The sequence below is a fragment of the Eptatretus burgeri genome, chromosome 12, assembly GCF_056783735.1.
Source record: "Eptatretus burgeri isolate ZD-2024b chromosome 12, Ebu_testis_v1, whole genome shotgun sequence".
Taxonomy (NCBI): Eukaryota; Metazoa; Chordata; class Myxini; order Myxiniformes; family Myxinidae; genus Eptatretus; species Eptatretus burgeri.
The window spans coordinates 17,877,056-17,938,121 of record NC_140972.1 but is presented as its reverse complement, the minus strand read 5'-3'; the positions used below and the strand labels follow the sequence as shown (position 1 = coordinate 17,938,121).

Below are 61,066 nucleotides of genomic sequence, written 5' to 3'. Positions count from 1 at the left end.
AGAGAGAGAGAGAGAGAGAGACAGGGTTTGAGAGAGAGAGAGTGAGAGACAGGGTTTGAGAGAGAGTGAGAGAGAGAGAAAGTGGGACAGTGAGTGAGAGAGAGAGAAAGTGGGACAGAGAGAGAGACAGACAGACAGACAGACAGACAGACAGACAGACAGACAGACAGACACACACACACACACACAGACAGACAGAGAGAGAGAGAGAGAGAGAGAGAGAGAGAGAGAGAGAGAGAGAGAGAGAGAGAGACGGAGAGACAGAGAGACACTTTTATGTCCTTTTATTAAAAAAGTATAAAGGATAAAAATTCAATTCAACAAAGCAAAGGATTATATACAAGAGTGGAAAAAAAGAAGAGAAGAAACCAATTCAATTTTCAAGTGATTGATAAAGCATTGATAACAGTTTATACACAAGGAACACCCCCCAAAAATACAATAGAGAGAGGAGAAGAAGATAATAAGAAGAGAGAAAGCAACGCAGGCTCCACACGTACCGCCGGAGACTGAGCAACAGCCCCTTGCATTTTCACGTGCGTGCCATGCGAGAGAGCGAGAGCGAGAGCAAGAGCGAGAGCGAGAGCGAGACTTCTCCCCTTTGTTGAGAAAATTCAAGTTTCACATGGTGAAGTATGTTAGTTCAAGCATAAAAATAAATAACTAGGAAAGGAAGGGGTAACAAAGAGGTAATATTAAATTTATAAATTGATTCTTGGAGCACCACCAACCATGCTGCATAAGGATTGTTTCACACACCACCGGTTTTTAAATAAAGCAGGATCTTGAGGTTCAAACTCAAAAAGAACACGCGACGTAACCAATGATTTAAAAATAGTTAAGACGTCATCAGCTAAAACATCAGTGTTCTGCAATTTTCGCTTCCTCGATAAATAAATGGCAAGTTTTGCTTCAGAACACAAAAAGTTTGCTAAAAGACATTCATTTTTACATTGATACAAGACATTAAAACCAAATATAAAAACACAATGTGTAAAAGACAAACCGAGCCCCCGGATCACACGTGACACGATTCCAAAAAGCGAGGCCAACCTTGAACATTCAATGAAAATGTGAAAAATGGTCTCCAGGGTGTCGCAAAAGGGGCACAATTCCGAGTTTTCAGGACATATATGGTGGGATAGGACATTGCAAGGCAGGATGCTGTGCGCCAGCCGCCACTGCAGATCGCCCGAGCGCTTGACAATATGTTCTCTGTACATCACCTGCCATTTTATTGTAGTGGAACAGTTAGCTTGAAGCAGAACTCGCCAATGAGCTTGTGGCTCTGCAGGTTTGTCAGGAAAAAGGGTGAGAACACATAGATTGTACACTGAGGATTTCTCCATCCGGTTAAAGGGCATAAAACTTCGAAATAAAATCAACAGATTTGGGAAAGATGGAGGGCAACTTCAATGTCTGGGTCCCATTTTAACCCAGTTTGCTTAAAGGTCCGTAGGATCACAGAGAAAATTCTGAGAATAACTCTGATGGACCTCACACTGGTGGCCACGGCAATGTCAGCAGCTGGCTTCCATCTATGTACAAGGGGATTCCTGAGGTGTTCAACTCTGGTAACGCCGACATCAATAAACTTTTGCATGAAAGATCTGTCACTACAGACCCCATTAAAAAAAGGATTTAAAAATATTGGTTCCTTTAAAAACATCTGAAGGGAGTAAGCACTGGTATCACGGCGAAAAGAAAACGCCTGCCATGCTTCCAGCATGCTTCGGTAAAAAAGGGGGACCGATGTCATATCCACGTGCTTCGTGTTGAGAAGAAAGAGCTCGTCACCATAGCCAAGTTTCCCAGCTTGCTTAAGCAAGCAATGGGCAAAGGCTTTCCATGGGACGTCGGAGTATAGAAGCCTTTGTGCTGAGAGGAGGCGGAAAGCCATCACTTTGCTCGTTACCTCTATTAGCCCCTGTCCACCTTCTGTTGTCGGTAGGCTTAGTATTCCTGGCCGGAGCCAGTGCTTTCCCCCCCAGAAAAAGTCCACAAAAAGACTTTGAAGTTTTCTTAGGATAAAAGCTGGGGCCTGCAGTGCCTTAAAAACATGCCATAGCATTGATGCCGCAAGATTATTAATGACTAGAGTACGACCCCAGTAGGAAAGCTGCTTCAATAGTCCCCTCCATTTTGTTAACCGCTGCTCAGTTTTGGTAATCAGCGATTCCCAGTTTTTTGAAATAAAAACTGGAATTCCAAGAAAGACACTGAGGTAGTGTATTCCTTTATTGGTCCATTCAAGCTGCCCTGGCAGGGTTGGAGGGGGAGTCTCATTCTGTGGACCTAAATAAAAAGCTTTGCTCTTTTCCATATTAAATTTAGTCGAGCTAGCCAGGCTAAATTCCTTGACAGACTCAACCAAAGCACGAACATCGTCATCTGAGTGCACAATTGCACAGAGATCATCCGCATAAGCAATGGTTTTTACAGGATTTTCTAACGGCAGAGGATAAAACGCTTGTAGCCACGTGCGTAAACGATGTAGTAAAGGTTCAATTTATAGGGAGTATAGAAGGCCAGACAGGGGGCACCCTTGACGGATACCTCTGGTAACAGGGAAAGGCTGACTTAAGATGTTATTTACTTTAAGCACACTAAAAATATTATTATACAATAGTTTGATCTAGCAAGTAAAATTTTCCTTAAAACCAAACCCTCGTAAAACAGCAAAGAGATAAGAATGATCATTTGTGTCGAAAGCTTTTTCTTGGTCTAAAAACACCAGACCAACATTTCTATGTTCAGCAATACAAATATTGATCATGTCACAGACAATAAAAATACTATCGTGTATTGCCTTTTTAGGAATGCAATAATATTGATCGGGGTGTACAATCTCCTCAATCAAAGGTTTGAGGCGGTTGGCAAGAACTTTCGAGAAAATCTTGTAGTCCGTGAAGAGGAGCGAAATGGGACGCCAATTTTTAAGTTGCTGGAGGTCTCCTTTCTTAGGTATGAGAGCGAGTGTGGCCCTGCGACAGCTAAGTGGTAACAAGCCCGACCGTAGGCTATCAACCAGGAGGTCAAGCAGCTCAGGTCCCAAAAAATCCCAGAAGGCTTTGTAAAACTCTGCAGGGATTCCATCAAATCCAGAAGCTTTACCTGTGGGCAAAGTTGACAAAGCAATAGAAAGTTTGTCAAGAGTCACTTCCTTGTCAAGTTTTTGACATGCAGATTCAGACAAGGTGGGCAAAGAGGTGGTTAAGGAACGAATCATGTCTTCCTTAGTGTTTCTGGCACAATACAAGTCAGAGAAGTATTGTTTGGTCAAGCTCCTAATGTCTTTTGGATCGTGTATTGCTCGGCCTCCTGGTGCCCGCAGCGAAGTTATTTGCTGGTTTCTCTTTTTTTTGCGCTTCTAACACAAAAAAAAACTTGGAAGTAATTTCGATTTTCAACTACCAACGTCGCTGAGGCATTGAGCGTTGTTTTTTAACACCATGTAACAGTGCCGCCGGAAGGTCATGATATGGCGGACTGTGGAATCCGAACGCAAACGAAAAGGAATCATGGAGATTTTTGACACCACCGTGCCAAACTGTTTTAAAACGGACAGGATCTGTTCGCTTTTAACGAAAGGTGGCAAATTTGATAAAGTGATTTTCACCGCCGGTGAGTCCAACATACTAACGATAACGAAAATATCTGGCGGTAAAGACAAACTGGTTTCAACCTCCTGAGCGACGTCGCGCTCCTCGGAAAGAAAAACAACAACTCGTTGGTTCATCTTTGAAGCTACTAACACATTTTCAAAACTAACGAGTTCTCCGAAGCCCGTCACGACGTCCTCGACCCAAACTCCGTCGGGTGGACAAACTATCACCGCATTTTTGCGAGTAAGTGACTCGTAAACACTTTTCTGCAAACGACTGTTTGCCATAGCTGAAAACAAAGGAAGCAAAGACCTGTCACGAGCAGAATTCGCAGGCGAAGGTAAAATAAAATAAAGAATGAAAATATAAGGAAAAACAAGAGTATAAGGAAGAAGCTAAATCACCGATAAACGGCAGGCCTATGAAAACAAGGCAGATGGAAAGTAGGCCCGGAAACCGAAGGTTTCAAGGAAAACCCACAAAGCACCTACCGTGGGTGCTCTCCCTCTCTCTCGTCTCAGCAGGAAGGGAAACATGGAAAAAAAACTCGACAAACACGTACAGTGATACAGAGTGAAGCGAAATAGGGATAGGAACGACAACAACACAACACAGTACTCACAGCTGCACACACGAAGCCGCCATGACGTCACACCCACGCACGACTCACCAACGACCAGCAGGGGGAGAGGGGGAGAGGGGGGGGGAGAGAGAGAGAGAGAGAGAGAGAGAGAGAGAGAGAGAGAGAGAGAGAGAGAGAGAGAGAGAGAGAGAGAGAGAGAGAGAGAGACCACAAGTAAACCCTTGCTCTATGACCGCTTCAACTGCCCCATGGTCATCAAATCTGCAGCAAAACCTCACGGGGCCCAGGGGGAATGCGGGACAAGTTGTTCGAGGGAGAAATATGAGGGCCGAACATGCACTTTGGCTCGTGGAGGAACCGAAGGGGAGCACGAGGATTCTGCCACAATTCCAGGTTAGAACTAGAAGGGCACTCAGTGTAACCCATACCTGCGCCATGTAATGCCTGATCCACGAGAACATATCTGGCCAAATACATTTTTGAAATATCATGCCAAACAGTACGATGCCATTTTTGGTGCTATCTCTCAATGGTGAAGAATCGCTTTAAAAATTAAATAATTTTCGTATTCAGAACCGGATTCAGATCTTCACCAAAATCGAATCAATTTGCCCTTTCCGCACACCCAACCTGTCCACCAAGTTTAGTCTGAATCCCTCCAAAACTTTTTGAGATATCGTGCTCTTTATCAGTTCAGCACAATCTCTCAATGGTGAAGAACCACTTAAAAAAATTATCAGATCTGGATCCGGATTCCGATCTTCACCAAAATTGAAACATTTTTTCCTTGTCAGGTCAGGTATGGGAGCATGCACCAGAGCAGTGCGTCACTGCGTCCACTTTCCGCCAGTACTCCAGGGGCCTCCATCTGGCCACCCCCCAGGCAAATGCCTGGCCCATCTCCTTGAGATGCCGATCAACCTGCTGCAACCACAAGGCACGTTTGTGGGCCCATTGGCCTCCTCCACTCACGAGACTCCCTCGCTGAGAAAATCTGGTGAGCAGGATCAGCATCAGGAAAATGAGCCACATGTCCATACAGCCGGAGCTGACACTCACAAACTATGCAGGTAACAAATCTCATTTGAGTCTCTCTCAGCAACCGCTCGTTGGACACAAAGTCCGACCAGCGATAGCCAAGGATTCCCCGAAGAGACCTGGTACCAAAGGAATTAAGTCTCCATCTCAGATCCTTGGTCAGAGGCCAAGTCTCACATCCATAGAGCAAGACTGGGAACACCAAGGACCTGATGACTCGGACTTTGGTCCTCCCGCTCAGGTACCGGCAGTGCCACAACTCATTATCCAGTGAATCCATGACTCCCCAGGCCCGACCCAGACGTCAATTGACCTCTGACTCACAGCCAGCAGAGACATGAATATCACTGCCAAGGTAAGTGAGTCTCTCCACAACCTCAACATCCTCACCACAAACAGGCACAGACAGGACAGCAGCATCCAAGATGTCGTTGAAAGACTGGATCTTAGTTTTGACCCAGGAAACCGGTAATCCCAGCGGCTCCGACTCCTCATTCAGCACCTCGAGAGCCCCCAAAAGGATATCTGAAGTCTCCGCAAAGATGACGGCATCATCTGCCAAATCAAGATCAGAGATCTTAACATTCCCAAACGATGCACCACAGCTTCATCTCTCCAACATCCTCTCTCAAATTCAGTCCATACAAGTGCTGAAAAATGTGGGGGCCAGCACACACCCCTGACGAACTCCAGTAACTATAAACAAGTCAGAGATGGTATCACCACACTTCACAGCACTCTCAGTACCAGAGTAGAGTTCAGACATCAGATCGATCAGTTTTGGTGGCACCCCACGAAGGCCAAGAATCCTCCAGAGGGCATCCCGATTCATTGAATAAAACGCTTTACAGATATCAACATAGGCAACAGGGATTGTAACACCCCTGACGTCCAACTCGACAGCTGGTGGATCATCCTGGTACAACCGCTCAAAGTAACCGGCCCAGCGGGCCTTCACTTCGGACTCCTCTATCAAGAGCCTACCACCCTCCGCTCTCACTGCAGTACACCGAGGGATGAGCTTAGATGCACGCAATGCGTGAATTCCCCTGTAAGCAGGACGAGAATCCCTTGACTGCAGGTAATGCTCTACCCCCTCACAGATTCTTCGCACAAAAGCCTCTTGTCCACCGTTAGCGCATATACAGTTATACGTCTCAGCTCCCTGAACTGCTCAGCTCTGCCATTCAGCCTGGCCCTGCGACTCTGGTCAATGCTATCCAATGTCCCTTGAGAAACAAAATTCTTCTTTGCCCTATGGTGAATTCCAAGACATCCACCGGCAACATCAAGGACGGTGGTCTTGAAGACACTCCACAACTCTTCAGGACCTCCCAAAGCACCCAGACCCCCCCCCAAATATCCACTCAGCTTGTTCGCAAACTCCTCAGTGACCCTCTCATCCCTGAGCTTGCCAACATCCAGCCGAGGCTGGGATGGTACCATTCTCCTGGATTTAAGGTGCAACTTCAGAATTGTTACAACAAGCCGGTGGTCAGTATTGAGGAACTGAGCACTCCGGTAGACCCTGCAGGTCTTGATCATCCTCCAGCAACAATCAATGAGGACATGGTCAATCTCCTTTGCCACACTGCTGGCGTTGGAATACCAAGTCCAGCGATGAGCTTGTGGGTGCTGAAACCATGAACCAGCCACCCTTAGTCCATGACTTCTTGCAAAGTCAAGGAACTTTGTGCTATTCAGGTTCATAGTTCCAGACCCATGGGGACCAACACATGTCTCATAACCATCCCTATCAGTTCCAGTCGATGCATTGAAATCCCCCAAGACTAGAAGTGTATCTCGTCTGGGGCACTGATCAACCACAGACTCGAGCGTGGAGTAGAATGCATCCTTCATGGTGAAATCACTCGCCTCAGTCGGAGCATAGACAGAGACCAGGGAAATGACACCGAAGGAGTGACGAATCCTTAGTCTCATAATACGCTCGTTGACCGGTGTTACCTCAATTAACATTGGAGTCAGCTTATTGGACACAGCTACAGCAACTCCTTGGGCATGGTAACCATCAGAGCGACCAGACCAATAGTAGGTGTAACTACCTGCCACGATCTTGACACAATCTGGTCTCCGAACCTCAGAGAGTGCTGCAATACTGATGTCCAAACGCTTGAGCTCAGACGATAACAGAGACAGGCGATCATCTCTCTTAGGAATAGGACATTCCAGGCACCCACCCCAAGGGACCGCCTCAGGTTAACCCAGGAGACTGCCGTCTGGTGGACGACACCTTAGCACCACTCCGGCACACTCTCCCACAATCTGACCCAGTAATGTTACCCAGTGGTTTCCCTCCTATCATCAAAGATTGGAGGTCCCAAAGGTTTTGCCCCAATCCAGTCATCCGGTGAGCTGCCTTGCGAAGGGAAGCTGCACAGGAGGTACTCCCACCGAGTGGGTTTTCAGATTTCTTTGAGTTTTTGTGTTTTGCGGAATGAAGGGTTTTACAGTGGCCGGAGTGCAAATGCTACCACCAACCTCCTAATAAGAAGTAACCCAACTACAGGAGGACATTCGCAGACACAGTTGGGCACGAGATATGGATGGCCGTTGGCTCACAAGGAGCTCCTCCACCCTTTGACAGGTTTTGTTTTTAACCCTGCTGGGTGTCCACTGTCCATATCCAAACACCCTCTTTACCAAAAAACCTGGTGGGGGAGACGGTTTTGGCGCCGACAACCCGACCATGGAACAGGTTAGTACAGGTTTACATGATACCTATGGCAAGTCACAGATCTAATCTGGCCTGACCTGACATTCAATATGTCTTTGTCACACAGTCAATATGTCTGACAAGTTTCAGCCGAATCCGTCCACAACTTTTTGAGATATCCTGCACACAAAGAAATAGACCATCAGACAAACAAACAAAGACAAAAAGGAGTGAAAACATAACCTCCTTCACCATTGGTGGTGGAGGTAATAAAGTACAGCACAGGTCCGGAGCCGGGGCACATGTCCGAAGACCACGACCCCATGTGAAACTCGGCGCTCCAATCCTTACCAAGGTTAGCGAGCAACTGAGCAAGTTTCCGGCCCTGGAGCCAGGTGGGGCATGGATGTGGCCACTGTGGTCCAATAGAGGAGCAGGATTTGGTGAGCAGCCTGTCATTATCCAGTCCTCGGCCCCTCCCTTCGCCTGGGCTTATAAAAAGAGGAGTGCGGAGCCTCTCAAATCTTCTTCTTTTGACTCCACTTCGCCCTCCGCTCTTTTCCTCTCATCAGCCTGCTAGCCTGCACATGTCCATCCTATTCATCCTGCCACTGTCACTACTGCTGCTCGATTTGTGTTTGGGGTTGTTGGTGCTGCTGCCGAAGGAACGCAGAGCCGTAGGAGGTCGGCAAGCGGGCAGTCTGCAAGCTGGTCGGCGCAGAGCGCAAGGTGCACACTGCTGCCATGAGGTTGGGCCTCTCAGTAGATACACACATTTACATTTGCAGATGTTTACGTGGATAGGTTAGGGACTTTCTCCTTATGTGTCTTTTTCTATTATCTTTTTTCCATCTGTCTCATCTACTGCGGATGCATAAAAGAGCCTTAACGTGGGCAAGGCCCGATTGTTCATTTATGGGCAAAACCGAAGGAGCAAACGTATTGACTCGCATTCACATTTTCCTCTCACACGACGCCATACCCCTCATGGTGCAATACATCACACCTCCTATTCCCACAACTTAGACACCATCAGTATTCCTTCCACCCGCCTCTCCCTAAGTATTCTGGGTTGTGTTGGTCAGCCGACTGTGCCAGGTACTTAGTGGACGTTTACCCTCACCTGTTCTTTCTCTCTACACTATCTAACTTTCTTCGTGTGTGTGTGTGTGTGTGTGTGTGTGTGTGTGTGTGTGTGTGTGTGTGTGTGTGTGTGTGTGTGTGTGTGTGCGCGCGCGCGCGCGCACGTGTGCGTGTGCGCATGTGTGTGTGATGGTGCCTGTCTTCGCATAAATTTAAATTGTAGAAGATATATGGGAAAGCTCTGCTCTGTGTCTGCTTTAATAGAATTGCTTGTCTTTTGCCGCACCCCACAGATTCCTTGTTTTCCCTGCTGTATATAAAATAAATCTCCATTCACTGTGCCACATACCTTTCCTCACTTTGGTTGTAAATAAATTCCCTATGTAGAAATGTTCCCAGCTCCTTTTCGTGTTTTCCTTCATTGGTCCAGCATGGCCCACACCCTAGCTTAGTTGGGATATTATTCCTCAAAGATTCGCTTCAAAGCCGATACATACTTGGCAGTTCTGCTCAGCTGCACCTGATCCGGTAAGTAATCTGGTTAACACAAGTACGTATTAAGGGCGTGTTCCCCAGTAAGGAGACAAGTGACCCTTAGGTAAATGGTTTATTAGACGGAGGACCCAAAGTCATGTGGTCGAGTTATTGGCGTTCACGGTCGATTAGCGACCCGCCATGTCACAAAGTTATTCGTGTGTGATGGCCTGCGATTCTGGTGAGTCCAACAAGTAAACTGAGGCATTCCATCCCTCGTGGTCTCCCCGTGACGCCGGGACCATAACAATATGTTTTGGAACTGTGTTATGTGCATGGCTTGTGAAAGATATGTTTTGCATTCAGTACTGCACAGTGTGTACACGTAGTTCGCTTATAGCATGCCTGGCGGAAGATATGTTTTAGAACTGCGTTTTGCACGACTCATGGAATTTTGATTTTTTGCCCACGAAAAAACGTGAATATGCGAAGCACAGGGCTGTGAATGTCGAATCAGGTCGCAGTTTATTAACTGCAAATATGCTGGGTCCTCGGTTAGCAAATCCACGAATGGTGGGATTCGACAGCATACAGTACTAATATAGTCGACAGTACACAGTCAGATTAATCTTTTCTCGATTAAAGTGTAAACTTCGAGGGTTTTGGGGTGTTTTTCAATTATGAACTAGTACAAAACGTTTTAAACAAATGAATAAACAATTTCCACTACCTGTATGACAACCAGCTGCAAAGCGTTCCTGAACAGAGTTTTTGTGGTTTTCATGAACCAGTAAGTTACAAACCTGGATGAGAATAACATACACAAGGCTCAAGGAAGAAAATATCCATTAAATGTCACATTACATGATTAATGTTGAAAATGAAATAGATGTCTCCATGCATGGTCAAGGTTGAAATGCAAAATAGATGCTTCTTTGCTTGGATATTTGGTCGAAAAAAATTTGAATTTCTTCAAGGTGAAGGCTCCAACACCTCCTCTTCACAAAGACACTGCAATGGATTTTTAACATCCACCAACAACCAATGTCAGCAGAGGAGTCCTCTGGATTAATGTCCGCCTCATCGATAGCTCACACATTGATGTTCAGAGGGTCATTGCACTGATACTGCAATGCTCAGAGACGAGTGCACAGACCTCTCAGCTATCTTGCAAGCAACAACCGTATAAATCTTAAATATCGATTAAGTTGATATCAAAGGTTTCTCATTGCAAAGAGGTTCACTTGTCTAATAGCTCAAGTGTTTTGAAATTTATTTTCAGGTCTTGTACTCACTTGGGTTGGTAGAATAACCATGAGGTATGCACATTCTGACAGTTTACATCGGGGTCGAGATTCAAACACAGGCTGTCTCGACTTTTTAAGTGATTCTTCACCATTGAGTGATGGGGCTAAAAACGATATATAGCACGATATCTCAAAAAGTTGCAGATGGATTCCAACGAAACTCGATTGAGAAGTTGGGTGTGTGACAAGGACGAAATTTTTTGATTTTGGTGAAGATCCAGATCCGGATCCAAATCCAATAATTTTTTTAAGTGATTTTTCACCGTTGAGAGATGAGGCTAAAATCGATATATAGCATGATATTTCAAAAAGTTGCGGACGAGTTATGAGAAAACTTGGTGGGCAAATTGGTTAGGTGACAAGAATAAGCCGATTCGATTTTGGTTGAGGTGTAGATGCAGATTCGGCCGATCAATGGGATGCAAAACGTAACCTGTTCAGCACTCTACCGAGTGCCATCCTCGTGCTCTTGTTCTCATCTCATCATCTTGATCCACGGTTCAGATGTCATACATAATGTATTTTAGTTCTGGTCTCCTCATGCACATTTTAATGAAGTATACATTGATGTCTTCAACAGGTAGTACCCTTGTTCTGAAAGAAATATCTGTGCAAGCTTTTCCATGAGCCTGAGACTGCAGACAGCTAGTATAATATATGATGTTTCAGCAGTTTTATTGGTTTTCTGAAATTTCCTGGAGGCAGGATACTAAATTTTCCAGGAGTTCTCATGAGAACATTTATAGTCTTATAAGCCCACATTTCCCTTCCATGTTTGAAGCATGCAACTCCCACTTTCATGAAGGTAGTATGAAGCATGCACACAATAGGTTCCTTTGCAGTCTCTGCAGCTGGTTGCTACTCAGGGTGAGATATGTGAGTTTGGTCAATTTGTCAAAGATTCCTGATGGGAGAAACTCAAGCTTGTTACTGCTCAGAGATTCGCTAAGTGATCACAATAAATCCTACCTTTTGCTAAAAATAAAAAACACTTCTATTTGACATCTTTCAATGGCTAAAAGGCAACAGTCCTTATGAGGCAATCTTATGTTCATAGAGAAAGCCACAAAATCGTGCCTTCTATCGCCTCTCCTGTTGCAGCAAAGTTTGTCGGTATAATATCACAAATATAGTTAAGTGGATGTCACACGTATATATCGTTCACCTGTTGTATAATCATATTGTATTGTATTATATATGGTAATCTATATGTATGATGATGGTGCGGATAGGTGCTCAAAACATTGAGCTCTCCAAGCAAAATAATTATATTAATTTTTGTCATGCAAGCATGGCCATCATGGTTTAGATCCCATGACCCCCAACATGCCCTGTCCTTCCTTTACATATATCTATTCGCAGTCTTCTTTTCCTTATCTACCGATTGCTCCTACACTTCCCGAACCTACTCTCACCTCCATTAATTTGTTCACCTGCTGTCTGCACATATGTGAGAGAACATTTGGCCTTCGAAACTGCTGCATTGATTCTTCATTCAACAGGACATTTATAAGACTATGTAGAACCTATTTTGAAATGTTCATTGCAATCATCCTTGTGTTGCCATGATTGGAAATTTGTCGCTAAATTCTAAGAATGTGATGATAATTCACATCCATGGTATCATTGTCTTTATATCTTCCATAATAATGTGGTAGTTCCCAAAAATAGAACTTTATAAGTATCAGTTACATCTACTAAACTAAGTTTTGTACACGTTTATTGAAACAAAGATCTAGGTTTATGGAAGAGTGAGGGGCAGAGGGTAAAAAGGCAATGTAGTGACAGTGTGGCACAGTCAGGCCAAAGTATGAGGACACAATAACCAAGGGAAGGAACAAAAAGGAGGGACAGTGGAGGAGAAAAGACAGTTACCTGCAATTAAGAGAGTTGGATGAAGTAGGATTAATGGGGGAGAGAAAAGATTGTAGATGGAGATGGGAGATGAAAGCGCATTGCATCCTTGAAGCCCTGTAGGTAAGAAAACGATTGAACGGTCTCTGGAAAGCAGGTCCACAGGAGAAAAGAGGAACAAAAGAGTGGAAGTGTGTGAAAATCCTGGATTGAGGGAGTGTAACCAGGAGGAGATACTTGAATAATGGATGCATCATGAAGGAATTGGAAAGGGTTGGAGGGATAATAGAGCAGATGGAGCTAGACCGGAGGACAGGCGGAAGAAAAACAGAGGCCACTGACTTGTCTATGATATGAGAGCAACAAGACATCAGGGGAGATGTATTCAAGTTGAGAGCTTTATAATTCACAAAATCCAGAGGAGACAAACGTGACGCTGGGGCACCAGCCGATATGGGAGAGCAATACTTCATTGAGCTATGTAGGCCATGTTGGCGATTAATTGCTCTTTTTTAATGGCTTGGAAAGATGGAGGATGCCCAGTCTGCAGTAGGATTTGGAGATCAGCTTTGTAAATTGATCAGCATCAGAGGTTCTGGCTGATAGTGAGGCCCTGTGATTCAAGAGACCACACCTCTTTCCAAGATTTCCAATTTAAATACATTTTCCATTTGGCAGACGAGCATCTAATCAATTCCAGATCAAGAGAGAGAGTGATGCAGCTGCTGGTAACATTTTGAATGTGAGAGTGAAGGTGGTCAGAAAGTCAGCTATGAAGGTGGCCTTGTCTGCCACAGGCAGCGAACTTGGCTAGCTAAGCAAGATGCAAGACGATGTCAAGTGCCCGATGTTTGTCAAGGGAGATGTTCCTGTACTCTTATTTGAGACTTAGGGCCTCCAACCATTGCTTGGAGAGAAGCATCTGCATGCCCAGAGTTGAGTGATGGACAGAATCAAAAATGATTGTCAGAGATTGGCTGTTTAGCAGAAACCATGGAGTCCATTACTTTGCTTATAATTGGAAATTAGCTTACTGATCTGCTCTTGAAATGATCTGTTGTTGATTGGTTGAAATTATATTGGTATCCTCATAGGCACGCAGGAGGTAGCCAAAGGAAATGGAAAGGCTGAACAGAGCAGAGAAGCAAGAGCAGAAGAATAGAAATTGAGAACACGGGGACTGATGCCATCTTGGCCTGTCATCAATGCAGGACTAAGGCTGGACAGAAATTGCTCCACCTTCCCATTTGAAAATGACTTTCCTGACTTTGCCCCTCCACAGCATAGGTTTTTGGAAAGCTACACATCCAGAGACCACTTTGTGCTAATGTGTATCTTGTGGTTCTTCAAGAAACATTAACAACCATACATTGATGCTGGTCATTCGTGAGATATTTATTAGATCACTGCCGAACATGTGGAAAACATATCCTGAGGGACTTAGCATCACTTTTGGAGAGTTTGGGCTTTCTTTCTGGAATTTTTTTTTGTATACAATGTTGAGGCTCATATAAGAGCTAACACACAGAACGTATAACAAAGGGAGACAAGAGGGATGAGAGAGGGAAGCACAAAACAGGAGGAAACAGACATTCAGAGATCTGTGGAAGGGAGAGGAATGGGGCAGGGTACACAGGTTAAACAAGATGGACACTACAGGAACTTTCAGGAAGGAAAACAGGGAATTTTAAGGTGGGTTTGGGGTGGATTAACGGGGGTAGAAAAGATCATGGTTTTGGATGGGGAAAGATAAGAGATGGTGGTGAACAGCTGTTTTGAAGACCTGGAGGGAAGAGTGGGATTGAAGAGAGTGTGGGAGTTTGTTCCAAAGGTGGGGAAAAAAGAGGAATGAAAGAGTGAAGTTGAGCAGTGATTCTTGATTTTGGTAGTTTTACTAGAAGGGGGTTGCTGGCAGACCTTCAGCACCCTGTGGAAATATGGGCGGGGGGGGGGCAGAAAGGAGACGGTGTAAGACAGAAAGACCACCAACCTGCCTGCGGTGAAACAGTGAGAGACTCAAAGACTCAGTTTCGTCACAGGAGATGCCAATGATCTTAAATCCCTTGGTTTCCACAGTGGAAGTTGAGAGAGGTGAGGCAGGAGCACCAGCACAAGGGGAAGGGCAGTACTCCATTAAGCTGCAGATGAAAGCTTTGTACGTGGTCATGAGCTCAGGTTTGCCAAGGAAGGACTTTGAATGATGGAGGATGCTGAGTCGGTGATTGGCTTTTGAGGCCAGCTTGGAAATGTGGCTTTCCCAGGAAAGATCATGGCAGAAAGTGAGACCCAAAATCTTGAATGAAAGGACTTCTTAAAAGGGATTGTTGAGAAGGTAGATGGAGGGGTTTCCAGAGGGTCCTTTCAGAGAGACATAGTGAGAGTGGGAGATTTGTCAGGATTGAAAGACATGTTCCACATGTTGGACCAGTTTGTGATTTTATCCAGATCTGCAGAGAGTGAAGAAGCTGCTGCTTGCCGGTCTGAGGAATGACAGATGGTACAGCAGAGGGTGAAGTCATCAGCAAAGAGATAAAGAGGATTTTCAAAAGAGTCAGAGAGATCATTGATGAAAACCAGAAAAGGCACAAGACCCAGAACACTGCCTTGAGGAACTCCAACTAGGACAGGAAGATAGGATGAGAAAATGACAATAAGGGCCACATGTTGACTGCGACAGGAGAGGAAGTCTGCGAGCCATGAGTGGAGATTGCCTTGGATGCCATAGGAAGAGACGATTTGTTGGATGCTAGAACATGATAGGACCTTCATATCATGATACCACATATCAATATACCAAAGTATGCTTTTTTCTAGGATATTGAATGACAAACAAAACAAAGAGGCTATCATATTTTTCTCCTCCAATACCCTTTTCCCACTTCCATTCACAAGGAATGCAATTCAGACTACATATATAGCATGGAAACAAAAGTTTGTTTCAGACTCTGCAGCTGGTTTTCACCCAGGCCAAGAATTGTAAGCTTGGTCAGGTGGTCAAATACTCCTGGTGGGAGAGACTCGAGATTATTGTTGGTCAGGGCTTGATGAAGTGCATCCCTTGCAAGAAGCACCATCTTCTGTGAAAAGCCTAATTTCCTGCCATATCAGCATTTGCTAATTTTAAACACACACACATACACACACACACACACACACACACACACACACACACACACACACACACACACACACACACACACGCACGCACACACACACACACACACACACACACACACACACACACACACGCACGCACACACACACGCGTTTGGGTGTTTCTATGCTATTACAGCCGAACCATAGCACTAAGAGGCCCAAAATTGTGAGTGTAGGAACTTCAGAATATGAGCAATTTGACGCTACACACACCCCATAAAATCCCCACCCCACCCTTAAGGAAATTGGCTGTAAGTATTGTGTGTGCATCTGCAAATCAGAGAAAAAATAGCTGGGCTATTCTCCATCAAACTTTGCAAACATGATTGAGTTACCCAGGGTCAGGTGGGTCAACCCAGGGATTGAGTCAAAGGAGGAACATAGGGTGACGTACAAGAGTGGAGGAAAGTGCACACAGGTGGATTACATCTTAAGCAGGAGATGCAACCTGAAAGAGATTAGAGACTGTAAGGTGGTGGTAGGGGAGAGTGCAGCTCGACAGCATCGATTGGTGGTCTGTAGGATGATTTTGGAGGTGAGGTTGAGGAAGAGAGTGAGGGCTAAACCAAGGACCAGATGGTGGAAGCTGAAGGAGGAAGACTGTTGCGTGGAATTTAGGGAGGAGGTGAGACAGGTGTTGGATGGTGGTAAAGATGGGTGGGATGATTGGGCAACTACAGCAGAAGTGGTGAGGGAGATAGCTAGGAAGGTACTTGGTGTGACATCTGGACAGAGGAAGGAAGATAAGCAGACTTGGTGGTGGAACGAGGAAGTACAGGAAAGTATAAGGAAGAAGGGGTTGGTGAAAAAGAAGTGGGATAGTCAGAGAGATGAAGAAAGTAGGCAGGAGTACAAGGAGTGGTGGCAAAAGGCAAACAGAGAGGTGGCAAAGGCTAAGAAAAAGGCATATGACGAGCTGTATGAGAAGTTCGATACAAAAGAAGGGGAAAAGGATTGATACCGATTGGCAAGACAGAGGGACCGAGCTGGGAAGGATGTGCTGCAGGTTAGGGTGATAAAGGATGGAAATGGGAATGTGCTGACGAGCGAGGAGAGTGTGTTGAGAAGGTGGATGGCGTACTTTGAGGAGCTGATGAATGAAGAAAATGAGAGCGAGAGAGAGAAGGTTGGAAGAGGTGGAGATAGTGAATCAGGAAGTGGGGTGGATCAGTAAGGATGAAGTGAGGACTGCTATGAAGAGGATGAAAAGCGGAAAGGCAGTTGGCCCAGATGGTATACCAGTGGAGGCATGGAAGTGCTGAGGAGAGATGGCAGTGGGGTTGTTAACCAGATTGTTTAATAAAATCTTGGAAAGTGAGAGGATGCCGGAGGAGTGGAGATCAAGTGTACTGGTTCCGATTTTCAAGAACAAGGGTGATGTGCAGAGCTGTGGAAATTACAGAGGGATAAAGTTGTTAAGCCACACCATGAAGTTGTGGAAGCTCGGTTGAGAAGAAAGGTGATGATTTGTGAGCAGCAATATGGGTTTATGCCAGGAAAGAGCACCACAGATGCGATGTTTGCTTTGAGAATGTTGATGGAGAAGTATCGGGAAGGCCAGAAAGAGTTACATTGTGTGTTTGTGGATTTAGAGAAAGCTTATGATAGGGTGCCAAGAGAGGAGTTGTGGCATTGTATGAGGAAGTCCGGAGTGGTGGAGAAGTATGTGAGGATGGTGCAGGATATGTATGAGGACAGTGTGACAGCGGTGAGGTGTGCGGTAGGAATGACAGACCGATTTAAGGTAAAAGTGGAATTTCACCAAGGATCGACTCTGAGCCCTTTCCTGTTTGCAATGGTGATGGACAGGTTGACGGACGAGATCAGACTTGAGTCTCCATGGACTATGATATTCGTGGATGACATCATGATCTGTAGGGAGAGTAGGGAGCAGGCTGAGGGGAGACTTGATAGGTGGAGGTACGCACTGGAGAGAAGGGGAGTGATAGTCAGTCGGAGTAAGATGGAGTACATGTGCGTAAATGAGAGGGAGGGTGGTGGTATGGTGTGGTTGCAAGGAGTTGAGGTGGAGAAGGTGGATGGGTTTAAATACTTGGGATCAACTGTCCAAAGTAACGGAGAGTGTGGGAGAGAAGTGAAAAAGAGAGTGCAGGCAGGATGGAGTGGGTGGAGAAGAGTTGCCGGAGTGATTTCTGACAGAAGGGTCGCTGCAAATGTTAAGGGGAAAGTATACAAGACAGTAGTGAGACCAGCTATGTTGTATGGTTTGGAGGCGGTGGCGCTGACAAAAAGACAGGAAGCGGAGCTGGAGGTGGCAGAGTTAAAGATGCTGCGATTCTCGTTGGGAGTGACGAGGATGGATAGGATAAGGAATGAGTATATTAGAGGGACTGCGCAGGTAGGACGGTTTGGAGACAAAGTGAGAGAGGCGAGATTGAGATGGTTTGGAAATGTGCACAGGAGGGAAACGGAGTATATCGGGAGAAGGATGTTGAAGATGGAGCCGCCAGGCAGGAGGAGAAGAGGAAGGCCAAAGAAGAGGTTCATGGATGTGGTGAAGGCGGACATGCGGGTGATTGGAGTGTCAATGGAAGATGTGGAGGATAGAGCGTAATGGAGACGGTTGATCGGCTGTGGCGACCCCAAACGGGGGAAGAAGAAGAAGAAAAAGAAATAGAAAAAGAAGAAAAAGAAAAAGAAAAAGAAAAAAAAGAAAAAAAGAAAAAGAAAAGAAGAAAAAGAAAAAGAAAAGAAAAAAGAAAAAGAAAAAGAAGAAAAGAAAAAAGAAAAAGAAGAAAAAGAAAAGAAAAAGAAGAAAAAGAAAAAGAAAAAGAAGAAAAAGAAAAAGAAAAAAAGAAAAAGAAAAAAGAAAAAGAAGAAAAAGAAAAAGAAAAAGAAAAAAAGAAAAAGAAAAAGAAGAAAAAGAAAAAGAAAAGAAGAAAAAGAAGAAAAAGAAGAAGAAGAAGAAGAAGAAGAAGAAAAAGAAAAAGAAAAAGAAAAAGAAAAGAAAAGAAAAAGAAGAAAAAGAAAAAGAAAAAGAAAAGAAAAAGAAAAAGAAAAAGAAAAAGAAAAAGAAAAAGAAAAAGAAAAAGAAAAAGAAGAAAAAGAAAAAGAAAAGAAAAAGAAAGAAGAAGAAGAAAAAGAAAAAGAAGAAGAAGAAGAAGAAGAAGAAGAAGAAGAAGAAGAAGAAGAAGAAGAAGAAGAAGAAGAAGAAGAAGAAGAAGAAGAAGAAGAAGAAGAAGAAGAAGAAGAAGAAGAAGAAGAAGAAGAAGAAGAAGAAGAAGAAGAAGAAGAAGAAGAAGAAGAAGAAGAAGTATATATATATATATATATATCTTACATGCACCTTCTGACTTATGAATATCTGATGTAGGTACTTCTGGAGGTGAGTCTGATGTATAAACGACGAATGCGGTCATCATTGGTTTGATTTTTTCGGTATGCCGTCCTTTCCTGAAATCAGGAAAGGTGGCTCTGTTTGATGTTTAACTCATGTTGTTTACATAATCTTTGGCTGTTTGACTGAGTCACTGGACTGAAGCCTCTGGATTGGAGGTGACACTTTGGTGTAGGAGTATGTCCAATGGAGATCAGGGGAGTGCTCGTCTTGATCATACACATTACAAAGGGAGCATGCATTTCACAGCACGTCACTGCGACTACTGACTACTTTCTGCCGGTACTTTGAGGGCTTCCATCTGGCCATCTCCCAGACAGATGCCTGACCCATTCTCATCTCTTAGGGATGGGACATTCCAGGTACCCACCCAAAGGTACCGCATCAGGTTAACCCGAGGAGACCGCCATCTGGCGGATGACACCTCAGCACCACCGCGACACACACTAATGTGTTTTGTGGAGTGACGCGTTTTGTGGTGGCGGGAGTGCATATCCTGCCACCAACCTCCTAGGGAAGGTAATCAACTGCAGGAGGATGTCCGCAGACGCAGTTGGCAGCAGATATGGATGGCCTTTGGCTTACAAGGAGCTCCTTTACCCCTCGTAGGTTTTGCATTTAATCCTGCTGGGTGTCAATATCCATACACACTCCACACCACGAGGAACTTTCCCTTTAAGCTGCTTGTGGTGTCCACAAATCACTGGCTGGTTCACATTTTCATATGCCAAGGTGTCTTTTGTGATTGCATGCCAGCTCCCTTTCCAAATTACAAATTCCTGCCTTCCCCTCATCCAATCTGCACAGGTTGACTTCTCACCTAGCAATGTTCACAACGTGTTGTGAGCACTGTGATATTGTGAAAAGAATGGACATTCATTAACCTTGATTAATGACAAGTTCATCTTTTTGTCTCACAACAAAAAAAATTGAGGCTGAGTCCCCAAAATTACCATAAACATTTGTCACAGTTATTACTGATAAGGTTTTTTTTTCTTTAACTTTATTGTTATATTAAAGTTGAAGTAATTGAATGTGCCACTTATAACTGACAAACAGTGATGAGGCCATTCACCAACCTGTTCAGTACAGCCTTCCTTTCCCTTATCATGCTCTTTAACCCTTTGTTGCACAAACAAACTTTGACCAAGGCCACAAAGGTAGTGTTAACTTCAGGCTCGATGTGAAACCTGCACAAAATAGTTTCCTTTAGCCTCTGCAGCTGGTTTTGACTCAGTGTTAGATAAGTGAGCTTAGTCAAGCTATCAAACACTCCTGGTGGGAGAGACCTGACATTGTTATCAGTGAAGACTTAATTAAGTGCATCACATGCACTGAATCCTGTGTTCTGTCAAAATCTATATTATAAAAGGAGTTGTGTCTGTCTGTTTGGCATGCTATAACTTGAGAACAGATAAACTGATTTCAATGAAACCAATGATGGTGGATTCAGGGAACTCTCAGGAAGGTTTAGATGCAAAAAAAAATAAAAAAAATAATGAAGGACGGTTTGTGTATGGGTACGTGGGCACACATAGCGAAACTGTAAATGCCAACTTGCGACATTGGTTATCCCCGCACGGAGAGTAGGATCTCCCAGGAATCCTTTTTTGTTCTTGCCCCATAGATGAGCCATCACAGCAAAGATAGGTATTCCCATCAGTAAAGTGATGTGTCTCATGTGTAGTAAATGATGAAAGGGTAAATAATAGGCACTAAACTGTACAATATATATGTTGACATTTGTCCATTCTTTCATTAATCACAGAATAAAACAGGGCTCCAGAAGGGGATCTAATGAGGGCACAGTGGTGGCCTTTTCGTAAGGACATTAGACAGGTTACCAGAGAACTGGTTCAAATCCAGCTAAAGGTATGAACAATTTGGATTCTAATCTTCAGGATGTATGCTTGTCAATACAAGAAGAATTGCTGTGTCAGAAAAACAACCAGTTGGCTCATTAATGACCTTAAAGATGGGATAATCTGCCTGCTCTACCTTGTTTGGTCTTCACATGATATTAGTCTTCCTTTTCCATTTCCAACATACTTCTTTGATTCCTTGGGACTTTAGACATGAGGTTATCTCAGAAGCTATGATCAGATAAGATTTCCACTTCTGAGTTTGGCTGACTCTCCAGATTCTTATAATAAGGGTTGGTTGAAAATTTGATGACAAAAGCTCCAGGGGTAAAAAGGTTATGGCCTGGACAGACGGACAGACACACACCACACACATACACACACACACACACACACACACACACACACACACACACACACACACACACACACACACACACACACACACACAATAATCCCTAAAAAGGAAATTCCCCCAACAATTTATTTTTAACCAACTTGCAAAAATGCCAAATTTTAAAAGCCCTGTCATTGATGGAATTCCAAACTTCTGGCTAATGCAACGAGATGCTCTCCATTATCACTGCACTCAAGCAGTCAACAAATTTATCCAAGAGGAAAAGGTAATGGATGAGTGGCTTACAGAAAGTAACACATTCCTCATCGCAAAATCTGAGGAAACTCAACTACCTCACAAATATCGACCAATAACAGGTCTACCAAAAACACACAAACTTTAAATGGGAATTATCACAGAAATGATATTCCACCAGCAAACAAAACAAGGAGGCCTCGAGGCAGAACAGACGGAACATAAGATGGGATTCTACAGATAAGAGAGGTGTCCCAAATTCATGGATGAAATGCATGCAGGTATACAAGATCAACTTCCAAATAATCAAATTGACTGAAAAAAAGCAATGGAGCTTTGGAATATCACATTGAAATTACAGCACTCGAAAGGAAAGATCTAAATACCAGGAGTGAAGATACGTTGAGGGATCTTCCAGGATTACAGCCAATTTTGCCTGGCACTGGACTCAATGAGCAACCTCATTAATTTAGCAAAGACACAGATACACCCTAATCCAATAAAGGAATGCCCAAAGAGACAGGGAAGGTGACATCTTCTGTAAATGGATGATCGAAAACTCTTTGCACCAAATGACGAAAAATTGGCGGAACAATGAAAATTTTTGAAACAGTACTCTGACTGCATTCAAATGGAATTTGGTCTGCATAAGTGTGCCAAGTGCACAGTCAGACAAGATAAACCAACAAAAATGGACAACATAAAAACAAGCAGTCATAGACTGGTACTTACGAAATCATCAACTTGACCTCTGACCTTGTCTAATAAAAGCTGTCTCTCGAGAAGGTAGCGACGCAAACCAGAAGTTTCTACGATGATTCTGTACCAAACCATCAAAAATCGAATGTTTGACCTCACTGTGACCTTGACCTTTGACCGATTTTGACCAAAATCTAATCAGCACTAGCCATCACCCTCCTGAATCATGTGGTCTAATTTGACATTGGTAGCTTCTTCCATTCTCGAGTTATCGTGCCTACAAACAAACACACAAACACAAACAAACACACAAACAAACAAATAAAAAATGACTTTTAAACACCATCTTTATCGAAAACACCATCGGCGCGCACACGGAAAACCTTTACGTGATCAACGACGCGTCTGCTCGAGCGCGCTGCACCACATGACGACCCGTGACGAGGCGAGTGAAATATTTTTTATGCAATCTTAAAACGTCTCCAAAATATCCGATTTTTACCAGAATTTCGACAAACGAGTTTTAAGCGTCCTTAGCGATCGCAAAAACCGAAGACAAAATAAAAATCGAAGTTAAAATGAACTGGTAACGTTGAGTGAAGCAAAAATACTCCATTTCTCCACGTGAATTTACGGAATTATGTTGGACCTCACTGTGACCTTGACCTTTGACCGATTTTGACCAATATCTTATCAGCGCGAGCCATCACTCTCCTGAAGCAGGAGGTGTAATTTGACATTGGTAGCTTCTTCCGTTCTCGAGTTATCGTGCCTACAAACAAACACACAAACACACACACAAACAAACACACAAACAAGCAGTCATAGACTGGTACTTACGAAATCGTCAACTTGACCTCTAACATTGTCTAATAAAAGCTGTCTCCAGAGAAGGTGGCGACGCAAACCAGAAGTTTCTACGATGATTCTGTACCAAACCATGAAAAATGGAATGTTTTGGATGTTTGACCTCACTGTGACCTTGACCTTTGACCAAATGTGACCAAAATCTAATCGACGCTAGGCACCACCCTCCTGAATCACGTGGTGTAATTTGACATTGGAAGCTTCTTCTGTTCTCGAGTTATCATTTTTTGGATGTTTGACCTCACTGTGACCTTGATCTTTGACTGATTTTGACCAAAATCTAATCAGCACTAGCCATCACCCTCCTGAATCACGTGGTGTAACTTGACATTGGTAGATTCTTCCGTTCTCGAGTTATCGTGCCTACAAACAAACAAACAAGCAGTCAGAGACTGATACGAAATCGTCAACTTGACCTCTGACCTTGTCTAATAAAAGCTGTCTCTCGAGAAGGTAGCGACGCAAACCAGAAGTTTCTACGATGATTCTGTATCAAACCATCAAAAACCGTAATGTCGACCGAAGCAAAAATCTCCATTTCTCCACGCAATTACACCTTAACGTAACTCAACGACGCGTCTGCTTGAGCGCACTGCATCATGGGACGACCCGTGACGCGTCGAGTGAAATATTTTTATACAATCTTAAAACGTCTCCAAAACATCCGATTTTTACCAGAATTTCGACAACCGAGTTTTAAGCGTCCTAAGCGATCGCAAAAACTGAAGACAAAATTAAAATCGAAGTTAAAACGAACTCGTAACGTCGAGCGAAGCAAAAATACTCCATTTCTCCACGTGACTTTACGGAATTATGTTTGACCTCAATGTGACCTTGACCTTTGACCGATTTTGACCAAAATCTAATCAGCACAAGCCATCACCCTCCTGAATCACGTGGTGTAATTTGACATTGGTAGCTTCTTCCGTTCTCGAGTTATCGTGCCTACAAACAAACAAACAAACAAACAAGCAGTCATAGACTGGTACTGACGAAATCGTCAACTTGACCTCTGACCTTGTCTAATAAAAGCTGTCTCGAGAGAACGTAGCGACGCAAACCAGAAGTTTCTACGATGATTCTGTTCCAAACCATCAAAAATCGAATGTTTGACCTCACTGTGACCTTGACCTTTGACCAATTTTGACCAAAATCTAATCAGCACTAGCCATCACCATCCTGAATCATGTGGTGTAATTTGACATTGGTAGCTTCTTCCGTTCTCGAGTTATCATTTTTTGGATATTTAACCTCACTGTGACCTTGACCTTTGACCGATTTTGACGAAAATTTAATCAGCACCAGCCATCACCCTCCTGAATCATGTGGTGTAATTTGACATTGGTAGCTTCTTCCGTTCTCGAGTTATCTGTATCAAACCATCAAAAATCGAATATTTGACCTCACTGTGACCTTGACCTTTGACCAATTTTGACCAAAATCTAATCAGCACTAGCCATCACCCTCCTGAATCACGTGGTGCAATTTGATATTGGTAGCTTCTTCCGTTCTCGAGTTATCATGCCTACAAACAAACAAACAAACATACAAACAAGCAGTCATAGACTGGTACTTACGAAATCGTCAACTTGACCTCTGACCTTGTCCAATAAAAGCTGTCTCTTGAGAAGGTAGCGACGCAAACCAGAAGTTTCTACGATGATTCTGCACCAAACCATCAAAAATCGTAAGTAACAAACAAACAAACAAACAGAAACGGAAGTCATCAATATACTTACGAAATCTTTAGATTTCGTAAGTAACAAACAAACAGAGGACAGAAGTCATCAATATACTTACGAAATCTAAAGATTTCATCAGTAATCAACCTAAACAATGAAGCATCATACAAGTAAGTATCTTGGAGGAGAAGAGGGCCACCAATGATGTCACAAACAAATGCGCAAAACATTTACCAAAGAATAACTCCGTAGAACGAAGCTGAACCTGAAAACATTCCTCGCCCCAAGGAACAAAATTAAAGCCAAAAAGCAACTCGCAGTACCAGTATTCTAGTACAGTTGCGGAATAACAAACTGGCCACAAGCAGAAATCAATAAATTATATATCAAAACAAGGAAACTCCTCACTATCCATAAAATGTTCCACAAAATCGAGGAGACAGCGGCCTGATGGAGCTCAACCAAGTGCTCAGAGTGAAAACTGCAGAATGGGCTGTGTACATTAAAAGTTCAACAGATGACCGAATCAAATGTGTATGCAAACATGATCAAGCGAGAAAGCCAGAAAAGGTATCCCGAACCCACCTTGCAAAAATTTTCCAAACACATATGCGAGTACAATATGGCATACATGAAACCGAAGCAGAAACAAATACAGCCCCAACGATTGCAAAAAAAGATGAAATATATATATATATATATATATATATATATATATATATATATATATATATATATATATATATATATATATATATATATATATATAACAAAATACCATCAGATATACATCAACAACCGGGAGAACCATAAAAAACAGGGATATATTAAAAAAACAGAAGAAAAAAAAAACCAGTTGGACCGATTGGGAACAGACAAAGAAGGCTCATTGGAATGGCAAAGAAGATGTCAGCTCAACTGGGATGGAGAACGAATCCTAACAAATGCCTAAGACCAAGGACACTATACCAATGGTTTAAGAATATGGCAAGACTAAGTCAATCGGACAGGTGTAGGATTTGCAAGGTAGAAACAGAAAGCATGAGCCACATCTTATCAGGATGTTAAAAAAAAACTCATGTCAGGACAGCTGTACATACAAAAGCGCAACAAAGTATGTGGAGTAATGCACTGGCACATCCACCAGTATCCCAGTTTCAGAAAACTCATGGAAACATGAACCAACAGCAATCACTGAAATCAAGGACGTAACTCACGCTCACGTATGACCTGATTATTCCATTAAGTGTGAACAATGAACAGAAAAAAAAGCATTGCAACCGGATATCGTACTGAGGTACAAAAAATAAAAGAACAACCTTAATGAGCACCGGAAATGATAAATAATAACCCTACGGAGATTTTGAAAAATCATCCCTGGGAATATTACTGCAAACGAACTGCAGTTGGAAGCCATCCGGTGCTCGGTGATGATCCTGAAAAGAACCCTCGGAACAAAACTTTGAGAACAAGAAAACTCCACGGCTTGATCCATGAATCATGAACCTGTACTGAAACCGACTGGATACTTCAAGACCTGAGAGAACTCCGTTCCACATTCTGAAACTCGCATAAGGACATAATCAACAGCACACTTACAAAACCCATTCTCCCACTGTGTGGCAAACGGGATAAAAATCAGTGTTTTACTTTTTTTTAAGGAATAAAATAACTAATAAAGAAAAAGGCTAATTACCCCCACAATGCTAAGTGAAAAGCGGGATTGATCAATTGGTTCATGTCCATCTCTCCATCCGTCCATCCATCTGTCTTATTCGTTTATGATCAAGGAACAACTTATTTGAATTGAATGTTATATTTTTAGCATGGATCAGAACATGAAAAGGAAGAGAAGACTTTCGTTTTACCATACCTTGGCTCAGAATTCATCTTGACACCACATATGCATGGAGGGGATGGGGGGGGGGGGAAGTGAGATAAATAATATTTTTACTGTGTTTGCCTGCCTTGCAGTCAAACCAAATTAAAAATCATTCAAAACAGGAAATGTACTGTGTTTAAGGATGTTATGATGAACACAAGCAACAGGCATAAATAACAAATGTAACATGTCCAAAAGGGTGATGTAATAGACAAAAAAATGGTGGTAAAGCCGGAATTAATTTATGTCCACGACTTTTCACAATCATTATTTTATTTAAATTGGATGATGTATTTGAAGATTGTAGAAAATCTCGAGTCATAATACTTACAAGAACCTCCAGTTTTGCTGTACTTCAAATTAAATTAAGGTTCAATGGGGGTGGTGTAAATGTGTGGTGTTAAAGGGGCTGTCACACCTTGACGTTTTAGCCAGCGTATGGCAAGGTCTCAAAATGTATGTAAAACGCTGGCGTACGCTGAACTATTGATGTTTTTTTTAAGTTCTGGGCGTATAATAAACTGTTGGACATATGCATGATGTATTGGTAACGTACACAGAACGTTTTAATCACATATAGATAACTTATACCAACGAATGCTGAGCGTGTTGTCGGCGTTCACAACCTATGCCCAACGATAGTCTAACTTATGCATAGCGCGGCAGCGTATCGCCGATGATCACGTGTCATAGGCTATTCATTGGCTGCGGCTTGACGATTCAAATCACAACTGCACTAGACATCGAAGTGTGAAGCCGCTGTCACACCTTGACGTTTTAGCCAGCGTATGCCGACGTATGAAAAATTTGCCGAACCAAGCTGGCACACGTCGAATACGTTATGGGTAAGTTTTGTATACGTTAAGAGCACGCTGGCATACATCGTAGTTTTCTGGCATACGTCGTCATACGCCGAGTACGTCGAGAAATTTTCAGCATGTTGAAAATTTCTCGACGTACTCGACATATGACACACGTTCCACATATGCTGGCATAAGTTGTAGGCACGCTACGCGATCGTTGACACACGTCAACACATGTTACTTGTACGTTACTCATAAGTCGAAACACGTCGAGGTAATGGTTAGCGTCAGTGTTCCAGACTCCCTGGTTGTTTTTTTTTCTTCTTCTTCTTCGGTATGACGGTGTATTGACACTTCGATTTCTAGTGCGGTTATGATTTAAATAGTTGAGCGGCACCCTATTAATTCTATTATATTATAACCACACTAGAAATCGAAGCGTCAACATCACCGTCATACCGAAGAAAAAAAAATAAACCAGGGAGTCTGGAACACTGACGCTATCCATTACATTGACGTGTTTCGACTAATGAGTAACTTACAAGTAACGTGTGTCGACGTGTGTCAACGATCGCGTAACGTGCCTACAACTTATGGCCAGCGTTATGCGGAGCGTGCGAGTCATACGCTGGCATACGTCGAAAAATTTCAAGCATGGAAAATTTGTCTAACACCTCAGCGTACAAAGACGTATGCCAGCGTACTACGAAAAAAAAAGCCAGTGTACTAAGACGTATGCCAGCGTGCTCTTAACGTATACAAACTTACCCATAACGTATTCGACGTGTGCCAGCGTTTTAGCCAAATTTTGTATACGTCAGGCATACGCTGGCTAAATCGTCAAGGTGTGACAGGGCCTTAAGCGGTGGTACTGCTTCCAGACTACTTCAACAGCACTAAATTTTCGGATTTTTTTTTAAATAACTATCGTTAAAATCATTGTTTTCATAAAATTTAAGTTTTTTAACAATTGTTAAAATCATTGTTTTAATAAAATTTAAGTAACTGCGCAGGGTATCATGTTCTATTAACTCCCTCGTTAGATGTTAGAATCGGTAATATATTTACATCCTGGGATTATTTGATAAATGTCAGTATGAATCATCAAAACCAAGAAAAACTTCAACAAGAACACCTACAAATACATATTCACGTGCATCTGCATCAGCATTTTGGTTTGTAAAAGTTTTTGTCTTTCCTGCTTTGTGGCATTCTTGCTAAAAAAAATTTTAAAAGAAAAAGAAAAAAAAAGACAATATTTGCATAAGGATCCAAACAAGACAACAATCAACTCCCCCCACCCACTACTCTCTAATCTCTTCTTTCCCGCTTTCAATTTATTCCTTTTCCACTCGTTATTCTTCTTTAGGTCCACCAACATGCTCTCCCCACTCCATTTAAATAATGTGAATGTCAGACTGTGTGAAGCATGAACATGAATGTTTCTTTCAGCCTCTGCAGCTGGTTGCTACCCAGGCTGAGATATGTGAGCTTAGTTAAGCTGTCAAACACTCTTGGTGGGAGAGACTTGAGTTTGTTGCTGGTCAGGACTTCAAAAATTGGTGATGCCAAAGAATGCTACTTTGGACATCTTTCGATTCAGATAAAACAACTTTGTTCTGAACAAATGTGCAATTCCCCTCACACTTAAGACTCAAGTCAGCTATCCTATCTGATTAATAGCATTCATTCACTTCGGGGTTGCACAGTCCCTATTATCCCTTTTGAAAATTTGTCCATTGTGTACCATATCCTGGAAAATTCTAAATTCCTCCCTTAATTTACATTTACACAGGCCGTGACATTTGCAATATAAGCCCATCCAATGAAATGAGACACCCAGGTGCTCATCGTTAAGAAGAAGAAGAAAAATAAGAAGAAGAAGAAGCCTTGATAAATTATACAACATGATATAAAGATATCATGAAGGATCCTCATTCATATCATCAAGAACAGTCAAAAAAATTTTTTTTGAAGGAAGAGGAACAGCCTATAATAAAGTGGCATTTTAAGAAAACGACTACCTGAATGTTTGGCTGCAGGGTCATTGATGATCATCTCATATGCCCCAGTATGGTTAGGTTTAAGGTGAGTGGGGTGAGAAGTTGGAAGGGGAGGGAAAATCCCCGACAACAACTTGTCGTAAAGGGTGACAATTTTCACTATTTCGGTCACAACTGTTGCTGTTCGTGTATAGCCTGTGGCTGCTGGTTGCATCCTTTTCTGGGGATGCAGCTGTGCTGCTGATGGCCCGTTGCCAGTGGACTGTAGGCTGAAGCCTGTTTTCTTGCTTAAATTCTGAGTTCCGTCGTCTTGGTCTTGGGAGTACAAAGGACCATGCTAAATATGTTGAATATGTGTATCTGAAGAAAAAAAAAACATCTGTTCTTCAATCTGAAAATTGAGTGTTCATGGGAACTGGTCGAAAACATCGCCACGTAGAAAAAAAATGGTTGCTAAGGACCTGTTTTCCCTTGCAGCAGTGACATAACAGTGTTTTTGTTGAATTTGAACCACAACTGCAAGAAAAGGTGAAACCTTTGGTGGACAGGTTGGGTGTTTGATGAGGATGAATCGATTCAATTTCGGTGAAGATTCGAATCCACATCCAGATCCGAGATTTATTTAATTATTAAGTGATATTTTTGCCTTTGAGAGATAGGGCCAAAACTATAGATAGCTCAATATCTCAAAAGGTTATGGATGGATTCACAAGAAAGTTGGTGGTCAGGTTGGGTGTTTGAAAAAGACGAACTGAATCGATTTTGGTGAAGATCTGAATCTGGAGTGATTCTTCACCATTGAGAGATGGGGCCAATAACTATGTATATTATGATATTTCTAAACGTTTTGGATGACTTGTGACAAAACAAAGTGGAAGAGTTAGTTAGGTAACATGAAGAAGCCGATTCGATTTTGGTTAAGGTCCAGATTCAAATCCGACCTATCAGTGGGATACAAAATTTAAACTGTTCAGCCTGGTGGAAGTATGCGCTGTACGGAGTACCATTCCGTTTCACAAAGTGTCAATTTATGAGTGCTTTTTCATTTGTTAATTGCGAAAATCAAAAGATTTTTCAAATATATTGGTTGGTTGGATTTATCATTGTCGGATTTTGTAACTGCTTGTCGTACGTCATTGCAACCGCTTGTTGGATTGAGACAAAATTTTCACCATAGGAGCACCTACTCATGTAGAATGTTTTGTCATAATTGTGATGTCCTAGGTCACGTGGTGTGGCAGCCATGTTGGAAAAACTGAAAGACTGAAAAAAACCATGTTTGAAAAACTGAAATCGTACCAAGGAAAAAATTGAAACTTGGCAAATGGCAAGTACTCCTTTTGGGGAATGTGTGATTTTTTTATGACGTCATGGGTGCCTTCGTTATGACGTCATAATTGCATATATAGAACGCTACATCCTATCAGTATGAAAATTTTTGAGGGTCACCTTGGGATAAAAATGGTTCATAGAAAAAAAAATGATGACATCATCAGTCACGTGATTCGGCAGACATATCGTTATAAAATTTAACCAGAGAGTTGGTGTCAAAGAATGTAGGTAATTTGGTCACAGGAAATTTGGTCACGGGAAACTTGGTTATGGTAAAACGATCACAAGGTAATTTGGTCACAGTAATTTGGTCACGAGGTAATTCGGTCACAGTAATTTGGTCACGAGGTAATTCGGTCACAAAGTAATTTGGTCACGCGATTATTATTATTTATTATTCACTGCATTTAAGGCCAGTAAGGCCCAAGAGCAGTAATAAACATTTTCATTTCATGGCCGGCGAATCTTGTTGGCATAATGACGTATTGACCAAGTTTACTGACTACTATAATGGAATCGGAATTTAAAAGTTGAGGGAGACAATCGATTCCATTATAGTAGTCAGTAAACTTGGTCAATACGTCATTATGCCAACAAGATTCGCCGGCCATGAAATGAAAATGTTTATTACTGCTCTTGGGCCTTACTGGCCTTAAATGCAGTGAATAATAAATAATAATACTACCGTGACCAAATTACCTTGTGACCGAATTACCGTGACCAAATTACCTTGTGACCGAATTACCGTGACCAAATTACCTTGTGACCGTTTTACCGTAATCAAGTTTCCCGTGACCAAATTTCCTGTGACCAAATTACCACGCCCCGGTGTCAAAGCCACCCAATGCTCACCTATTTATACATTTATCGTTTTAAAAAGACTCGTCTAATAATATTTTTTTATAAAGCATTGCAGTGAAGTCTGATCCAAGTAATTTTAAAGCAATATATGCATTTGTATATTGTAATCAGTAAAAAATAGTGTGGTCGATAAAAACATTAGAAAGGAAAAAACTAACGTTGATGTGCTACAAAAAATTTAAGTTCAAAACAGGTTAAAATATTTTTTTTGTATTGAAATTCTTTTTTAATTTCAACTTCACTACATCAATAATATACCCCAAAGGAACCTCCATGCCAAATATCAGCATCCTATTACACATATTAAATGAATGGCAAGCTTCCAAGTAACTTGCACCAAAAACTATAACGTTGATGTGCTCCAAAAAAGTTAAGTTCAAAACAAGTCAAAAATTAAAAAAAAATTGAAATTATTTTTTAATTTCAACTTCACTACATCAATAATATACCCCCAAAGGAACCTCCATGCCAAATATCAGCATCCTAGTACACATATTAAATGAATGGCAAGCTTCTAAATAACTTGCACCAAAAACTTTAACATTTTCAGGCTCACGCCGGGGGTATCGCTATAGCTCTCTGTTCTTCGAACAGGCGAGCTAAAAACCTTCAAAATCTTCTCTGAAGTGGCTAAACAGATCGAGGTGAAACTTTACAAGTATGACCGCCTATCCAGGAGGAACAAAAGGTTCACACATATGACATCATAGGTCACATGGTTTGGCAGCCATATTGGATTTACCCTGAAACCTATAAAGATTTTCTCCAGAATGGCTGGACAGATCGAGGGGAAACTTCACACAAATGTTCCCCAAGCCATGCATGTACAATTTTGTCAAAGAATTATTGATGGATATCATGGTTTAGAGCAGGAGCGAGGTGACTTTTATTCAACATGGAAGATGTAGATGTTTAAGGGTGCCAGTGGTGTAAAGTAGGGTTGGCAGATCCCAGAAACCCAATTCTTAAGTTGCGCCAGTGGTGGGTGTGGTACGTGGCGCCACCCAAATCCAAGATGGCTGTTTCAATATAGGCTAAAACCAATATTGTCAGACATCAAGTAATACTAGGCCGATTCCAATGATCTTGGTATGCATTCTGATAGTTTTGGGTATGCACAATCTAATGGAGAGGGTGTCATTATCATGCAAGGTCAATGTCATGAGATAAAAGTCAATATCATAGGTTTTTGGCCAATTTTATGCCTGTTTGATCTTGACCCCTTGATTCAAGGTCAAATCTGATGACATGAAATGATTCCCCAGACATGAGTTCCTATTAGTGCCCAATACATACCTAAGCTCTCAGACAAGTATTTAAATAGTTATAGGCATATTAAAGTAAGCTATAAATTGATTTGGGATCATCCCCCTTATGTCATGTGACAAATTTCTGACAAATTCAAGTGTCATGCAGAGTTCCAGTAACTTGGCAACAACAAATAAGGTAAGATTTTGAACATTTTAAAGACTTTCAACATGAAATAATGTATAAATATAATGCGTAACAGAACCAAGAACATGTATAACAAACAAAATGGAATGTTTTTATGAGGAAATAAGAAATCTAGTGCAAAATAGTTTGGAAATTTGATAAATTTTTGGACTAAAGGGGGAATTCCTCCATTTCTGGGAATGGGTCCCCTCCTCCCCCCCTTTTTAAAATAGTCCCTGTAATGTTTTAAATATTGGTCTGAGGACTTAGGCATGTATTAGGCACTAATAGGAAATCATGTATGGGGAATCATTTCATGCCATCAGATTTGACCTTGAATCAAGGGGTCAAAGTCAAACAGCCATAAGCATTAGCATTTTCACAAATGGCTAGAGGTTCGCTGACTGACCCGGACATAGAAATCCTTAAGACATATACAGCTCAGATGTATGGGGCTAAGGGAAAAGTCATGTCACGGAATTACCATCGCTATAATGTCTTTGAAAAGGCGTATGGACCAAAAGCTAGATCTCAGAATGCACTAGCAAAGCTGAAGGGAATTGATGGTAGCACGATTCCTCCCTGCGAATCAGAAATTTCCCACCACATAAAACGGTCATCATTTGTAGCAAAGATGTGGAGAATGCTGATTTATCAGAATTAAATCAGCATCCATCTTCAAATGATGGCTGGGAGTTCCATGAAGAGCAGTATGAAACCATTTGGTTTGATGGTCAACAGCTTCCAGAGTCACTGGTTCCAGAGGAAGAGGATCACTCGCATCAAGAAAGCTCTGATGATGACCTCAATGTGTCTTCATCAGATGAAGACGGTCTATCCTCAGATGAAGACTAACTCTGATAACAACACAATACCATTCATTGAACTTAAACCAACGCTGTCAGAACTTAAACCAACCCTGTCAGTATAAAAACATAATTTTCTCAATGTGGGTTTTATTTTAATTAGTCAATTATGCATATCGATGGTGGTGATTGATAAAATATATCCCTAAATTTATAGAGAGTGGTAGATGAGTTCTATATGTATAATATGCATGGTGGTGGTAAATAGGTTAGGTAATATATAGAAACAGATTGTAGTGGGGCATTGTCATGCAAACCATAACAATTTACAATTTTTTTCTTTTCCAGAAAAATTCATGCAGGTGGTCAAAATAAATTTATTTGAAAATTAATTTTTTCTTCTTTTTTAAGACTCACATTTTCTAATCAGAACACATTTTTGATGAGTACAAAATTATATAAAATGCCAAGTCACTAGATCGACACTTTGTGATAATGACTGAATGTAATGGTTACAAATGAACTATATATGTAAAATCTGCCATACCTATAAATATAATTAACCTTGTTCTTAAGTAAGCTTTCCACCACAAATTATATTCTTAAGGCCCTCGCCCACTGGCCATATCTGCCCCCGACCAGCCCCCGACCGGCCCACTCGAACTGCCCCAACGACCTGCCCGACTGGCCCCAGACTGGACCGACTGCCATATCTGGCAGGTCGAGGGAGGTCGGGGCAGGTTTGGCAGGTCGGAGGCCAGTCCTCTTCCCTCTCCTTCCTCTTCCTCTCTCCTCCTCCCAGGCTCTCCTCCCGGCCTCTCCTCATCCCAGCCTCTCCTCATCCCAGTCTCTCCTCCCTCTTTCCTCCTCCTCCTCTCCGCATCCCCTCTCCTCATCCTGGCCTCTCCTCAACCCCTCTCCTCATCCTGGCCTCTCCTCTGCCTTTCCTCCTCCCTCTCCTCCAAGAGAGGGGGAGGAGAGGGGGAGAAGAGGGCATGATGAAAGGCCCAAAGAAGAGGGTTAATGACACCCAACCTACCCAACCAACCCCACAAATTTGATCACGTTGAAAACTCGACAACCGCATCCGAGCATAGTCGACTGTCCCCGACCAGATGCTCGGGGGGAGGGGGGAAGGGCAGTTCGAGTGGGCCGGTCAGGGGCAGGTTGGGGATCGATCGGGTCAGTGAGCGTGGACCTTAAGGTTATATTTTTTCATTCAATGTACTTATCCCTATCAAATGACACTGGATTGGTATTTGCACTTTAGTCACTAATAGGAAATCATGTATGGGGAATCATTCATGTCATCAGATTTGACCTTAAATCAAGGGGCCAAGATCAAACAGGCATACAATTGGCCAAAAAACTATGATATTGACCTTTATCTCATGACATTGACCTTGGATGATAATGACACCCTCTCCATTAGATTGGGCATACCAAAAACTATCAGAATGCATACCAAGATCATTGGAATTGGCCTAGTATTACTTGATGTATGACAATATTGGTTTTAGCCTATATTGAAATAGCAATCTTGGATTTGGATGGCGCCACCTACCACACCCACCACTGGTGCAACTTAAGAATTGGGTTTCTGGGATCTGCCAACCCTACTCTACACCACTGGCACCCTTAAACATCTGCACCTTCCATGTTGAATAAAAGTCACCGAGCTCCTGGACTATTTGGCAGCCATATTGGATTGAAGAAAATATTAAATAAACCAATGTCACCCGCAGGGTGACCCGTATCTTGCCAAAAGGTGACCACGTGTGACTTCTTTAAGGTCACACTGAGGTGAACAGAGCTGCTATCCACCAGGAGCGACTCCTTGAGGAATATCTGCCGACAAGAGATTCCGATGAGAATCGTTCTACAGAGTAACCATGAAAAATATGCTTTTTCCTCATAACGTCACCAAATGGCGTCATAATGTCTCAAGCTTGACATATCTAGAAAGCACTCATCGAGGTGTTCAATTTGAGGTACTACATGATATGGTTCCTAAAACTTGAAAATTTGACCTTGGAGTCAAATATGTTTGACCTTAGGTGCTAACCATGAAGGTCAAGGCCAATCGCCACCAAAAATTAATCAGCTGAGCGCCAGACCATGAACTATATTGCCATGTAGTTTGAAGACGATCCGATCAAAATTTCTCAAAAAAAATAAGGGTTTTGTCGACTCCCCTGATTTGCGACAAAGTGAACTTGACCTTTGACCTTGACCTTCAAAATTTTATGTGCTGAAAGGGACCTCTATTGGCCTCTGATATGCGAAGTTACAAAAATTTCCAATGATTACTGTGCTCTGCAGAGTGATTTATACGTGATTACAGACCAAAAAAAAAAAAAAAAAACATATGAAGGTCAAGGCCAATCGCCATCAAAAATTAATCAGCTGAGCGCCAGACCATGAACTATATTCCCATGAAGTTTGAAGACGATCCGATCAAAATTACTCAAAAAATAAGGGTTTCGTCGACTCCCCTGATTTGCGACAAAGTGACCTTGACCTTTGACCTTGACCTTCAAAATTTTGTGCACTGAAAGGGACCTCTATAAGCCTCTGATATGCGAAGTTACAAAAATTTCCAATGATAACTGTGCTCTGCAGAATTTTTTATCCGTGATTACAGACAAACAAACAAACAAACAAAAAAAACATACAAGCTGACTAACATATCTTGCAAAACTTCGTTTTGGCAAGATAATAATGTTTTCTCTGGAACTGCTTCATCAATCGATGTGAAACTTCACAATTATGATCTAGTAGTGATGGGGAATACACATTATAAATTTCAACTTGATAGGATGCATGGCCTGGCAGCCAAAGTTATTTCGTTTTTTGATCTGGGTTCTATTTTATTATATTTATATTATTATTTATTTTGAATAGGACTCATTTGGCTGTGCTTTGATGGGTTTGATGGGTTTGAGGGGAGAGGAGTAGCAGCTGAAATGTGAATCCGATCCAGGTTCTTCCTGATGACTTCATCTTTTCTTTTTGCTTGTTCAGGTTACTTCTGATTCGTCTAATGCAGCACTGTACCCATTTGGTCTTCCATTTGATTTGAATTTAATTTATTTTAATCCCATTCGAAATTTAAATGAATAATAATGAAAAAAACGTCATGGGTCAGGGTCAGGTATCCAATCAAAGCGGGGTTGCATCAAAGCGGGACGTCTAGGTAACCGGTCATCACTGCCAGCAGTTATAAAGTGACAGTTGTAATTTGGTCTAATATTAATTACATAACACACCAGTACACAATCGCCACACAAAACTGCACAAACACCACACAAAAGTCCTGGCGAGGGTCTGCAATCTCTGATTGCTCTTTTTCTTGTTTTCTTTTTGTTTAATAAGGTTCACTTGGCTGTGCCTAGATGAGTTTGAGGGTAGTGGAGTAGCAGTTGAAATGCGAATCCTGTCCAAGTTCCACCTGATGACTTCATCTTTGCTTTTTGCTTGTTCGGGTTCCTTCTGATTACTCCAATACAGGACTGTACCTATTTGGTCTTCCATTTCATTTGAATTGAATTTATTTTAATCCCATTCTAAATTCAATTGAATAATAATGAACATCATGGGTCAGGTTCAAGTGTCCGATCAAAGTGGGGTTGCATCAAAGCAGGACGTCTTGGTACCTGGTCATCACTGCCAGCAGTTATAACGTGGCAGTTCTAATTATATCTCTTATTAATTACATAACACAGCAGCACACAAACACCACAAAAAATACATCACACAAAACTACACAAAACAAGTCCTGACAAGGGTCTGCAATCTCCGATTGCTCTTTTTCTTCTTTCTATTTTTATTGTTATTGTTATGCTTTTATATACAATGTTTAGGCTCATGGATGATATTTGCAAAGTGGATATTTGCATATATTTTGATCTTGTTTTTGGAAGAAAACCAAAGTAATGTTTATTTATCTATTTATATTTTTGATGTTTTTTTTCTTTTTTCGATACAAAGTTGCAGATAGTATTGGGTATTTGCTCAATTTTTTTTTTGCAATAAAAAATAAAAAATAATATTTTAAAAAATAAAACAAGAAAAAGAGCAGAGATTGCAAACCCTCGCCAGGACTTCTTTTGAGTGGTGTGTTTTTGTAGGTTTTCAGGTAAATCCAACATGGCTGTCAAACCATGTGACCTATGACATCATATGTGTGACTTTTGTTCCTCATGGACAGGAGGTCATGCGTGTAAAGTTTTGCCTCGATCTTTTCAGACATTTCAGAGAAGATTTTTTAAGGTTTAAAAAAATAATAATAAATAAATAAATAAATATGGCTCGAATCACGTGACCGATGACGTCATGAAATTTCTTTCTGTGGACCAATTTATCCCGAGATGATCCTCAAAAATTTTCATACTGATTGGATGTGGCATTTTGCATCTGCAATTATGACGTCACAACGAGGGCACCTATGGCATCATGAAAAAAATCACACTCGTTCCCCATGAGTACTTGCCATTTGCCAAGATTCAATTATTTCCTTCGTGTGGTTTCAAAGATACAGAGGTCCAAAATTTTTAGATTTTTCCAACATTTGTGCCACACCACATGACACATGACGTCATAATTATCATTATAACATTTGACATGAGTAGTTGCTCTGATGGTGAAAAGTTCTTCTCAATCCGCCTAGCAGTTGCAGAGAAAAACATGAAAGTTCTGTGCAGACAGACAGACAAACAGACAAACAAATAAACAGACTCAAATGCAATGCCCTCTTTGAATCCTTCGGCGAGGGTAACAAAATGTTGATGCACCGATTTGTTTTGAATTTCCGTCAGTGGGCTGTCAAGATGAACATAGCTCACAGATGAACATAGTTCACATAGCTCACCACAGATTAACGTAGCTGACAGATGAACACCACAGATGAACATAGCTCACCACAGATGAATGTAGCTCACAAATTAACACCACAGATAAACTTAGCTTACCACAGATGAACATAGCTCGCCACAGATGAACATAGCTCACAAATGAACACCACAGATGAACTTAGCTTACCACAGATGAACATAGCTCACAAAGCTCACCACATAGAGCATAGCAAGACATACCTCATACATAGATAGACATGGAACATACATTAGCTAGAACATAATGAGATGTGGAACATAGCTCACATAGAACATACATAGCTAGACAAAGAACATAGTTCACCATGGCTCACATAGAACATACTGTAGCTAGACATAGCTCATACATAGTTAGATATAGAACATACAAAGCAAGCACATAGCTAGACATCGAACATACATGTAGCAAGACATAAAACATACAAAGCAAGAACATAGCTCACCAGCATAAAATATACCTAGACATATAACATACGCAGCTAGACATAGTTCATAGTCATATAGAACATAGCCATACTTAGCTCATGCATAGCAAGAACATAGAACATAGCTAAACATAGCTCATACATAGCTAGGCATTGCTCACACATCGCTAGACATAGAACATAGCCATACTTAGCTCATACATAGCTAGAATATAGAACTTAGCCACATAGAACATAGCTAAACATAGCTCATACATAGCTAGGCATTGCTCACACATCGCTAGACATAGAACATAGCCATACTTAGCTCATACATAGCTAGAATATAGAACTTAGCCACATAGAACATACATAGCTAGGCGTTGCTCACACATCGCTAGACATAGAACATAGCTCACATAGAACATAGCAAGACATAGAACATACATAAAGCGAGACATCATAAAACATACATAGCAAGAACAAAGCTATACATAGAAAAAAGCTACATAGAACATAGCTCACATAGATGAAAGCCAAAAGTTACATGATGCCAAAAGCAGAAGCACAAACTTCACAGGTCACACAATATTTTCAACAGAGGAAAAGAATTAGTTAACTCATAAATCATGTGAAATAAAAAGAAAATGCTAAGCTTTGTCAAAGCGCCGATCCGATTTCAAAGATGGTCAAATAATAAACGATAAGGGCACCCAGTGGAGTATCACACATACGTCCACCACACAATATCTGATCCACGATAACTTATCGGGCCCAATACATTTCTGAGATATCATGCTAAATATCGTTTTTGGCCCGATCTCTCAATGGTGAAGAATCACTTTAAAGATTATTTAATTCTCGGATCCAGATCCAGATTTGGATCTTCCTCAAAACCGAATCGATTCATCCTTGTCACACACCCAACCTGTCCACTAAGTTTCGTCCGAATCCTTCCACAACTTTTTGGGATATCCTGCTACATTTCGTTTTAGCTCTCACACAAAGATGAAGAATCACTTTAAAAATTCTCAGATGCGGATCTGGATTCGGATCTTCACAAAAATCTAAATAATTCTTCCTTCAAACATACCCAACCTGCCTACCAAGTTTCGTCCGAATTAGTTTACAACTTTTGATATATCCTGCTCCATGTCGTTTTTGGACCTATATCTCAAATGTGAAAATCACTTTAAAATTTTTCAGATCCAGATCCATATCCGGATCTTCACCAAAATCTAATAATTCCATCGGTGTCACATACCTGAGCTCTCCAACAAATTTTGTCTGAATCCATCCAAAAATTTTGAGATATTTTGTTCAAAAAGAGACAAACAAACATGAAGAAGATGTCATGCAGAGCACGAAACTTGCAAAATCCATAAAACAAATTTGACCTCAAAAATAATTGGTGGTTGAATTCAATGACCAAATATGCAACTCTTCAAATTTCAAGTCAATCAGATGAAAATTGAGGGTTTTAGAAATAACACCTTAGTTGTTGACCTTGGGCCTACATTGACCTTTTGGTCTCTGTTGACCTCAAAAATCTGGTTGAATTCAATGCGCATGTGGGAAAGAAATGTGAGGCACTTCACCAGGACGGTAGCACAGCGCAGGGGTTTTACTTGATCCACAACAGACACACTGACACGAGCAAATAAAATAGAACAAATAATAACTTAAAAGCAGTAATAAAATATGTACAATGATGATAATTCAAATTATAATAATGAAAGAAAAAAGTGGATAAACTAAATCTAAATCTAATCGAGGTGTCTAAATCTAAATCTAAATCTAAATCTCCATACAGACTTGAATACAAACAAGGAAGCAGAATAATAAAAGAAAAATCCCTCCTTTATTCCAGCACTTAGCTGTGTGTCCAGGGATGGGCTTCTCAAGCTTGAAGGTCACCAAAACCACTTTGTCACTGTGCAGGAAAAATGCACTCAAAATTGCACCCAGTCGCTCTCTGGGCAGGAAGACGTACAGGAGGTAATCGGAGACGGCACTCGATGTCAGGGCTCACGAACCGCAGTGTAGCTTATTCTCAAAAGCAAATATGCCGACCGTTCCTCTCCCTCACCCGGTCTGTTTACAACGATGGCCCACACAACGAGACATTTTCTGAGTCCCCGTGATCAGGCCCATGAGGCACCACTTCTTCACTCCTCAGAAGCACACACTCTTAACGGCTTAGCCAAACAGTCAATGGCTCGCGTCTTTCCCAGCATGCCGCAAACTTACATTGCATGAGCACGAGAATCACGCAGCCTTCATCATACCATGAGCAAAAGCAAGATCCTCCATGTCCTCTGAGTAACATCCTCCTCCTCCCTTGACTACTCGCCTCCAACACGCTCCTGACATCACGCCCATCAATCATCAGACTCGGGAGCATGACTTTGCCCGCCGTCCTCTTGGAGACGGGGCTTCTCCCGACCTGGTCATGCAGCTCGGCTGCAATGGCCGTTGCCATTACGAAAGCGTAATTCTATCATTGCTGGTTGGCAATATAAAAACATAGGGAAAAAAGTCACAAAGGGGTGATTACATACTGGGGGAATTATCCTTAATCCCCATCGAATTAGCACTGCACCACGCCCTCACAGTTTCCCTTTTTAATTACATCGAGATACTCCTACACGTCCATGGGCCAAGCAGCTCTATACGATCCTATCTTTCCCATGAAATTTCTCCATCTACCCCACAAACATAAAAAATATATCAATCAATATCAATCACTATATGGCTCCAAACTGTGAGTGGTGAGCGCCATGCTCGTGTCCCATACAGCCCTTTCTGCACGTCCTGGGAACGTTAAGCCCTGCCTGCCATGCAGGAACATTATCTCTTGCTCAACCACATACACCTGGAGTGATTAATTGAATGTGGTCAGGATCATTAATGATGTTGTGAAACCCGTTCCAACCTAAGCCAAACTTCATGATGTCACCGTCATGACGCAGAGCCATGTCTGCGGCTCCCGGAAGAGAGCATCTCGCAGAACAAATTACAATCATGTTAAATGTAATAACATGTCAGAAGCTGTCACAAGTGAATGAAAATTGCAGTCACCGACCAGTTTCCTGGTGACAGCCGGAAGGGGCAACCGAGTGCATATCCAGATGAGCAGCAGAATTGGCAGGGCTGTGGAAGGCATTCCATAATGGCTGGCATGGTGCCAGCTCACAAGATCTGATGTAGCCCAATAGCTGTCTCAGAAGATCTGATGTGTGGCTCTTTGGCGCCACCTGCCCCAGGGACTGTAAAGCTGTGCCCGACGTTCACATTCTCTTTCTCCCAGGGACTATAAAGCTGCGCCCGACGTTCACGTTTTCTTTCTCTCTTCCTCCCCCCACCCCCCCCCCCGCCCCAGTCATCGCACTATCTCTCTCTGCCCCAGGTCATCGCTCTCGCTTCTTCCCTGGTCCCGGATGCTCTGGAGCTCGCTCTCTCTGCCCTGATAATCACTCTGTTGCTCTCTCTGCCCTGGTCATCGCTCTTGCTTCTTCCCTGGTCCCAGACGCTTTGGTTTGTGGTTCCGACGGAGCTTGTGGACCCTCTGTTGTGGAGTGCAGTGTCGGGGCCATTCCGGAGAGCCACAAAGAGAATGGTATCAAGCTGGGGAGGGTGATGGTTCCACGTACAGTAGATTGAAGCCATGCTGCCCCTCCCAATTTGTCTTCCCTTGTGTGTGGTCTGATGGGTACCCTTGTCGTGTTTGCCGGTAAGTAAGGAATAGGTTAAGTTAAGTCCGACTTGTGTATTTTCTTTGCTTTTTGCAAATACACATATTGATTGTTTTTTTATTGCATTTCCCCTTTTACTGCCCGGGTTACCCTTTGACTCCATTAAAGCCCTTGAATTCCCTTTTCTCATTCCTCGTACCCCACATTGCCTGCTGTAAATAAATTGCCTTGTTCACATTTTCCTTTCAATGTGCCTGTGTGTCCTTTCCCCTTATTGTTCCAGCAATGGCTGTACGTAGATTAGCCGGGAGATTATAATTCCCCAATGGATTGGCTCTCACATCAGTTCAGCATTGTGTTTGCAGTAAGCTCAGCCACCTTAATCAAGATACAACAAAGATAAAAGTAGCTTAACCACCGAGGGCATGATTCCCTGATATGGAGACTGCATGTATCACAGTTAAACAGTAGTCAGATTTTTCAAGATATGAAATTGAAACTTCCACAGTTTATCTGTATGTTTGTGTAGTAGGCTTATATGTGGGTAAAATATGGTCAGACTTAGTCATAAGCCAAAGTCAAGGCTATCCAAGACATGCAAAACACATATTAGGCCGCAATTAAAAATTTAATCAGCCAAATTTGGTCTGCATAACAATCAATCATGTGAAACACTTGACATGTCAAATTTTCTAAATTGCCAAATTGCTGTTTCTATGGCAACCATTGTTTATTTGGATTTCGCAAGTATCGCGCTATGCACGACATCTTTCTTGTTTGTTTATTAATATTGTGCAAATATAATTTCTGCCACGTTTCACATTGACTGATTCAGTTCATTCAAACCCCTTGGAGGAAAAAAAGAAATTCGGGTAATTCTTCTCTTTGGGTATTTACATGCGATTTGGCACGTGCAAGAACAGAGGCAGGTCACAATACTTCTCGAGTAGCGATTTGTCCAAATTAAGCGTTTAGCAGGCGATCCACAGTTAATATGGTATATTAACACCCAATGTGTACGGTTCCTGTCTTTGATCGCTTGTAGTTTTGGGTGGGACTCGAACATACGAGTTTACGATTATTGAAATAGCAAAACTTGGAAACTTCAGCAACACAAATAACAGTAACCAGCTCAAGTTTCTCCCTCCAAAAATATTTGACAACTTATCTAAAGGCCCGGTCACACCTTGACGTTTTAGCCAACGTATGCCGATTTTTGAATTGTTTTTCTATAACGCTGGCACACGTTGAATATGTTATGGGTAAGTTTTGATAACATTGAGAGCACGCTGAAAAACACTGCCATACGTCGTTGTACGTTGGCTTTAAACGTTGTACTTTTTGGTTGTCCTCAAATTTTTTCATGCTTGAAATTTCACGACGTATGCCGGCGTATGACTCACACGTTCCGCTACGCTGGCCACAAGTTGTATGCACGGTCTGCGATCGTTGACAGACGTCAACACATGCTACTTGTAAGTTAGTCATAAGTTGAGACACGCCGAGGTAATGTTTAGCGTACCCGAAACTTATTTCTAACCTATGATTAACGTGTTGTTGGCACGTTACGCGATCGTTGCCACACGTCGACAGACGTTACTTTTAAGTTACTCATAGGATGAAAGACGTCGGTATAATGGATCGTCCTTGCGTCAGCGTCCACAGCCACGGCCAGGACACTTATTTGCAGCATTCTTCAAACTTTTCTTCGGCATGACGAGGATGTTCACACTTCGATGTCTAGCTTGGCTATGATTCCAATTGTCCATCGGCAGCGTCTATTTAAAATAGTCGAGTTTGAGCGTTTTAACACGTTCAGAAGAAACGCTTCAAATTTCCAAACCCCAGCGTCAAAAAACAAAGGCGAGTGACAGAAATTTAAATCGTTCATTGTAAACAATGAAAATAGTTGAGTGGTACCGTTTAAAAGTCGTTGAGTATAAAAAAAAAAATCCAATTGTTGAGCACAAGCGTCTACTTTCAATAGTGGGGTTTGAGTGATTTAGCACGTTCAATAGAAACGATTAAAATTTCCGAGCGCCAGCGTCAAAAAACAAAGGCGAGTGACAGCAATTTAAATCGTTCATTGTAAACAATGAAAATTGCTGAGTGGTACCGTTTAAAAGTCGTTGAGTGTAAAAAAAAATCCAATTGTTGAGCGCAAGCGTCTACTTTCAATAGTGGAGATGCAGCCATTTAAATCGTTGAGTTTATCATTTAAATCGTTAAACGCAAGGACGATCCATCATAACCCACACCCTCCCCCTCACACTCACCTACTACTGCCGACATGAACAAACTACTACTAATACTAATACTAATACTGATACTGATACAGTTACTGCTGACATGGACATCGAGTCAAAAAGGACTCGAAAACACTGTTGGGTTCCCCTTTTATGAACACCATTTTTATATACCAATTCCCAAAACCGCTGGGAACACGTCTTTATATGGCAGTTGTAAGCTAGAAACACGTTAATTTATTTTTTTGTTGTTGACCGGAAGACGTCATTGGAATACGTATACATACGTCGATGTGTATTGGGACTACGTAAAGAATTGGTTCAAAGCACGTCAAACATAAGTTAGAAATAAGTTTCGCGTAAAAAAGACATTACCGCGACGTTTTTTGACTTATGAGTAGCTTATAAGTAGCCTTTGTGGACGTGTGTAAGCGTCCACATATCGTGTGTAAAACTTATCCCCATCGCATGCGGAACGTGTGTCATACGCCGAGTACGTCGTAAAATTTTGAACATGTTTAAAATTTCTTGACGTACTCTACTTACTACGACGTATGATAGCATACTTTAGCGTTGTACTCACGTATACCAAACTTACTCATACCGTATTTGACGTGCCCCAACGTTTTAGACACATTTTTCTTAGGTCGGCATACGTTGGCAAGATCGCCAAGGTGTGACCGCGATGTTGACACTTCCATTTCTACGGCAGTTATGATTCGAATCGTTGTGCGTCAGCCTTTTAATAGGCTACGTCACGACATCGTCGGCGATGCGTGCAACGTGCTATGCCTAAGTTAGACTATCATTGGGCATCGGTTGTGTAGGCCGACAACAGGTTCAGCATTCGTTGGTATAAGTTATCTATAACACAACGAAACATTCTGTGTCCGTTACCAATGCGTTATACATAAGACCAAGTCGCTATGAATACGTCCGAATCTTTAAAAAAAAACATCAAAAGTTCAACGTAAGCCAGCGTTTTAGATACATTTTAATACGTTGCCATCGCTGGCTAAAACGTCAAGGTGTGACCGGGCCTTAAGCTCAAAGAACTGACCCTGGAGGGAAACAAGCTGCAGAGTCAAAAACTCACTGAAATATCTTGCATTTGGAATACTGGAGAAGAAGAATGTCACAATTGTGTTCTATTAAGAGTGAAAATTATCCAGATACTTTGAAGTGAGGGTCTTTGTTGCATGCATGCAATTAATGTTTTAGGATATTCAGATATACTATAATTTAACTCTGAATGAAAATTAATATTACTAGAAATCTGAAATTATATTTAAATCTGAGTCATTGGCTGTAATTGTAGTAAAAACTAAACAAAACCTACTGCAGTATAATATATAGTATAACTCCAATGTGCCTTCGGTCAAATTTACTTCTTTCACTCCCACTAAAATATGTAATCATAAAACTGCAAATGCTTACCCCTGAACAATTATATTTCAACAAACACTTCAAAATAGTGCAGTGAGTTTCTGACTCTGCAGCTTGTTGTCATCCAGGTTCAACAATGTAAGCTTGGTTAACTTGTCAAAAATCTTTGGTGGGAGAGACTTGAGCTGGTTTCTGTTTGAATTTGTTTGACTTGACTTCAGTTTTGATTTGTCAGTAATAAAGTAGCAATTCTATAACATTTTTCACAAGGAATATAAAATGTGAATTTTCCTGTTTACTTTGTTATGCTTTAAGTATGACAGTTTGTTCAATGACAATATCCACAATTTGGAACTTTTATTCACCAACTTAGCCTGCAATACCAACATTTTGTATTTTTGTAATCTATTTCTCTGAGTAGGGCTGTAGCTTTTCTCGGCAGAGCATGGTACAAACCCTTAATTAATGTATACAAATGTACAAGAGATCTGTTTGTCACCATTTTGCTCAGAGATGGCTGAATATGGACCTTCGTCAATTTTTAGAAAAAAAAAATTGAATATTTGAAGAAAAAAACAAAAGGTAGATTTTTTTGGGGGGGGGAGGTTAAAAAAAATTAATAAAAATAATAATAATTAAGAATAATAAAATTAAATGAAAAAAAAAGAATAAAAAGAATGCTCTATCGTGCTGAAGCCTTTTTGAATTATTTAATGACAATTATATTCAAGTACACATATACGTAAATAAATAAATAATTACCAGACATTTGAATACAAATAAACCTCTTCAGAAAGCGATCGAAGTTGGTGATACATCGTCTTCTTCCTGAATGCACCATATTTATAGATCGGGGGCAAACTTAACCCAGAAACTTCAACGGCACATTCACGCGCATCTCACTCCACTTCTAAAGGTGCTGTCACACCTTGACGATTTAGGCAGCATTTGCAGACTTATGAAAAATTTGTCTAAAACGCTGGCACACGTCAAATACGTTATGGGTAAGTTTTGTATACGTTAAGAGCACGCTGAAAAACACTGCCATACGTCATAGTACTTTCATCGTTGTACTTTGCGGTTGTCCTCAAATTTTAGCATGCTTGAAATTTTACGACGTATGCCGGCGTATGACTCACACGTTCCGCTACGCTGGCCATAAGTTGTAGGCACGTTATGCGATCGTTGACACATGTCGACACGCGTTACTTGTAAGTTACTCATAAGTCGAAACACGTCGAGGTAATGATTTGCGTACCCAAAACTTATTTATAACCTATGAGTAACGTGTTGTAGACACGTTACACGATCGTTGCACACACGTCGAGGCACGTTACTTGTAAGTTACTCATAAGTAGAAACACATCGAGGTAATGCTTAGCATACCCAAAACTTATTTCTAACCTATGAGTAACGTGCTTTGAACCTATGTGTGACGTACCTCCAACGCATATTGACGTATGTAGACGTATTTGATTGAGGTCTTCCGGACGACCACAGAACTTACTGAACACGTTTCTAATTTACAGCTACCGTATAATGGCGTATTGGCAGCGTTAAAAAAAAAAAAAACAAGAACAATAACTTCCGATATTTCGTCACGCGCTGTTACGTCACGTACGATTGCCTCATCAGTTTGCTCATGTCTTATTCTTAGTTCCTCCTCTGTGAATATTTTCTGTTTAAGGATATTGTCACGTCAACGTCAAAACTTAAAAGCAAATGTTCGAATATATTTTAAAATTCGTGATAGACTAAAAAAAACAAAACAAAAGAAAAACAACAACAACAACAACCAGATATTTTGTCATGTGCCTTCACGGAGCAAAGGAGAAAAAAAAGAAAATGTGCCTTGATGGAGAAAATAAGTTTCGGGTATGCTAAACATTACCTCGACGTGTTTCGACTTATGAGTAACTTACAAGGAACTTGTGTCGACGTGTGTCAATGATCGCATATCGTGCCTATAACTTATTCCCAGCAGAGCGGAACGTGTGAGCCATACGGCGAGTACGTCATAAAATTTTCAGCATGTTGAAATTTCACGACGTACGAGACGTACCACGAAATATGACAGCATACTTCATCGTTTTTCAGCATGCTCTTAACGTATACACAACTTACCCATAACGTATTCGACGTGTGCCAGCTTGGTTCGGCAAATTATTCATAGGTCGGCATATGCTGGCTAAATCGTCAAGTTGTGACTGCATGGTTGACACTTCCAATTCTCAGGCGGTTATGATTTAAATCGGCGTGCGGCAGGTTTTTAACAGGCTATGCCACGAGTTCGTCGGCGATACGTGCAGCGTGCTATGCCTACGTTAAACTACCGTTGGGCATAGGTTGTGAACGCCGACAACAGGCTAAGCATTCGTTGGTATAAGTTATCTATAAGACAACGAAATGTTCTGTGCCCGTTACTAATATGTTATGCATACGACCAACACGTTATGAATACGACCAAAACTTTTTTAAAAACATCAAAATTTCAGCGTACGCCAACGTTTTACATACATTTTTATACGTTGCCATTGCTGGCCAAATCGTCAAGGTGTGACAGCGCCTTAAGGTAGCACTTTCACAATGCCTCTTCACCAATAAAATATACAGGGTGGTTACAAAGTCCCGTTACTTCCGCTGCAGAACCTAATAAATGAATATAATGAACACATGAGAGGTATAAATATAAATTATGAATACACAAGACTTTTACTGTCACAAAAATAAATCAAAATATTAACATTAATAAGAACATGTATGTGCAAAATGTACCAGGGTAGACGATGATTGGGGGAGTGGGTAATGGGACTTTGTAACCACCCTGTACAGTGCAGTACATTTCTCAATGTGTGAAGTGATTTTGCGATCTTTCGGGTTTGGGTATCTTGGTCACTTGACATTTACAATGCCACGGAGTTTCCGCAAATCTCATGGCATTGTGAGTTGGACAGGCCACCATGACAGTCCATATTTAAATCTCTCTCTAGTGCCTAAGCCTGTGTAGCTATGACAGAGGTAATATTTCATGATCCCCGTCCCCATTCCTTAGTAGGTATGTGAAGTGTTTTAGCCCCCCCCCCCACCAAAAAAAAATTGACCGGGCAACTCTGGGTGATAAGAGATGGTTTATACGTATACTCATATGGATCAGTGCTGTGTGGGTTATCCCATTTGGTATTGCTATCTGAGTACTTAACTCAGAATGTTGGTCTCTCAAGTTCAATTCTGTCTGTCTGTTCAGATCATAACTATTTTTTTTTCACCATTTGAGCTTTTGTCATCAAATTTTCAATAAACCTTTATTATGACAAGCCGGTAGGCAGCGATGGGTCACCGAGCAGGAGGTAAAGTATTCCATATATCACAAAAACCGGAATATATTTGATGGAGCATCACCTGTAGATCATTCGTGCCAAATTTCATTACCCTACGTGGGATAATGGCTTTCGGAATTGATTTCGCGTGAACGGTACCGATTTTGAAGGTTTTTCGGTTGTTGCTAGGGAACCAAAGCGCCCCTAGCAACCATCACAATTTCCAAAAGCACAAGGTCATAAAATGTACTTACCACCCGAGTTTGGTCAAAATCGGCCCACGTTTACTACCAATTATGCTGATGACAAACGAACAAACATCCAAACGAACATCCAAACAAACAGACAGAATTACTGACAATAAGGGTCACCTATTTCGGCGACCCAATAATATGGAGAACATAAACTAATAATTGTGTGAAAGGTCACAAAATCGTCAATTTTCATACGATGGACTTGAAACTTGAACAGAATTTGCATATTGGATCATTGAACTGTTTTGACAATCAAAGACGAGAAGCCGATTGTTTGAGATCAAAGGGTCAAAGCGACTTTTGCAAGTACTGGTCCATTTCCGCTAGTTTGTCTGTCTTTTTGGTTTTGAAAGGACATTGGGTTTTTAAAGTGTGTCTGTCTCTCTGTGTGTCTGTTCAGGCCATTATCACTTTTTTACCATTTGAGCTTTTGTCATCACATTTTCAACAAACCTTAATTATGAGAATGTGGAGGAATTAATTTTTTTGAATTTGCATGTGTGTTTTTTTGCTGCTGTTTTTCGTCAAGGTTAGTTTGAGTACAAATCAGACGTGGATCTTTGCATTTTCAGATGCTTTCTAGTTGTTAATGAAATGCTAACTAGGCGTATTTATCATTTCCAAATTACTTATGGATGTAGACAAGAGAGAAAGCAACAGAGTGTTTTGGATTTGTACTGAATCCAAGTATCATTACATGCTTTGCAACCCAAAACAGCCCATTTTAATATACTCGTAGGCCCGTCAGCCCATTGGACCAAATTTTCATTGGTCTTCATGGCCCTGCAGCATACCCGCCTGCCATACCACTTGAGCATTAGCTTGCCTTTTCACCAAGCACGGATGAGTTTGGGCCAGGGCAGGGATTATACATTCGTTATTATTATTGCCAAATTATACTCCTATTATTATTGTTGTAAGAGCCATGACATTTAAAATTAAAGACCGACATGGGCCAATGTTCAATTTTCTCCCAAGCAATTTTATCTGAAGTTTCCTCCGTAGCCATTTTACAACTTCTACTGAACAATCAGGCATTTATTAGATTTTCTACATTCCATTTGTCGACAGATTTCCTGAGGAACCCTCATATTGTGGAAGAAATAAACACATGCTTGCCGCTTGGTACTTGTTTTTGAGAGAGAGAGAAGCTGGTGGTTAAAAACCCCATAATGACACCTGTGATTTGTTTTCAGGCTGTGAAACGCCGTGGGTGAGAGCTTGCTCAGGGAGTTGAATTCAAGGTCGAGTTTCTTGGCATCTGAAGAAGCTTGATGGTTTTACCGACATTTCTAAAGCTGACAGGTCTTAAGAGAACGTTTTATTAAAATATCATTATTACATGGACAATCTTTTTCTCATGACACTTAAAATGCAAAATAACAAAATCACATCAAACAAAATAAAATGTGAATTATGACACAACATAAAGATTACGCAATGCCTGATCCAATAGAATATATCAGGCCCAATAATTTTTTGAAATATCATCCCATGTTTTTAGCCACATCTCTCAATGGTGAAGAATCACTTTAAAAAAAAAATATATATCGTACCTCGATCTGGATTCGGATCTTCACCAAAATCGAATCAGTTCGTCCTTGTTGCACACCCAACCTGCTCACCAAATTTCATCCGAATCTGTCCACAACTTTTTTGATATATCCTGCGCATAAACAAACAAACAAGAAGGCATCAGGCAGTTGCCTGACAGTATGACGAAAACCATGCAAATGACTTCACTGTCACCTTGACCTTTGAACATGGTTGCAATTTGATACCAGTATATTGAAGCGTTTCCGAGTTATCATCTTTTATGTCCCTAAAAAAAAAAAAAAACATACTTTAACATGGGTGACTTTGTTGCTAAGGAGACGACGATATACGTCAACAGATTGCTGCCATTTTGGGAATGCATCATCATCAGAAAGGGAAATTAGCATGGCCACGCCTCGCTCACTGCCCTCACTAATCAGTAAGCTACACTGTTAGGCTTGTTGGTTATTAGATGTATTCACAGGACTTAGAATGGCAGATCCACATGTTATAGGACAAATGACATCATAGGTTTATATCTTTCAAAAAATATTTTCTAATAAACAAAAAATACAATGTATTAATTGTTTGTACAATCGTAACCTTTTGTAAAACACAATCAAATTAATTTATCAACTGCATCTCAAAAATCGCCCTTTATATCCCTGTCCAAATCTAAGGTGACAAATTATGAATCGACAGCAGAGCCACACCTGATTGTGATGCAACCAACAAACAGAATGTGTAATTTAATTATTGTCAACTGTGCATTCACTCAAAAACAAGCATTCAAGAAATCACGTCTAAAGTCCCTGTTTATTATTCTTCAGTTGAATTTAACTTTTCCAGTTCAGAGATTGTGGTTTGAAAGCCTCAGGTCTCTTGTGCTGGACGTGTGAACACAAACCTCGACACACATTCCACTTCTTCTCCGATCCACTGGCTGAGGTAAAGAATGTCACACCTTGTACAGTTCCAGGGGTTGGTATAAAGAGTTATTGACTGGGGTAATTACAAAGACACAAACTTATTAACATCAATATATTGACCAAAAGATAATTTTAAGTTAGTCCAATCATTGTTTCTCTTTCTAACAACAACAATTAGCATTTAAAGCCACATTTATTTCAAAAACGCAGTGATGTGTCAAATCAAGCATTTTTATTGTAAAAAAAAAATCCACAAGGTAGCTGTTATTAATGGAAACCTAATCTATTAAGGTATAAATTTGGTAATTTCAAATTCGTTGATGTTAAAGACTTAAACTAGAGTTAAACAGTCATCTCAGACCATAGTGGTGTTTTTCTGCATATTTAAATGAGATTTATGCAACAAGACGTGTTTATAAACAAATTTGATGCAACATATCGAATATATAACAAGAAAGGGTGGAAATTGGTCATGAAGTCAATTTGGTTTGCGTAGATTTTACAAAAGCCTTTTGATAAGATGATTAGTTGAGATTATAGGCACAAACATAGAAGGAAATGCCTGGTATTGGCTTCATGGTTAGGGTGGTGGGCTTGGGATCCAAGAGTCCTGAGTTCAAATCCCGCTCGGCTGTTGAATTAATACTAGGTGGGGTTAACTCGACCTGTCATCCTTCCGAGGTCGGCAAAATGAGTGCCAGCATGCTGGTATACTGTGGCGGAGTGGCGACCCGTCCAGGATTGTGTCCAATAGCCAAGGAGACTGCTTAGGCAGCACCAACGCTCTGCACAGAGTATGGTCCCAATGGATGGATAGAAGGAAAGAGAACATTTGGGATTGACGATTGGTTTCAGGACAGGAAAAGGAGAGTGGTCGTAAAAATGGATGAATGTCGGGATAGTGCAACGCATGAAGGGTTGGATGTGGGTTCATTGATCTTTGTAGTTTACATGAATGATCCAGATGCAGCAGTAAGAATGAGTGTATCTGGATTTACACAGGGGTGAAGGTGAAAAGTCAGACGTCAAGTTAAATATCACAGAAAAAAAATTAAAAGGGGCAGCATCGTTTGGATATTTTAAGGAGAATTTACTTAATACAAGTAAATGCAAGTTAATGGGAATGGGTAGAATGGAGATATAAAATATTTTTCCAATGGTGACCATCTGCAGCAAGCAATTCAACCAAAACGATGTGAGAATTGTTTGAGACAAAACAATCAAGCAAACAGAATTGTTGTTTCATGTAGTAACTCAAGAGTTCATAGAATATGATACCCCATGCAGTGTTCAAGTAGATACAGGAGGGCCTTGCCATTCGTGGGGGTTACATTCTTGAAAATCCCCATTAACTGCTAATCCACAAACTTAGGGGGTATTGGGGAAAATAGGGTTAGGAACTTTAACTTTAAAATTTGTCCAAACTATACCCTAAATTAACATGCTTGTGCATTGTTTTTGTGCTATTTATTTTCAGGAATAAAATAGTTATATATACATATATGTGCAAGTCACACGATTGTGTCTGAATGGGGTAAACGCCATAACTACAGCACATATAATGCTGGATAATACCTCATTTAAGAACTCTTGCTTCCAGACAGTGCATGCAGAGGTCTAAAAATATTGATATTCCCACAATTTTGAGTTATGTGCATTTTTGTTGCACACACTGGTGGTGTATAGGCTCAGAGTCGTTCGTTCGAACACCTACCGCAAGTAAAAAATTTTTTAAAAATCACAAGCTATTTAGTTAATTTTGTCAACGTACAATTACCTTTACACTCATTTCCTTTCACAAGAAACCTTAGCAGTCGTAACAGTTAGTGACTATTATGCTGTCAAAGGACATTCGTAGCAATTTCCATAAATATTCAATACTCTATTAGGAATGAAATATCTATCTATAATTCCAGCAGTGTGTGTGTGTGTGTGTGTGTGTGTGTGTGTGTGTGTGTGTGTGTGTGTGTGTGTGTGTGTGTGTGTGTGTGTGTGTGTGTGTGTGTGTGTGTGTGTGTGTGTGTGTGTGTGTGTGTGACCGCTGTTTCTCGACAACCACTGGTCCGATCTAATTGAAACTTGCCACGTATATTTCTGGGGCCCCGAGTATGTGCCTTTTCAAGGTTTGATATTAGTAGGGTAAGAATACTGATTCTGGCTCACTTTTCCCCATGTAAATGAATGGGGGATTTTCAGCGATTCATATTTTTTTTTCCCTAAAAATAAATCCCCTTTTTATCCCAAGGTATATTTATTTGTCTCCCCTTTTAACTTGGAGGTTGAACCTCATTGAATTGAACACCTGGGGGTTGAACAGCTCACTCATTGAACCTATAAAGATTTGTTCATTCTCAAATTCCTTCAATAGTTTAATTTTCTTTGCACAATAATCCCCATCTAAAATATTGACAAACAAAACATTTGAATCTTTATATTTTTTAAGATACCCCATTTGTGCCATTACGAAATGATAAACTTCTCTTAATGCTCTTGTTTGACCACCTCCTGAGCCACAGGTTATTTTTTGTTAAGCCCCGCCCACTTTTCTTTAAGCCCCGCCCACTTTTGTTAAGCCCCGCCCACTTTCCACAAGGTATTCAATAAGCCCCGCCCACTTTTATTTAAGCCCCGCCCACTTTTGCTAAGCCCCGCCCACTTTTGCTAAGCTCCGCCCACTTTTCATAAGGTATTTTTTCTAAGCCACACCCACTTTTCCTAAGCCCCGCCCACTTTTGCTAAGCTCCGCCCACTTTTCATGAGGTATTTTTCTAAGCCACGCCCACTTTTTCTAAGTCCCGCCCACTTTTGCTAAGCTCCGCCCACTTTTCATGAGGTATTTTTTCTAAGCCACGCCCACTTTTTCTAAGTCCCGCCCACTTTTGCTAAGCTCCGCCCACTTTTCATAAGGTATTTTTTCTAAGCCACGCCCACTTTTCCTAAGCCCCGCCCACTTTGTTAAGCTCCGCCCACTTTTCATAAGGTATTTTTCCTAAGCCACGCCCACTTTTCCTAAGCTCCGCCTACTTTTGCTAAGCCCCGCCCACTCTTACATCATTTCCAGTTCATCTCTGACTCACAAAGAAATCACTAGAAAATTACAGGATGTTATGGTTTTGAAAAATTTCCCAATGAAGGCTTGCCTAGGCTTGCCCAGGGAATTTCCAAAGGAAACCACACCCACCAGTCTTTCTCTATAAAAGCTTCAAACCCAGGCTCCATTTTAAACATTTGTTTTTGCTGGCAATGGTGTTCTGTGTGCTTGTCTCGAACTGTCTGTCTTCTATGGAACTAAACCTTCAAGTTGATGAACTGGATTCAAACCTCTTATCTATTGAGGTAAGATTTTTTATTTTCCTATTTTCAAACTTTGATTGAAGCATACTCATTTAATAATTAAATAACTTAATTAATACATTATTATTTTCTCTCACAGGAAATTGTGTCTGAAATACGAAATGAAAATACTGCTTTTGCTACAACTTGGGGGGAAATTGTTGGCTTGGTTGAAGACCTTGAGTGGGATGACTTTGGTGTTCCTTGGAACTCTCTGTCTTCTATGGAACTAAACCTTCAAGTTGATGAACTGGATTCAAACCTCTTATCTATTGAGGTAAGATTTTTTATTTTCCTATTTTCAAACTTTGATTGAAGCATACTCATTTAATAATTAAATAACTTAATTAATACATTATTATTTTCTCTCACAGGAAATTGTGTCTGAAATACGAAATGAAAATACTGCTTTTGCTACAACTTGGTGCGAAATTGTTGTCTTGGTTGAAGACCTTATGAGCGACCAGACCCACAGAGCACGAGTTCGTCCTTGATGACCCAACCAAAGAGTTATACCTTGGAGACCAGCAAAATCCTGAAAAGAGTTTACAGCAATAGTACTCATTGTGAGTTATCAAGACAATACCCACTGAACAAGTTATACCTTGATGAGCCAGAATACAAGTTTTACCTTGGAGACTCACAAATTTTGAAAAAATCAGTAAATGAGTTCTGCCTTGATGGTTTAAATAACTACCTTGGAGACTCAGGAAAAGGGTTCTGCCAAGATGGTTCTAAATATGGGTCCTACCTTGGAGACTCACAAATTTTGAAAAAATCAGTAAATGAGTTCTGCCTTGATGGTTTAAATAACTACCTTGGAGACTCAGGAAAAGGGTTCTGCCAAGATGGTTCTAAATATGGGGCCTACCTTGGAGACTCACAAATTTTGAAAAAATCAGTAAATGAGTTCTGCCTTGATGGTTTAAATAACTACCTTGGAGACTCAGGAAAAGGGTTCTGCCAAGATGGTTCTAAATATGGGGCCTACCTTGAGACTCACAAATTTTGAAAAAATCAGTAAATGAGTTCTGCCTTGATGGTTTAAATAACTACCTTGGAGACTCAGGAAAAGGGTTCTGCCAAGATGGTTCTAAATATGGGTCCTACCTTGGAGACTCACAAATTTTGAAAAAATCAGTAAATGAGTTATCCTTAAGAGACTTTGTAAGTTGGTTTTACTTTGAATACTTGAAATGTGGGTTCTGGATTGATAACTCACAATGTGATACATATCTTGGAAACTCAACGGGAATGTGGTTATACCTTGAAGACTTGGAAAGTTGGGTTTATGTTGGACACTTGAAACTTTTTGGGGGCTTTTATTTATTTATTTATTTATTTATTATTATTATTATTTTATTTATTTATATTTTGGAGACTTTTGAGTTGCTATCACTCTTTGGGATCTAAACCTATCGATGTAGTTCTTTGTCGGATGGTGCTTGATGGGAGCAAGATCAAGAAAGTTCTGGGAAGAAAGTGCAGGCTTACTCCCCTTTTTACGTCATCAAACCTGAAAGCCTTAAAAGACAGAATTGGAAGAAAGAAAAAAAAACGTAAAAATATATATATATAGGTGGAAATCTCATTTTGAAAAAGACATTGTGTTGGGCGAGGATTGAGTTGGGGTTGAGATTTTGAATGTGAGGGTTGGGGTTGAGATTTTGAATGTGAGGGTTGGGACACACACACATACACATCAACAAACAAAAGTTAAGCCTTGACTATTCAGTTGAGGATTCTGTGTTTGGGGTTCACAGATCTAAGAACGTCCCCCTTGACACACATTATATACTGTTATACACCTCGGACTTGGCCCTCGAGTGTCCACAACGGTGTATAGTAGGAGGGAGTGAAGCGCCAACCTATTGCTCCCATTGCACACACACATACACACACACACACACACAAACAAAAGTTAAGCCTTGACTATTCAGTTGAGGATTCTGTGTTTGGGGTTCTGAAGATGTAAGAACGTCCACCCCTTGACACATTATATACTGTTATACACCTCGGACTTGGCCCTCGAGTGTCCACAACGGTGTATAGTAGGAGGGAGTGAAGCGCCAACCTATTGCTCCCATTGCACACACACACACACACACACACACAAACAAAAGTTAAGCCTTGACTATTCAGTTGAGGATTCTGTGTTTAGGGTTCTACAGATGTGAAACGTCCACCCCTTGACACACATTATATACTGTTATACACCTCGGACTTGACCCTCGAGTGTCCACAAAGGTGTATTATCTGCTTAGTTTTGTCTTTTGTAATTCCTGTGAATAAAATGAACCTAAAATCTCTTCCCCTTCCAAATCATATATTTTATAAGTCCAAGGAACTGTATCTATTACATCAACAATTTTAAAAAGTTCTTTCGTCCATCGTTCAGTAAAACCCTTTTCAAAATGAGATTTCCACCTATATATTCTTACGATATCACCAACTTTGAACTTAGGTTTTCTGACATTAATCTCTTTTTCATATTTTAATTTTGTAAATGTTTCTGATGGCTTCATATTCGTTGGCGTGTGAATCGTGTCATTATACTTATCCACAATATCCTGAATAAAAGATGACCATTGTTGTGAACCGAGTTGTGTGAATTTTTTATATAGTCTCTCTTTTAAGGTACGATTAAAACGTTCAACAACAACTGCCTTCCCTTCATTAAAGGTACTGTATAATGTAATACTGTTATTTTTAGAAAATTCATAAATGTCTTGTTATAAAACTCTCTACCCTCATCAGTCCACAATTTCTTAGGTTTTCTCTTACTTTTATTAAATATCTGTTGAAAAGCTAACATAAGAGTATTACCTGTTTTGTTTTTTAAAGGGACAACCCACGCATATCTACTCCTCAAATCAATAACGGTTAAAGCATACTTGTACCCCTTATCATTATTGAGTTCAATCAAATCAGCAGACCAGATATAATCAACTTCCTTGGAATAAACTTTCCTTCTCTGAAACTTTGTGAATATTGGTTTATGTAATTCATCAGCTAATTGCTCTTCAGTCTTAATGGCATCATTAGAGCCTATAAGTTTTTTGAATTTCCAAGTCCAAGTTTCAATTTAGCACTAATCATCTTCTTCACGATGAACCTATCAACTTTTTCTCTCAAGGTTGGATTTTGTATCAGAGACAAATTATACAACATTTCTCTATCGACTTCATGCTTTTCTTGCAACGTTGTGGTATTCCCATAATCAATATAGAGTGTCTCATGCACACTTCATCAACTCTATTGATTGGTTTACTCCAGGATTTAGGATTGTCTGCCTCATCTAATCTTTTATCCAAGTTTGTGCCTGGACCACAGAAAGAATACCCTGGAAGATGTAATTCCTGGTATTCCAGTAGTTGTAAATTTACTTCCTGATAAAAACTTTTGTATATCTCCTCCGAGTTTGTGTTTGGAGATAAATTGATTTTTTTGAACCACACACCGAACATATACCTTTTTGTATAACCCTGTTATTTTTACTTTTAATATATGAAATATTTTTAGTATTAGTTTTCTTTTTACATTTGAGACAATAACTCATTTATTTATGAGAAAATTCCTGCAGAGTGCAAAAACCTTTTTAGTTTCCAACATGCACATTTGAATCTTAATTTTTAAAACATAAAGAATCCTTAGAAATGCCTTCACTCTCTCCTCCATTTATTTAAGAAAAAACTTGAATTAAAATGAATAGCTTGACGATGCTAATAGTTTTGTTGAAAGTATTGCAAATAGACTTGTTAATTCTTTGTATTCCTTCCTGGTGGGATAAGTTATTTTCTTTAATACCTCTATTCTTTTTTGAATCTCACTGGTTTCCATATTTTGATATTTATTCATTCTCTCTCTTTCCTCCCTCTCTCTCTTCTCTCTTTCCTCCCTCTCTCTATTCTCTCTTTCCTCCTTCTCTCTCTTCTCCCTCTCTCTCTTCTCTCTTTCCTCCCTCTCTCTATTCTCTCTTTCCTCCTTCTCTCTCTCCTCCTTCTCCTTTTCCTCCTCTTCCCTCTCTTCTTCAACTCCTTCCTCATCCCTTACTATACTTGAATCGTTTACACCCCATAGAATATTATACATATATTCATCAGGATTTCTTGTTATTCCTGTATCCAAAATAATTTTTTTTACAACAGGAAACCAATAAAATTTCTTTTGAATTTCTAAAAGAGCCTTACCTTTTCTTAACCTTATAATTTTTTCATTATTTAACATTCTAATTAAATCTAAAGTTGTCGGTTTATCAACATCAGCATAATGCCAATCTTTTATTGAAAATACCTCATTCTTATGTTGTAGAACATATTTATTAAAATACCGAATACCCTTTTCTTGAAGGTATGCTTGGACACAGAAATGATAATTTTCTTGAAGCCTTCTTGCTGTCATTTATGTATTAGAAATATATGTTAGAATAATATGATGGCACGAAACACCTCCCCATCTTCCCATAGTTAAATCATTTTGTATTTCCTTACTTATTATATATAATCCTGTTTTTTCTGTTTTCATGAGATAAACAAGGGCAAAACCATTATTATATTTACCCTTATTAAATTCTTTTATTTGTTGTTTACTAATCGTGGCTCCACAAAACTCATTCTCGATACCAAGTGGATAATATTCTTCCTTACGAGACTGATTTAATTGTTCCAGGTCTTCGAGGTTAATTTTAAATGACCAATTATACCCTAAATCATTCATATCATACCCCCATTGTTCTATTCTCATACAAACGATACGCCCTTCTTTATAAAAATTTATTTTAATTCGAACTGTGAATTCTGTATGACCTGGAGATAATATCAACACTTCTGTATCTTTAGAATACACAGCCGTTTTATTTAAGTATATATATTGTGATAAATCGCTTAATCTCACCAAGTCATTCGCGTCAGTCGGGCTTGGATAATTTTTTAATTTATAAGCATTTTTCATGTTAATATTTTTGTTTATATTATATTTATATCGTTCAGCCTGTGCCTTTGTATAATAATTTGATAAATCAATATCCAGTTCTTGAGATACACCAAAGATAGAACCATCTTTACCAACATAAGTCATTTATATTAGATTAAAAATTAATATCATAAAATTTTTTATTTTT

General features: G+C 40.7%; 1 long non-coding RNA gene across 1 annotated transcript; it reads right to left on the bottom strand.

The window, feature by feature from the left end:
* Positions 1–338: 338 nt before the first annotated feature.
* LOC147015184 (uncharacterized) lies at positions 339–26,748 on the bottom strand. Its single transcript, XR_015050231.1, has 3 exons — positions 26,708–26,748; positions 24,730–24,817; positions 339–1,288 (listed from the first exon to the last, which is right to left on the bottom strand). It is a non-coding gene; the product is annotated as an uncharacterized LOC147015184 (long non-coding RNA).
* Positions 26,749–61,066: the final 34,318 nt, after the last annotated feature.